The following is a 72,089-nucleotide window of genomic DNA, read 5'->3' on the forward strand; positions in this document are numbered from 1 at the left end:
CTTCAGAAGTTTGGAAATTGCTCCCAAGGATGAACCAGACTTGTGGAGGTCTACAATTGTTTACTGAGGTCTAGGCTGATTTCTTTTGATTTTCCCATGATGTCAAGCAAAGAGGCACTGAGTTTGAAGGTAGGCCTTGAAATACATCCACAGGTACACCTCCAACTGACTCAAATTATGTCAATTAGCCTAACAGAAGCTTCTAAAGCCATGACATAATTTTTGGGAATTGTCCAAGCTGTTTAAAGGCACAGTCAACTTAGTGTATGTAAACTTCTGACCCACTGGAATTGTGATACAGTGAAATAATCTGTCTGTAAACAATTGTTGGAAAAATTTGTTGTGTCATGCACAAAGTAGATGTCCTAACCGACTTGCCAAAACTATAGTTTGTTAACAAGAAATTGGTGGAGTGGTTGAAAAACGAGTTTTCATGACTCCAACCTAAGTGTATGTAAACTTCTGGCTCTGCGCAATACATTCATTTGTAAGTATTAGACATAACAATTGATAATGGTTCTTTATGTAATAAAATCCTCCCCTCATCTCTACTCTGCGATTCCTGCCATCAAACGATTATCTGACATGTTCTGCATCAAGCAACTTTACTGAAAATGTTAAAAAATATATAGATTTAGCATATGAAGCTAAGATAAGTTACTTATTCCTTTCAGTAACTTTCATTTAAATGGTCTTTCTCCAGTTCCCCTTCACGGCACATGGAATTGGTTTATAGTACACATGTTTGTGATGGTACTCAAAACAACATCCATAGTATAAATCTAGATCATTATAACTTCTGGAAAAAACAATTTCCTAATCTCTTCTCTACTGTGGTTCTGGAGGTTTCCATGAGACTGCATGTCAGTGCTCAGGGAGGGTCTGAACATCAATGTCAGATCTCAGGGAGGGCCTGATTCCAGTGAAGGAATGAGTAATAGTGGTTACACTGAAACAGTCAGGCAGTGGTTAAACTGAAAGGGCATACATACATATACATACACACACGATGCCTTCAGAAAGTATTCACACCCCTTGACTTTTTCCATATTTAGTTGTTACAGCCTGAATTGTAAATGGATTAAATTATGTTTTTTTTTGTCAAATGCCTACACACAATACCCATAACGTAAAAGTGGAATTATTAATACAATTTAAGAAAATACAAAAAATATAAAATTAATAAAAAATGAAAAGCTAAAATGTATTGAGTCAATAAGTATTCAACCCCTTTGTTATGGCAAGCCTAAATAAATTCAGGAGTAAAGATGTGCTCAACAAGTTGCATGGACTGTGTGCATAACAGTGTTTAACATGATTTTGAATGCCTACCTCATCTCTGTACCCAGTGACTAAGGTCACTCAAATTTCAAACACAGGGAGATTTTCCAATGCCTCGCAAAGGGCACCTATTGGTAGATGGGTAAAAATAAAAAAAGCAGACATTGAATATCCCTTTGAGCATGGTGAAGTTATTAATTACACATGGTGTATCAGTACACCCATTCACTACAAATGTACAGGCGTCCTTAACTGTTGCCGGAGAGGAAGGAAACCACTCTAGTATTTCACCATGAGGCCAATGGTGACTTTAATAAAACAGTTAATTTAATGGCTGTGACAGGAGAAAATTGATTATGGCCCAACAACATTGTAGTTAAATGTTGGAAGCTTGTACAGAATAAATATATTCCAAAACAAAAATTGTGGCAAAGCAAGAATACAGGACAAAAGTGTTATGTTTGGGGCAAATCCAATATAACACATTTCTGAGTACTACTCTCCATATTTTCTAGCATAGTAGTGGCTGCATCATGTTTTGGGTATGTTTGTAATCTTTAAGGACTGGGATGAAAAATAACTGGGATGGCGCTAAGCACAGGCAAATCCTAGAGGGAAACCTGGTTCAGTCTACTTTTGACCAGACACTGGGAGATGAATTCACCTTTCAGCAGGACAATAACCTAAAACACAGGGCCAAATCTACACTGGAGTTGCTAAACAGGAAGACCGTGACTATTCCCGAGTGGCCGAGTTACAGTTGACTTAAATCTACGGCAAGACCTGAAAATGGATGTTCAGCAATGATCGGCAACCAATTTGACAGAGGTTGGAGAATTTTGAAAATAATAATGTGTAGACATTTTGAATTCACGTTGTAACATAAAATGTGGAATAAGTCAGAGAGGAAAATGTTCTGATGGCACTGTAGATTAAGTAACATGGCAACATTGTAGTGACTGTGATAATGTGAATGTATACACTGTGTATTGCAATACAAAGAAAATCTCAGTATAAAACAGGCAATACAGTATGTCTCATATCTCCCAGTAACCAAACCAACTTTTTGCTCACTGACACTTACTAAACCAACAACTAGCCTGCTAATATTTTTGCAATCGCTAAGTCGAGGGGTCTTAGGTCTAGTTAACTGGTCTGTAACCTGATTTGATGTGTGAATTAATATTATAAGTAAGTGTATGTACCCAGGAGATAGCAACCGTACCTTGGTCCAGGGCCAGCTCTGGCTCTCTTGACGTCATGGTCGGCCAGCACAAATGGATTACTGTTGTTCAGTTGGTGGTGATGGAAATAAATATATTCAAAAAAGAAACCACACACAGGCACGCCCAAACATGGTCAGCAAACAAACCAACAGCCTCATGGCTCGCCATGCTGAACCGTAATTGACAGCACCTGATGTGCTTATCAAGGCTTCCTGGCAGAGCACAGCCTTTGACCCGGCTGGTGTTGCCACCTCAGGGATGGAGTGTGGAAGTGTATCCTGGTAGTGTTGCCTAACTACCTAACTAACTGACTACAGAAAACCTTAACTCTGAGATAGACATTCTAGAAAACCAGACAAACCATAAAATTCACTGCTCTACACAGGACATTTCTTCCTGCCAAATAGTCTAACTTGAACAAACAAAGGGACCAGCTGTGAACCATCTGGTTCTAAATTGAGAGACCAACTTCCTTCACTAGGCCCATGGTCACAAGCAACAAGCTCCATCTGATATGTAGCCAGCGTTAAAAGACTTGGAGCAAACACCACCAGGGAAAAGTGAACATCGACCACAACTTCAGCCAACTCACACCATCCATCTTCCCAAACAGCCCTTTTCTCCAGCCCCGAGCACTCACTGGAGGGGAACTGATTTTTTTCTCATATCCTCCTCACTCATCAGACAACCTACTGAGAGTGACAATACTGGTGGATCTGGCTTCCATCAAACTCAATTCTTCAAGCTCCTGATTCTCATCGCTAGACAGCCATGTCACCCTGCAAACCACAGACTGCGTCTTCCAGAAAATCCTCACAACATGACTGGAAAGTATCTCCTTTCCACAGCTCAGTAAGAAACGTGTCAGCTAAATCAATACCTGACACCCAAACAACCTCATGGTCAGCAATGATCAACAACCAATCTCCTCTACCATGGCAAATAACGTGTCCCCAAATTGACACCTGAATCAACCTCATCCTCAACCTGCAGAGGGCACACTACATCATAACCCTGCCCAGGTCTCAGCTAGAGACACACAATTAATCACCTTCCTCACAAGGGAGAACCATTTCCTAGGAACCACTGTCTAGTTTGGCCAAGGAATGTTTCCTCCAAGTCCCCACACAAATCCTCCTCCTTCCTCATCTGGTTTGCCATCAGCACTTTTCTGAACGTGAGTAATTTCACAAACTGGGGATACCTCACCTCAAAACTCTCCTTGAGACTCCGGGCCCCGAATACACCTGACGTTTCACAAACCAGATCATTTGAGGAAACTAGCTCATCACTGATCACTGGCGGGAAACTGGTTAAGTGACAAGACTGTCTGACCGACTGGCAACACAACACAACCTCTATGCAGTCTTGAATTATTCTGCTGTTTCAGCAGTGCCATCTCCTGTTCTAGCCACACCATTTCCAACAAGACTTCTTCCTCCTGACTGCTATACACCAGAACCGGCGGCAAGAACTCACTCCACTTCTCCCAAAACATCACTGCGACGTCTAACTTGTTAAACTCCTCTGCTATTTCAACCTCCAGCATTTCTGTCACCTGACATAACGATCCCTCATTAGCCTGAGAAAAAACCCAACTATCTCTACAAAACACACTGCTGGCTCAAATGCCCCATAGTCAAAATCAGTAGGCCAAACAGAACCAATAAATCGACTGGCAAAAGTTAGTTAGCCACAAGCTCACAGCTAACTAACCAATACCTGCACATGCTCAAAGCCCAAGAGATAACTCTAAACAGGCAAAAACCAAACCAGTACACCATGCACAAATGCTATAAACCATAGCCACAGTTAGCTACTACTAATATCATTATTTCTTCAACTTCACTAATTTCTTCCACTTTTCTCACCACCTCCGGATAGGAGACATGCTGGACATTCTTGCCACCTCCGTCTCCTTCACCCTATTAGGACCATTCAGATATTTGGGTGCATGTTCACCACCACAGTTGCAGCATTTAGACTCAGCTGGCATAAGATACCCTTTCGTCTACATACACATGACCAAATAATTGCATTTATCACACTGCATGGGTTTGGGCATGAAGGCTGTCACAGGGTATCGCATAAAACCCAAATACATGTAAGAAATGAGAGACGCTTCATCAAAAAACAATAGAACAGATGGAGTGGGCTTTGGTGTGCACCGACCACTTGATCCAATTCTTCACATACAGTACCAGTCAAAAGTGCACACTCTAGGTATTTTCTCAACCAGCTTCATGAGGAAGTCCCATGGAATACATTTAAATTAATAACAGGTGCGCCTAGTTAAAATTTAATTTGTGGAATTTCATTCCTTCTTAATGTGTTTGAGCCAATCAGTTGTGTTGTGACAAGGTAGAGGTGGTTTACAGAAGATAGCACTATTTGGTAAAATACCAAGTCCATATTATGGCAAGAACAGCTCAAATAAGCAAGGAGAAATGACAGTCCATCATTACTTGAAGGTCAGTCAATATGGAAAAAGCAAGAACTTTGAAAGTTTCTTCAAGTTCTGTCACAAAAACCATCAAGTCATTTGATGAAACTGGATCTCATGAGGACCGCCACAGGAAAGGAAGACCCAGAGTTACTTCTGCTGCAGAGGATAAATTGATTAGAGATAACTGCATCTCAGATTGCAGCCCAAATAAATGCTTCACAGAGTTCAAGTAAACAGACACATCTCAACTTCAACTGTTCAGAGGAGATTGCGTGAATCAGGCCTTCATGGTTGAATTGCTGCAAAGAAACCACTACTTAAGGACACCAATAAGAAAAAGAGACTTGCTTGGGCCAAAAAACACGAGCAATGGACATTAGACCAGTGGAAATCTGTCCAATCTGTCTGATGAGTCCAAATTTGAGATTTTTGGTTCCAAATGCTGTGTCTTTGTGAGACGCAGAGTAGGTGAATGGATGATCTCAGCATGTGTGGTTCCCACCGTGAAGCATGGAGGAGGTGTGATGGTGTGGGGATGCTTTGCTGGTGACACTTGCTGATTTATTAAGAATTCAAGGCACACTTAACCAGAATTGCTACCACAGCATTCTGCAGTGATTCGCCATCTCATCTGGTTTGCGCTTTCAACAGGACAATGACCCAACACACTTCCAGGCTGTGTAAGGGCTATTTGACCAAGAAGGAGACTGATGGAGTGCTGCATCAGATGACCTGGCCTCCACAATCACCCGACCTCAACCCAATTGAGATGGTTTGGGGTGAGTTGGACCGCAGAGTGAAGGAAAAAGCAGCCAAAAAGTGCTCAGCATATGTGTGAACACATTCATGCCTGTTTTATTTATTTTTTATTAACCCCTCCACTACCCGCCCTCTTTGGAGGACAAATATCTTAGTTTTTTTACAGCTTTTTTGCAAAATATACATACATGTTACATATACAGTGCCTTGCAAAAGTATTCATCCCCCTTGGCGTTTGTCCTATTTTGTTGCATTACAACCTGTAATTTAAATCGATTTTGTAGTTTGTGCTTATGTATTCACCACCTTTGCTATGAATCACCAAAATAAGAATTACCTTCAAAGTCACATAATTAGTTAAAGTCTGCATGTGTGCAATTTAAGTGTCACATGATCTCAGTATATATACACCTGTTCTGAAAGGCCCCAGAGTCTGCAACACCACTAAGCAAGGGGCACCACCAAGTAAGCAGCACCATGAAGATCAAGGAGCTCTCCAAAAAGGTCAAGGACGAAGTTGTGGAGAAGTACAGATCAGGGTTGGGTTATAAAAAAAATATCTGAAACTTTGAACATCCCACAGAGCACCATTAAATCCATTATGAAAAAAATTGAAAGATTATAGCACTACAACAAACCTGCCAAGAGAGGGCCCCCCATCAAAACGTACAGACCAGGCAAGGAAGGCATTAATCAGAGAGGCAACACAGAGACCAAAGATAACCCTGAAGGAGCTGCAAAGCTCCACAGCGGAGATTGGAGTATCTGTCCATAGGACCACTTTAAACCATACACTCCACAGAGTTGGGCTTTACGGAAGAGTGGCCAGAAAAAAGCAATTTCTGAAAGAAAAAAATAAGCAAACACGTTTGGTGTTCGCCAAAAGGCATTTGGGACACTCCCCAAACATATGGAAGAAGGTACTCTGGTCAGATGAGACTAAAGTTGAGCATTTTGGAAAACGCTATGTCTGGTGCAAACCCAACACCTCTCATCACCCCAAGGACACCATGCTCACAATGAACCATGGTGGTGACAGCATCATGCTGTGGGGATGTTTTTCATGGGAAACTGGTCAGAATTGAAGGAATGATGGATAGCGCTAAATACAGGGAAATTCTTGAGGGAAACCTGTTTCAGTCTTCCAGAGATTTGAGACTGGGTCAGAGGTTCACCTTCCAACAGGACAATGATGCTAAGCATACTGCTAAAGCAACACTCGAGTGGTTTAAGGGGAAATGTACCTGTCTTGGAACGGCCTAGTCAAAGCCTAGACCTCAATCCAATTGAGAATCTGTGGTATGACTTAAAGATTGTGGTACACCAGCGGAACCCATCCAACTTGAAGGAGCTGGAGCAGTTTAAAATGCAAGTGGCTAGATGTGTCAAGCTTATAGAGACATAGCCCAAGAGACTTGCAGCTGTAATTGATGCAAAAGGTGGCTCTACAAAGTATTGACTTTGGGGGAGGGATGAATAGTTATGCATGTTTGTTTCACAATAAGAAATATTTAGCATCTGGTAGACATGTCGTGTAAATCAAATGATACAAACCCCCCAAAAATCTATTTTAATTCCAGGTTGTAAGGCAACAAAATAGGAAAAATGCCAAGGGTGTTGAATACTTTCACAAGCAACTGTACATTTTATACACATTTTGCAACATGGTACTTTTATATAACATGGTACTTTTATATAACATGGTACTTTTATATAACATGGTACTTTTATATAACATGGTACTTTTATATAAAGCAATCACATAACAATAATACATTACAAAACATAAGCTATTTAATCCCAACCCTCAGCCACTCTCATCCCATACCACCTATCACATTCCAGACTGTTGGAAAAGCATTCCTCATGAAGCTGGTTGAGAGAATGCCAAGAGTGTGCAAAGCTGTCATCAAGGCAAAGGGTGGCTACTTTGAAGAATCTCAAATATAAAAACACTTTTTTGGTTACTACATGATTCCATGTGTTATTTCATAGTTTTGATATCTTCACTATTATTCTGCAATGTGTAAAATAGTAAAAATAAAACCCCTTGAATGAGTAGGTGTGTCCAAACGTTTGACTGGTACTGTATATTCTTTGCATTTCCTTCTACTGCCACTCCAGAGATAACACCTTTGATATGCACCCTGCTTCGAAGATCCACACACCACACATTCCACTCTGATATCTTCTTTAGGCGCAGAGCACGTTCCTCCTGTTCCATAGATCATTTTTACATTTTTTATAATAAGCCCACTTCTTGTTACTCTCATCAACACTACCTCATCCAGCGCATCCACAATTTGTATAGACACTTCAAACGGATCTCCCAGTTCCAAAACCCTTACTTCGACCAAAATATTGTCAAAACTAGCCTTGGATTTACGAAATTCCACTACCGCTTTACTTCTCTTATTTCCTTTTGCATTCACCACTGTAATCCAATTCTTCTCACACTCATCTCCACTCAGCACGCTTTCAGATTCCAACATAACATCCTCTTCCGCTATTTTCCTCACTGAGTTTGGCAGCACCTGATGTAGTTATCAAGGCTTCCTGGCAGGGACAGCCCTTGACCCGGTTGGTGGTGCCAGCTGCGGGATGAAGTGTGGAAGTGTATCCTGGTAGAGTATGTTGCATAACTGTGTGCTAACATTAAACTACCCCCCCCCTCCCCCATATAATAACAGCACAAATCTGCAGGTAACAGGTTCTGCAGTAACTGTGCTCTGACTAAAAGGGCACCTCACCACCACCACGTCAGCCCAACCAGAGACACTGTTCTGGTTTCCTAGTTCCTACTCTCTCTGGGTATATAACACGCCTGTTTCCCAGAAGTGCCATGCTGATAGAGGTCCCCACAGAAACGGGGGGGGTGGGGGGGGGGTCGGGTCGGCCGTGGGCTGTGCATCGTCAGGGCTGTGAGTTTTTATATGAATAAGCAGTCTGGCTAACATTGAGTCAGCATGTCATCACCACAGGGAGGTGTCTGTTGTATAAAGCTACTGGAAGTGGTGGAGCCTGATTATGCAACAACAGAGACAGAAGCTGCAACCTGAGAGTGACAGCTAATATGTCACCCTGAAATATAGACATCCTATTCTCATCATCGCCTTAGCAGGTCATCTGTTGTACTTATTGTTTCATGTTCTAATCAAACAATCAGAATGGAGTGAAAGTCTGTCCTACTAATTATTAGTGGTTCTTATATTATTTCCAAAGTAGAATTCAGCACCATAATCTCAGAAGGGTCTGTCAGGTCACATTTGTTTTCTCTAGAAAAAGAAAAGCCCTTGAAGTACATTGTATCATTGCCCTTTTTATTGTGTATTTACATAATGTACAATAAGAAAACAAAGAACCTGTGGTTCACAACAGCTGATTGGAGTTCAGGGCAAACTGGACAAGTACTGGAGCATGGGATGTCCATGAATGGCAGATTGAGTTCTGAGTAGTGATCAGGGATCCAGTGTTAATAACAGAGCCATATCATGTGTCGGCTTCTTCGTCTGATGAGGAGTAGCAGCCTAGTCCCAGTACATGCCCTGTGCTCTTTTCATCATTAACGGTACTATGGGCTCCTCCTGCCCCTGTGCTGTCTCATCTCTCTCCCCTTGTATTGTCTTGGTCCTGTGAAGGTTGGGTTGCCCAGAGAGCAGCACCCTGGCCAGGCTCTGAGCAGTGGCGTAGGCCGAAATAAGTTGATGGCAGGGCCAGCAAAAATGTAGTTGGGCCAAAATTTGGGCACTCAAATCATCATTAAATGATCATAAAACCATAGCCTACCCTATACCCTACTGTAATCGATCACACACAACAACCCATCTAACATGTGATTTCGCATTACAGACCAAATCATCTTTCAGGCCTACAGTACATAAATCCATGACTCTTGCATTTAACACAAGACTCACATAGACCCACACATAATAAACCATAGGCCATTCACTCTTACAGGCTGACTACACTGCTCGCGTCACGTGCGCGAGTGTTGCAAAATACATTTAGAAACCTATGTTATTCAATTATTGCATCTGCGTTGCCACGGGCTAAAATAGAAATCAGTTCTATTTCTGACGCAGATCGCGCTGCAAGTCCTGCCTCTCATCTCCTCATTGGTTTATAGAAGCAGGTACACACGTGCCATCTCCTCATTGGTTATACACACGTGGGTGGGAAAGACTAATGAGGGTCAGTGCGGTAATACACCTAATTTATGAAAGTTGCCTATCGCAATATAAAGTCAAGAGAAGAAAAAGCCTGGAAGGAAGAGAGATGACTAGAAACGATTTCGTTGACCATTTTATGTGTGGATTAATTGGCTGAGTAGAGGACCTTGTGCATTTCAGGTAAAATAACAACTCAATGTTTATATCCCAGGACAAATTAGCTAGCAACAGCAAGCTAGCTAAATAGGACAAATTAGCTAGCAAGTGCAAGCTAATGTACGATGACGCACGCGCACATCCGGTTTGGGTTCCGTGTTAGAAAAAAAGGTACTTTATAGAACCAAAAAGGATTCTATCACTTTCTTTATATATAGAATTGTAGGGCTCTTTGATCAGAATCCCAGAGGTTCTTCTTCACTGAACCAAAATGGTTCCATATGGAACCCTGCATGGTGCCATTCATGAATTATGGCTACCACTATTAAATAGTAATACTTTGAGGTAAGAATATAATTTTTTTAAACAATTAAATAATGGACAAAAGAATATCAGCATACTTTTTTAAATAGACCAGTTTGGGCGCATGAACTACTTGCGGGACACCTACGACAACATCCGGTGAAATTGCAGAGTGCGAAATTCAAAATACAAAAATCGTAATGTTAAACATTCATGAAAATACAAGTGTCATACATCATTTAAAAGCTTAACTTCTTGTTAATCCAACCGCGTTGTCAGATTTCAAAAATGCTTTCCGGCGAAAGCATACCATGCAATTATCTGAGGACAGCACCCCACATCAAAACACTTTTTCAACCAGCACAGGCATCATAAAATCACAAATAGCGATTAAATAAATCACTTACCTTTGAAGATCTTCCTCTGTTTGTAATCACAAGGGTCCCAGCTATACATTGAATGGTCGTTTTGTTCGATAAAGTCCTTCTTTATATCCCAAAAAGTTTGTTTAGTTGGCGCCAATGATCTCAGTAATCCACTTGTTCAACATGCATACAAACAAATGCAAAATGTTACTGGTACAGTTCGTCCAAACAAGTCAAACGATGTTTCTAATTAATCCTCAGGCTAATATCCAAATAAATGATCATTTTTAAGATGATATGTTCAATAGGGAAGATAAATAACGAAGAGCGCGCACCTCATTCACGAGCCAACAAGACTACTTTTCTAATGAAAGACACCTTGGAAAAAATACAACTACTTGCTTATTTTTCAAAAAACAAGCCTGAAAACCTTTCTAAAGACTGTTGACATCTAGTGGAAGCCATAAGAACTGCAATCTGGGTCCTATCTACAGTGGGGCAAAAAAGTATTTAGTCAGCCACCAATTGTGCAAGTTCTCCCACTTAAAAAGATGAGAGAGGCCTGTAATTTTCATCATAGGTACACTTCAACTATGACAGACAAAATTAGAAAAAAAATCCAGAAAATCACATTGTAGGATTTTTAATGAATTTATTTGCAAATTATGGTGGAAAATAAGTATTTTTTTTCTCATTTTGTCTGTCATAGCTGAAGTGTACCTATGATGAAAATTACAGGTCTCTCTCATCTTTGTAAGTGGGAGAACTTGCACAATTGGTGGCTGACTAAATACTTTTTTGCACCACTGTATTTGTATATCCCATAGGCTAGCATTGAAATGGCCTGTGACCTAAAAAAAAATATCCAGATGGATTTTCCTCTGGTTTTCGCCTGCCATATCAGTTCTGTTATACTCACAGACACTAGTTTAACAGTTTTAGAAACTTCAGAGTGTTTTCTATCCAATGCTACCAATGCATATATGCATATCCTAGCTTCTGGGCCTGAGTAACAGGCAGTTCACTTTGGGCACGTCAGTCATCCGAAATTCCGAACAATAATATGTTAAAGAAGTTAAATAGATTGTCATCATATGCAAACATAGTTTGGAAAGATGCACTGGTGGCCAGGGAGGCATCTCGTTGTTTGAATGATGGCCCACATCAACTCTGACTTCTTTACAATAAAATACAATATACTTTGTCCATTAGTTACAGTGAACAATAAAAATATGTCTTCTGCTTTGTTCTCAAACCCCCCAAAACAGCAGGCACAGGTTCAAGCTGAATGCAGTACCCCTGGATGGAGAGCATGTTGTGGGGTTAAGGGCCTTGCTTTTTATCCAGCGCCCAGCTCCAGATTCGAACCGGCCATCTTTTGGCCACCGGTCCAACTCCTTAGCCGCTGGGCTACCTGCTTGACTGGTTCCAGAGAAGAAGAAAAAAAGGAGGAAAAACACGAGTTAAACCTCAGAAAAAGCGAGAAATGAGTTAATCTGCCAAAATGAAGACATACTGTATAGCTATTATGATGTAGAAGAACAACTTACATGCAGTTGTGTTGTCAGCAGCAGCTGAAAGAGATCCTCTGCTGAGCAAAACATAATGTGTTAAAGTCATGTAATGATTAACTAGGCTTATGAATCACCAAGACTTATTATACATCATTTATTATAAATCATTTATACAGTACATGCCTCCTCTCAGTCCGCAACAGTCTTCTAATGGCTTCATGAAACACAAGCTAGTCCCCTCAATTTACTCCACACTGAAATACTGAAATAAAAGAAACAATTAGAATTGCAAATGTCAGGCTGGGTGTTTAGCTTTATTTGGCATACCCCATAATTAAAAAAAATGTTTATTTGAAAGAGTTAGCTGGCTAGCCTAGATTTTTCTGTTTAGATAGTTGAGTTAGCTAGCTAAAATTCTAATAACGTTTACATTTGATTTATCTAGCCTACAGTTTCATATGACTTTAGCTTCATATATTTGAATAAAATAATCAACATTGCTTACCTTAATACACTTAAAATAATGTACTTATTGGTAGCCTACTTGCAAGTTGGTTCAAACTAACTTAATAACCTAATTAAACTCTCGCTAAATTGTAGAAAGCAGATTATTCTGTCGAAGTTATCGGACTATGGCGACATCATCTAAACGATGCAGTTTATCATAGTACACTGCACTTTATTACGGGCTACAATTTTAGTAATTACTGTATTCTCTACCAGAAAGTTGGTTGGCCCTCTTTGATGTCACGTAGGTCGATACATTGCTATGTTTTCATTTATAAGGCCCTTTAACAAAAAGTCCCACTGAACCTAACATCATTACTAAACTTTAGACACACCAGTCTCAAGGATGGCTAACTCTGGACAATCACCAACTGACTTAGGTAAATCAGCTTTTGGTGTTCAAAATGTTAAATTTGATGTTGTGGTGCCTCTAGGGTAATTCAGAAAGCAGATTGAGGACCTTATTACTGTGTTTGCTTTTCATGGCAGTGTTTTCTTGCTGCTTATATTTTGATGTGTATTTTCTTTCATTTACAGTACCAGTCAAGTTTGGACACAGGTACTCATTGAAGGGTTTTTATTTATTTGTTTACTATTTTCTACATTGTAGAGTAATAGTGAAAACATCAAAACTATTAAATAACACATATGGAATCATATAGTAACCAAGAAAAGTGTTAAACAAATCAAAATATATTTTCTATTTTTGATTATTCAAAGTAGCCACCCTTTTTCTTGACAGCTTTAGCACACTCTTGGCATTCTCTCAACCAGCTTCACCTGGAATGCTTTTCCAACAGTTCCCACATATGCTGAACACTTGTTGGCTGCTCAGTTGTCCTGAGTCTGCACAACTCTACCAGGACCTAGGATCAAGAGAGACACTCAAGTGTTTTAGTACTATATCTCTTGACACAATGATGAAAATAATCATGGCCTCTAAACCTTCAAGCTGCATACTGGACCCGATTCCAACTAAACTACTGAAAGAGCTGCTTCCTGTGCTTGGCCCTCCTATGTTGAACATAATAAACGGCTCTCTATCCACCGGATGTGTACCAAACTCACTAAAAGTGGCAGTAATAAAGCCTCTCTTGAAAAAGTCAAACCTTGACCCAGAAAATATAAAAAACTACCGGCCTATATCGAATCTTCCATTCCTCTCAAATTTTTTAGAAAAGGCTGTTGCGCAGCAACTCACTGCCTTCCTGAAGACAAACAATGTATACGAAATGCTTCAGTCTGGTTTTAGACCCCATCATAGCACTGAGACTGCACTTGTGAAGGTGGTAAATTACCTTTTAATGGCATCAGACCGAGGCTATGCATCTGTCCTCGTGCTCCTAGACCTTAGTGCTGCACTTGATACCATCGATCACCACATTCTTTTGGAGAGATTGGCAACCCAAATTGTTCCACAAGTTCTGGCCTGGTTTAGATCTTATCTGTCAGAAAGATATCGGTTTGTCTCTGTGAATGGTTTGTCCTCTGACAAATCAACTGTAAATTTCAGTGTTCCTCAAGGTTCCGTTTTAGGACCACTATTGTTTTCACTATATATTTTAACTCTTGGGGATGTCATTCGAAAACATAATGTTAACTTTCACTGCTATGCGGATGACACACAGCTGTACATTTCAATGAAACATGGTGAAGCCCCAAAGGAAGAGGATGTCTGCAAAAGTTCTACTTTTAAACACGGACAAAACAGAGATGCTTGTTCTAGGTACCAAGAAACAAAGAGATCTTCTGTTGAATCTGACAATTAATCTTAATGGTTGTACTATCGTCTCAAATAAAACTGTGAAGGACCATGGCGTTACTCTGGACCCTGATCTCTCTTTTGACGAACATATCAAGACTGTTTCAAGGACAGCTTTTTTCCATCTACATAACGTTGCAAATATCAGAAACTTTCTGTCCAAAAATGATGCAGAAAAATTAATCCATGCTATTGTTACTTCTAGGTTAGACTACTGCAGTGCTCTACTTTCCGGCTACCCGGATAAAGCACTAAATAAACTTCAGTTAGTGCTAAATACGGCTGCTAGAATCCTGACTAGAACCAAAAAATGTGATCATATTACTCCAGTGCTAGCCTCCCTACACTGGCTTCCTGTTAAAGCAAGGGCTGATTTCAAGGTTTTACTGCTAACCTACAAAGCATTACATGGGCTTGCTCCTACCCATCTCTCTGATTTGGTCCTGCCGTACATACCTACACGTACGCTACGGTCACAAAACGCAGGCCTCCTAATTGTCCCTAGAATTTCTAAGCAAACAGCTGGAGGCAGAGTTTCCTCCTATAGAGCTCCATTTTTATGGAATGGTCTGCCTACCCATGTGAGAGACGCAGACTCGGTCTCAACCTTTAAGTCTTTACTGAAGACTCATCTCTTCAGTGGGTCATATAATTGAGTGTAGTTTGGCCCAGGAGTGTGAAGGTGAATGGAAAGGCTCTGGAGCAACGGATCGCCCTTGCTGTCTCTGCCTGGCCTTTTCCCCTCTTTCCACTGGGATTCTCTGCCTCTAACCCTATAATAGGGGCTGAGTCACTGGCTTACTGGTGCTCTTTCATAACGTTTCTAGGAGGGGTGCGTCACTTGAGTGGGTTGAGTGACTGATGTGATTTTCCTGTCTGGGTTGGCGCCCCCCCCTTGGGTTGTGCCGTGGCGGAGATCTTTGTGGGCTAAACTCGGCCTTGTCTCAGGATGGTAAGTTGGTGGTTGAAGATATCCCTCTAGTGGTGTGGGGGCTGTGCTTTGGGAAAGTGGGTGGGGTTATATCCTTCCTGTTTGGCTCTGTCTGGGGGTATCATCGGATGGGGCCAGTGTCTCCTGACCCCTCCTGTCTCAGCCTCCAGTATTTATGTTGCAGTAGTTTGTGTTGGGGGGCTAGGGTCAGTTTGTTATATCTGGAGTACTTCTCCTGTCTTATCCGGTGTCCTGTGTGAATTTAAGTATGCTCTCTCTAATTCTCTCTTTCTTTCTCTCTCTCTGAGGACATGAGCTCTAGGACCATGCCTCAGGACTACCGGGCATGAGGACTCCTTGCTGTCCCCAGTCCAACTGGCCGTGCTGCTGCTCCAGTTTCAACTGTTCTGCCTACGGCTATAGAATCCTGACGTGCTACCTGTCCCAGACATGCTGTTTTCAACTCTCTAGAGACAGCAGGAGTGGTAGAGAAACTCTTAATGATCGGCTATGAAAAGCCAACTGACATTTACTCCTGAGGTGCTGACTTGCTGCACCCTCGACAACTACTGTGATTATTATTATTTGACCATGCTGATCATTTATGAACATTTGAACATCTTGGCCATGTTCTGTTATAATCTCCACCTGGCACAGCCAGAAGAGGACTGGCCACCCCTCATAGCCTGGTTCCTCTCTAGGTTTCTTCCTAGGTTTTGGCCTTTCTAGGGAGTTTTTCCTAGCCACCGTGCTTCTACACCTGCATTGCTTGCTGTTTGGGGTTTTAGGCTGGGTTTCTGTACAGCACTTTGAGATATCAGCTGATGTACGAAGGGCTATATAAATACATTTGATTTGAACAATACCAATAATGTTATCAATTGGATTTTTGCTTTCAAAAGCAGCTCAAACAAAACATGTAAAAATGTACTATAGCCATTTAATTCTACAGTGCAAAAATACAGTGCCTTTCAAGCCAATCAGAAAGGAGTATTCAACAATGTCATGGTAAAAATATATTTATAGAAAGAGTGGGTCTAATCCAGAACGCTGACTGGTTAAAAACGCATTCCAGACGGTGTCTATTCCACAAATTACCACTGGCTAAATCTATGAAGTTAAAATGCCTATCTGACTGTGCAATCCAGTGTCTCATCAGCCCAGCCAAGCAATTTACAAACTTGATCTCCACTATAAAAACCATCTAGACATTATCTCACATTTCTTTTAGACTAACATTTAGTTTTCAACAGTGGAGATTTGTATAAACCTTGCTGTCTGTCTAGGGCATTTGCAACATTGTTTCAATATTTAAATTAGATCTCCAGCAGTTACCTTAGCTTTCTTGGGAACAGGATCAATGGTGGCCCATGTGGGAACAGCAGACTGGGATAAGGCTTGATTGAATATGTCTGTAAACACACCAGCCAGCTGGTATGCATGCTCTGAGGACGCGGCTGGGGATGCCGTCTGGGCCGGCAGCCTTGCGAGGGTTAACACATTTAAATGTTTTACTCACGTTGGCTGCGGTGAAGGAGAGCCCGCAGGTTTTGGTAGCAGGCCTTGTCAGTGGCACTGTATTGTCCTCCCCTCGACGGGGCTGGTTTTCTTTTTGTAATCCGTGAATCAAAGTGCATAAAAGCTGGGACCGAGAGACTGAAAAACAGCTTCTATCTCAAGGCCATCAGACTGTTAAACAGCCATTTTTGTATTTTTATTTCACCTTTATTTAACCAGGTGGGCTAGTTGAGAACAAGTTCTCATTTACAATTGCGAACTGGCGAAGATAAAGCATAGCAGTGTGAATAGACAACAACACAGAGTTACACATGGAGTAAACAATAAACAAGTCAATAATAGTAGAAAAAAAACCAAAAAGAGTCTATATACATTGTGTGCAAAAGGCATGAGGAGGTAGGCGAATAATGACAATAAAGGCAGATTAACACTGGAGTGATAAATGATCATATGGTCATGTGCAGGTAGAGATACTGGTGTGCAAAAGAGCAGAAAAGTAAATATATAAAAACCGTATGGGGATGAGGTAGGTAAATTGGGTGGGCTATTTACCGATGGACTATGTACAGCTGCAGCGATCGGTTAGCTGCTCAGATAGCAGATGTTTAAAGTTGGTGAGGGAGATAAGTCTCCAACTTCAACGATTTTTGCAATTCGTTCCAGTCACAGGCAGCAGAGAACTGGAAGGAAAGGCGGCCAAATGAGGTGTTGGCTTTAGGGATGATCAGTGAGATACACCTGCTGGAGCGCGTGCTACTCGTGGGTGTTGCCATCGTGACCAGTGAACTGAAATAAGGCGGAGCTTTAGCTAGCATGGACTTGTAGATGACCTGGAGCCAGTGGGTCTGGCAACGAATATGTAGCGAGGGCCAGCCGACTAGAGCATGCAGGTCACAGTGGTGGGTGGTATAGTAACAAAGTGGATGGCACTGTGTTAAACTGCATCCAGTTTGCTGAGTAGAGTATTGGAAGCTATTTCGTAGATGACCTGGAGCCAGTGGGTCTGGCGACGAATATGTAGCGAGGGCCAGCCGACTAGAGCATACAGGTCGCAGTGGTGGGTGGTATAGTAACAAAGTGGATGGCACTGTGTTAAACTGCATCCAGTTTGCTGAGTAGAGTATTGGAAGCTATTTCGTAGATTAAATCGCCGAAGTTGAGGATCTGTAGGATAGTCAGTTTTACTAGGGTAAGTTTGGCGGTTTGATTTTGGATTGGAGATGTTTGATATGAGTCTGGAAGGAGAGTTTACAGTCTAGACAGACACCTAGGTACTTATAGATGTCTACATATTCTAGGTCGGAACCATCCAGGGTGGTGATGCTAGTCGGGCATGCAGGTGCAGGCAGCGAACGGTTGAAAAGCATGCATTTGGTTTTACTAGCGTTTAAGAGCAGTTGGAGGCCACGGAAGGAGTGTTGTATGGGCTCTGGATAAGAGCGTCTGCTAAATGACTTAAATGTAAATGTAAATGTATGGCATTGAAGCTCGTTTGGAGGTTAGATAGCACATAGTCCAAGTAAGGGCCAGAAGTATACAGAATGGTGTCGTCTGCGTAGAGGTGGATTAGGGAAATCGCCCGCAGCAAGAGCAACATCATTGATATATACAGAGAAAAGAGTCAGCCCGAGAATTGAACCCTGTGGCACCCCCATAGAGACTGCCAGAGGACCGGACAACATGCCCTCCGATTTGACACACTGAACTCTGTCTGCAAAGTAGTTGGTGAACCAGGCAAGGCAATCATTAGAAAAACCGAGGCTTCTGAGTCTGCTGATAAGATTATGGTGATTGACAGAGTCGAAAGCCTTGGCCCGGTTGATGAAGACGGCTGCACAGTACTGTCTTTTATCGATGGTGGTTATGATATCGTTTAGTACCTTGAGTGTGGCTGAGGTGCACCCGTGACCGTCTCGGAAACCAGATTGCACGGCGGAGAAGGTACGGTGGGATTTGAGATGGTCAGTGATCTGTTTGTTGACTTGGCTTTCGAAGACCTTAAGATAGGCAGGGCAGGATGGATATAGGTCTGTAACAGTTTGGGTCCAGGGTGTTGAGAAATGCTTGTTGAAGTTTTCGATTGTCATGGATTTATCGGTGGTGACCGTGTTACCTAGCCTCAGTGCAGTGGGCAGCTGGGAGGAGGTGCTCTTGTTCTCCATGGACTTTACAGTGTCCCAGAACTTTTTGGAGTTAGAGCTACAGGATGCAAATTCCTGCTTGAAAAAGCTGTCCTTTGCTTTCCTGACTGACTGAGTGTATTGGTTCCTGACTTCCCTGAACAGTTGCATATCGCGGGGACTATTCGATGCTATTGCAGTCCGCCACAGAATGTTTCTGTGCTGGTCGAGGGCAGTCAGGTCTGGGGTGAACCAGGGGCTATATCTGTTCTTAGTTCTGCATTTTTTGAACGGAGCATGCTTATCTAAGATGGTGAGGAAGTTACTTTTAAAGAATGACCAGGCATCCTCAACTGAGGGGATGAGGTCAATATCCTTCCAGCCATCACGAACATTGAGTGGCTGCTGCCAACATACTGACTCAAATCTCTAGCCACTTTAATAATTAAAAATTGGATGTAATAAATGTATCACTCGTCACTTTAAACAATGCCACTTTATATCATGTTTACATACCCTACACTACTCGTCTCATATGTATACACTGTACTCTATACCATCTACTGCATCTTGCCTATGCTGCACGGCCATCGCTCATCCATATATTTATATGTATATATTCCTATTCATTCCTTTACACTTGTGTGTATACGGTAGATGTTGTGAAATTGTTAGATTACTTGTTAGATATTACTGCACGGTTGGAACTACAAGCACAGGCATTTCGCTACACTCGCATTAACATCTGCTAACCATGTGTGACCAATAACATTTGATTTGAAATATACAATAACAGTCAAAAGTTTGTTAACACCTACTCATTCAAGGGTTTTTCTTTCTTTCTTTTTTACTATTTTCTACATTGTAGAATAATAGCGAAGACATCAAAACTATGAAATAACACATATGGAATCATGTAGTAACCAAAAAAGTGTTAAACAAATCAAAATATATTTTAGATTCTTCAAAGTAGCCACTCTTTGCCTTGATGACAGCTTTGCATAAATCATGAGCTGAAATAAAAGATCCCAGAAATGTCTCTCAAATGTTGTGCACAAATTTGTTTACACCCTGTTAGAGAGCATTTCTCTTTTGCCAAGATAATCCATCCACTTGACAGGTGTGGCATATCAAGAATCTGATTAAACAGCATGATCATTACACAGGTGCATCTTGTGCTGGGGACAATAAAAGGCCACTAAATTGTGCAGTTTTGTCACACAACACAACGCCACAGATGTCTCAAGTTGAGTGAGCGTGTACTTGGCATGCTGACTGCAGGAATGTCCACCAGAGCTGCTACCAGATAATTTAATGTTCAATTCTCTACCATAAACTGCCTCCAACGTCATCGAGAATTTGGATGTATACCCAACCAGCCTCACAACCACAGACCATGTGTAACCACGCCAGCCCAGGACCTCCACATCCGGCTTCTTCACCTGCAGGATCGTCTGGGACCGGCCATCTGATGAAACTGAGGAGAAAAGCCCCTTTGTGGGGAAAAACTCATTCTGTTTGGCTGGGCCTGGCTCCTCAGTGGGTGGGCCTGGAACCCAAGTGGGTGGGCCTATGCCCTACCAGGCCTGTCCCCTTGCCCAGTCAAATGAAATCCATAGATTAGGGCCTAATTCGTTTATTTCAATTGACTGACTTCCCTATATGAACTGTAACTCAGTAAAATCATTGCATTTATATTTTTGTTCAGTATACATTTTTGCAGTGCTTGACTTGGACTGACATTGGTTCTGGTACTCATTTTGGGTGCCGGTATGTTTATATTGAAGTGCAGGAACTCCCGAGCTAATATTCTACAGGAGGTACAGGAACTAAAGCAGAAGAACATTTTAGGAGCCGGTAATCATTTCCAGTTAGCTCCTAACGAAATCAAGTACGATGCTTAGGTAAAATTACAAATGTCCTGTTTGCTCAATCTGATTGGGTGGGCCTGGCTCCCCAGTGGGTGGGACTGCATCCACCCACCCAGGCCCACATGTGCCTACGCCCCTGGCTCCTATTGTGAGATGACTCTGGTTGTACTGGACCTCTGGGTCAAGCTAGAGCCACTGCCAGACGTGTACGATTAAAGGTCAGAGGCTGGTCCTGATCCGGATTGGTGGACTGAGACTGCTAGGCTCAACTGGAAATGAGCTGAAGGTCCCTGGTTGGTGAAGGTGTCCATAGTTCTCAGAGGCTGAGGTTGCATCGCTTCCTGTTCTTTCAACAACCCAGTTACTCTCTACTCTACCCACCGGACTGCTCAGATCACATGACTGGAGACTGCGTGTTTATTTGGATACAGACGAGAGATACACGTCATAAGTGAGAAACTCCCCTGACATAAGACTGAAACCAAGAATTGTATATTTGCCCTTTCTCTAGACCTGGGTTTCACAAAATGTTAGTCATGCCTGATATTTTTGGAGTCAAGGCTAAAGACAGGAACCTGGCTATAATATTGGTTTAGTTTGGTGGGCCACAATACATTTAGGTTGGTTATGACTATGGTCATATTACAAAACGAATTGGGAACCTCTCTTCTTAATAGAAGACAACACATATAGCATATGAAAGCTGATTGTTTATGTTAGAGGTAAGACACCAAAATTGGTTGGAACTAGACAACAGAGCCAAACCCTGTTAAACTGGCTGGTATTGGAGGAGACTGATTATGCAACAGAGACAGAGCTGCAACCTGAGAGTGCCAGCTAATGTTACCCTGAAATATAGACATCCTATTCTCATCATCGCCTTGGCAGGTCATCTGTTACACTTGTTTCATGTTCATCAAACAATCAGAATGGAGTGAATGTCTGTCCCACTAATTATTATTGGTTCTTATATTACTTCTAAAGTAGAATTCAGCACCACAATTTCAGAAGGGTCTGTCTGTCGGGTCACATTTGTTTTCTCAAGAAAAAGAAAAGCCCTTGAAGTATATTGTATCATTTCCCTTTTTATTGTGTATTTACATAATGTACAATAGGAAAAGAAAGAACCTGTGGTTCACAACAGCTGATTGGAGTTCAGGGCAAACTGGACAAGTACTGGAGCATGGGATGTCCATGAATGGCAGATTGAGTTCTGAGTAGTGATCAGGGATCCAGTGTTAATAACAGAGCCATATCATGTGTCGGCTTCTTCGTCTGATGAGGAGTAGCAGCCTAGTCCCAGTACATGCCCTGTGCTCTTTTCATCATTAACGGTGCTATGGGCTCCTCCTGCCCCTGTGCTGTCTCGTCGTCTCTCTCCCCCTGTATTGTCTCTGTCCTGTGCAGCAATGGCCCTTCCCAGTGGGGAGCTGTGGAGGTTGGGTAGCCCAGAGAGCAGCACCCTGGCCAGGCTCTGAGTGTGAGACGACCCTGGTTGTAATGGGCCTCTGGACCCAGCTAGAACCACCGCCAGACGGGTGCGATCAAAGTTCAGGGGCTGGTCCTGATCTGGATTGGTGGACTCTGGGCTGGGATTAGTCAGGTCAACTGGAAATGTGCTGAGGAAAGTCCCTGATTGGTGGAAGTGTACCTTGTTCTCAGAGGCTGAGGTTGCATCACTTCCTGTTCTTTTAACGACCCAGTTACTCTGTGCTCCACCCACCGGCCTGCTCAGATCACATGACTGGAGACCGCGTGGTTTCTTGGCTACAGATGAGAGAAACCAGGAATTACCTTTAAAAAAAAAATATTTCCTAGACCAGAGTTTCTCAAAATGTTAGTCATGCCTGATATATTTGGGATCAAGGCTAAAGACAGGAACCTGACCTGTAAAATAGGTTTGGTATTTTTTATGGGCCACAATGTATTTTACGTTGGTTATGACTATGGTCATATTAAAAAACTAATTGGGAACCTCTCTTCTTAATAGAAGACAACACATATAACATATGACAGCTGATTGTTTATGTTAGAGGTAAGACACCAAAACTGGTCAGAACTAGACAACAGAGCCAAACCCTGTTAAACTGACCGGTGTTGGGGGAGATGTGTGTGTCTGCACTCCTCTTGGTGTATGCTCTAGGTGACCAGGGCTGGTGTTTACAGGTCGGGTCCAGGGCTTGCAGTTTACAGATGAAGCGTTTATACTCTTTCTCCAGCCCCTGGATGCTCAGCTGGAACTCCGCTATCTTCCTCTCAGGGTAGTGAGACAACTGGGACTGCTGAGAGAGAGGAGAAAAAAATAAAAGTGTGCCATACTCACTTCCACATGAAACTTCAGTGTGGGTATCCTTTCTTCACACCCATAAACACACACAAGTCAATAAACAACAGCATTATTACTGTCTCTCATCACTTCACAAGCCTACCTGCAGATAATACTCGATTTCATTCTTGATGCTTGGGATCCACTTTTTAATGGATGAGGCTGAATTGAGTGTTGACTGTGGAAGAAAAAAAACATATCAGATCGTAAGTGCAAGTCATATTTATCCCCAATAAAGCATGTGTGAATTACTGTCAATTAGATTAAATGTGTAGAACTCACCAGTTTGGGTCTAGGTTCATGAACATCTTTGATACGGCCCTCTGTTTCAGGGCACAGAGAAGGAATTACATTTAGCTACACATTACAGTAATGTTCAACACAGGCTTTTATTCAAGCCCTGCATAACACACTGGATTCAACTGATCACCCAGATCTGAATAAGTTGAAAGGTGTTGGGTTCTAGCTTTAAATATACTTATTCATGTTACCATACTAGAACTTATTGATTACTTCACATGTATAAGGAAGGTATAGTTTGGGGTCAATGAAGGATGTATAGGAACGTGGTGTATGGAAAGTCACATTCTGTCAAACATGTTATTGCTGAAGATCAAGGCTCCTAAAAAAGGGAGGTAAAAGAAGAACTGTCTGGTTTCCGTCACTGATAAGGTAGGACAGTGGCGGATTAGGGAGGAGAGAGGAATTCGGCCCGAGGTCAGGTCAGATGAAGTGAAGAAACAGTCCAATTTCATACGCATACACTTCCACAAAGGTTCTAGCATCAGGCAGGGCCATGACTACACCAGTGAAAATAACTAATTAAGTTCCTGCCTAACAACAGAGATGTATTGGCTGTCTAGATGTATAAGGAGTTGACCCCGAATAGTAGGAGGTAATAAATATATGTCCTTGTGTAATCATGCTTAGTCTTTTACAGCAGTATGACCCAGTGGGGTGAACAAACTTGGTTTGAGCTTTTTCTAGTTGTCCGTGAGTTTTTACTCTGTTTGTTCAGAACCTAACAGCTGTAACAAAAATCTCTCCACCCAAGATCGATCTGTAGCTAGCTCTGGTCCAAGGCGTTACTTGCAGCTTAAGCCTTCTTCAACGCCCTGCTGCATCTTCACATGTAACTCTTCATATAGCTGACTAAACTCAATGGTGAAGGAAGTGTCTGATGAACTCAACTAACGGAGTTGAGCAGGGACCAGGCTTTGTGGAATTCAGTTCCGACTACATCGATTCGCTCAAGGTCAAATATACACTGCTCAAAAAAATAAAGGGAACACTTAAACAACACAATGTAACTCCAAGTCAATCACACTTCTGTGAAATCAAACTGTCCACTTAGGAAGCAACACTGATTGACAATAAATTTCACATGCTGTTGTGCAAATGGAATAGACAACAGGTGGAAATTATAGGCAATTAGCAAGACATAAAGGAGTGGTTCTGCAGGTGGAGACCACAGACCAATTCTCAGTTCCTATGATTCCTGGCTGATGTTTTGGTCACTTTTGAATGCTGGCGGTGCTTTCACTCCAGTGGTAGCATGAGATGGAGTCTACAACCCACACAAGTGGCTCAGGTAGTGCAGCTCATCCAGGATGGAACATCAATGCGAGCTGTGGCAAGAAGGTTTGCCGTGTCTGTCAGCGTAGTGTCCAGAGCATGGAGGCCCAACAGGAGACAGGCCAGTACATCAGGAGATGTGGAGGAGGGCAACAACCCAGCAGCAGGACCGCTACCTCCGCCTTTGTGCAAGGAGGAGCACTGCCATAGCCCTGCAAAATGACCTCCAGCAGGCCACAAATGTGCATGTGTCTGCTCAAACGGTCAGAAACAGACTCCATGAGGGTGGTATGAGGGCCCGACATCCACAGGTGGGGGTTGTGCTTACAGCCCAACACCGTGCAGGACGTTTGGCATTTGCCAGAGAACACCAAGATTGGAAAATTCACCACTAGTGCCCTGTGCTCTTCACAGATAAAAGCAGGTTCACACTGAGCACATGTGACAGACGTGACAGTCTGGAGACGCTGTGGAGAACATTCTGCTGCCTGCAACATCCTCCAGCATGACCGGTTTGGCGGTGGGTGAGTCATGGTGTGGGTTGGCATTTCTTTGGGGGGCCGCACAGCCCTCCATGTGCTCGCCAGAGGTAGCCTGACTGCCATTAGGTACCGAGATGAGATCCTCAGACCCCTTGTGAGACCATATGCTGGTGCGGTTGGCCCTGGGTTCCTCCTAATGCAAGACAATGCTAGACCTCATGTGGCTGGAGTGTGTCAGTAGTTCCTGCAAGAGGAAGGCATTGATGCTATGGACTGGCCCGCCCGTTCCCCAGACCTGAATCCAATTGAGCACATCTGGGACATCATGTCTCGCTCCATCCACCAACGCCACGTTGCACCACAAACTGTCCAGGAGTTGGCGGATGCTTTAGTCCAGGTCTGGGAGGAGATCCCTCAGGAGACCATCCGCCACCTCATCAGGAGCATGCCCAGGCGTTGTAGGGAGGTCATACAGGCACGTGGAGGCCACACACACTACTGGGCCTCATTTTGACTTGTTTTAAGGACATTACATCAAAGTTGGATCAGACTGTAGTGTGGTTTTCCACTTAAATTTTGAGTGTGACTCCAAATTCAGACCTCCATGGGTTGATAAATTTGATTTCCATTGATAAATTTTGTGTGATTGTGTTGTCAGCACATTCAACTATGTAAAGAAAAAAGTATTTAATAAGAATATTTCATTCATTCAGATCTAGGATGTGTTATTTTAGTGTTCCCTTTATTTTTTTGAGCAGTGTATATTTTTAGATAGATATTTTATTATTATTATTATATAATTTTCCTTATTTCAGGTCAACATTGTGGACAGATTTTACATAGTAGCAGTCAAAAGATTGGACACCCTGTCATTCAAGAGTTTCTTTATTTTTACTATTTTCTACATTGTAGAATAATAGTGAAGACATCAAAACTATGAAACAACACAAATGGAATCATGTTGTAAGCAAAGTGTTATTATTCAAAGTAGCCTCCCTTTGCCTTGATGACAGCTTTGTATACTCTTGGCATTCTCAACAAGCTTCATGAAGAAAGCTTTTCCAACAGTTTGGAAGGAGTTCCCACATATGCTGAGCACTTGTTGGCTGCTTTTCCTTCACTCTGCGGTCCAACTCATCCCAAACTATCTCAATTGGGTTGAGGTTGGGTGATTGTGGAGGCCAAGTCATCTTTATTTTCATTTTATTTCACCTTTATTTAACCAGGTAGGCTAGTTGAGAACAAGTTCTCATTTGCAACTGCGACCTGGCCAAGATAAAGCATAGCAGTGTGAACAGACAACACAGATGCAGCACTCCACTCTCCTTGGTCAAATAGCCCTTACACAGCCTGGAAGTGTGTTTTGGGTCATTGTCCTGTTGAAAAACAAATGATAGTCCCACTAAGCGCAAACCAGATGGGATGGTGTATCGCTGCAGAATGCTGTGGTAGCCATGCTGGTTAAGTGTGCCTTGAATTCTTAATAAATCACTGACAGGGTCACCAGAAAGCACCCCCACACCATCACATCTCCTCCTCTATGAGTCATGGTGGGAACCACACATGCAGAGATCATCCATTCACCTACTCTGCATCTCAGAAAGACATGGCGGTTGGAACCAAAAATCTCTAATTTGGACTCATCAGACCAAAGGACAGATTTCCACCGGTCTAATGTCTAATGCTCGTGTTTATTGGCCCAAGCAGGTCTCTTCTTATTGGTGTCCTTTAGTAGTGGTTTCTTTGCAGCAATTTGAACATGAAGGCCTGATTCACACAGTCTCCTTTGAACAGTTGATGTTGAGATATGTCTGTTACTCTCTGAAGCATGTATTTGGGGTGAAATCTAAGGTGCAGTTAACTCCAATGACCTGAACTCTGGGTCTTCCTTTCCTGTGGAGATCCTCATGAGAACCAGCTTCATCATAGCGCTTGATGGTTGTTGCGACTGCAATTGAAACTTTCAAAGTTCTTTAAATGTTCCATATTGACTGACCTTCATGTCTTAAAGTAATGATGTACTGTTGTTTCTCTTCGGCCTATTTGAGCTGTTCTTGCCATAATATGGACTTGGTCTTTTACCAAATCGGGCTAACTTCTGTATACCACCCCTGCCTTGTCACAACACAACTGATTAGCTCAAACGCATTAAGGAAAGAAATTCCACAAATGAACTTTTAACAAGGCACACCTGTTAATTGAAATGCATTCCAGGTGACTACCTCATGGAGTTGGTTGAGAGAATGCCAAGAGTGTGCAAAGCTGTCATCAAAGGGTGGCTACTTTGAAGAATCTCACTTGGTTACTACATGATTCCATGTGTTATTTAATAGTTTTGATGTCTTCACCATTATTCTATAATGTAGAAAATAGTAAAAATAAAGAGAAACCCTGGAATGAGTAGGTGTGTCCAAACTTTTGACTGTACATATATTTGAATTCCAAAATGAAACAAGGTAACATAAAACATTGCATAACCAACATACACCAAAACAAAAGCATACAAAAACAATAGAATTATACATTCCCTTTCAGTTCCCTGCTCTTAATTTTTCATTTCTCATATTAATAATTTTCCTTACATGCCTTAATTCATTTGACTGTCGCAAAATGTGAGGCTGTAACGACAAAATAATTATTCTATACAAGAACGCGACCAGCGTCAAGTTGACACACATTCATATAATTGTTATATTGACACTTCTTAGGTTATCTGAAAGATTAGCGGGAAGTGATGGCAAAAGGGGGTCTCATATTGTATAGACATCTCATTACTTGTTCCTGAATATAGCACTCATTCTCTCCAGTGTTAACACATTAAAGATCTCACAATACCACTGGTTTATTTTTGTTGGCTGGTCTTTTACCCAGTGAAGGAGAATGCATTTGCGGGCCACAAAGTTAATTTTTCACGAAGATTGAGCTGTGCTCAATTAAAGTAAGTGAGGGCCTGTTCCCGACGACACTGAGTACAAATAACCATGGGGTCCATTCTTATAGGACATACATGGCATTTGGAAAGTAGCCAGACCCCTCGACTTTTTCCACATTTTGTTAGGTTACATACAGCCTCATTCTAAAATGGATTAAATTACAAATTTTCCTCAATCTACACACAATACCCCATAATGACAAAGAGAAAACTTTTTGACATTTGTGCAAATATATATATATAAAAATACTGAAATATTACATTTACATAAGTATTCAGACCCTTTACTCAGTACTTTGTTGAAGCACCTTCGGCAGCGATTATAGCCTCCCGTCTTCTTGGGCATGACGCTACAAGCTTGGCATACCTGTATTTGGGGAGTTTCTACCATTCTTCTCTGCAGATACTCTCAATCTCTGCCAGGTTGAATGGGTAGCGTTGCTGCACAGCTATTTCCAGGTCTCTCCAGAGATCGGGTTAAAGTCCGTGCTCTGGCTGGGCCACTCATGGACATTCAGAGACTTGTCCCAAAGCAACTCCTGCGTTGTCTTGGCTGTGTGTCATTGTGTTGGCTGTGTGTCATAATGTCATTGTCCTGTTGGAAGGTGAACCTTCGCCCCAGTCTGAGGTCCTGAGCACTATGGAGCAGGTTTTCATCAAGGATTTCTGTGTACTTTGCTCCGTTCATCTTTCCCTCGATCCTGACTAGTGTCCCAGTTCCTGCTGCTGAAAAACATCCCCACAGCATGATGCTGCCACCACCATGCTTCACCGTAGGGATTGTGCCAGCTTTCCTACAGACATTCATCAGACAAGATCATTTTGTTTCTCATGGTTTGAGAGCCCTTTAGGTGCCTTTTGGCAAACTCCAAGAGTGGCTTCCGGCTGGCCACTAAACCATAAAGGTATGATTGGTTAAGTCCTGGATGGATGTCCTTCTGGAAGGTTCTCCCATCTCCATAGAGGACCTCTGGAACTCTGTCAGAGTGCATAGTGACCACCTGGTTTTGGTCACCACCCTGACCAAGGCCCTTCTCCCTCGATTGCTCAGTTTGGCTGGGCGGTGGTTCCAAACATCTTCCATTTAAGAATGATGGAGGCCACTGTGTTCTTGGGGACCTTCAATGCTGCAGAAATGATTTGCTACCCTTCCCCAGACATGTGCCTAGACACAATCCTGTCGCGGAGCTCTACAATTCCTTCACCTCATGGCTTGCTTTTTGCTCTGACATGCACTGTCAACTGTGGGACCGTACATAGACAGTGTGCCTTTCAAAATCATGTCCAATCAATTGAATTTACCACAGGCAAACTCAGGTAAACTCCCATCAAGTTTTTTTTATTTTTTTTTACCTTTATTTAACTAGGCAAGTCAGTTAAGAACAAATTCTTATTTTCAATGACGGCCTAGGAACAGTGGGTTAACTGCCTGTTCAGGGGCAGAACGACAGATTTGTACCTTGTCAGCTCGGGGGTTTGAACTTGCAACCTTCCGGTTACTAGTCCAACGCTCTAACCACTAGGCTACCCTGCCACCCCAAGTTGTTAAAACATCAAGGATGATCAACGGAAACAGGATGCACCTGAGCTCAATTTCATGTCTCAAAGCAAAGCGCCTGGATACTTCTGTAAATAAGGTACGTAAAAAAAAAAAAATACTTAACACATTTGCAAGAAGAAGAAAAAAAGGAAAAAAACTGTTTTCGCTCCGTCATTATGGTGTATTGTCTGTAGATTGGTGAGTATTTTTTAAAAACATTTAATATTTGTTTAAATAAGTCTGTAAAGTCACAAAATGTGGAAAATGGAAGGGGGTCTGAATACTTTCCGAATGCAAAGGGGCCACCTGGAGAGGATAGAAAAGTCTGGTGAAAAATATTCCTTTTAAATCAGATTCATTCTAATGGCAGGTACATCTATCTAGGTCTTCCTACCCCACCCCCCATTTTTATGCTGCTGCTACTTTCTATTTTCCATGTATAGTCACTTTACCTCTACCTACATGTACATATTACCTCAATTACCTCGACTAACCGGTGACCCCACACAATGACTCTGTACTGGTACCCCCTGTATATAGCCTCTCTACTGTCATTTTATGGTTTGCTCCTTAATCATTTGCTATTTTAAAAAATATATTTTTTACTTCAGTTTATTTTAGTAAATACTTTAACACTTTTTTCTTAAAACTGCATTGTTGGTTAAGGGCTTGTAAGTAAGCATTTCACTGTAAGGTGAACCTGTTGTAGTCAGCACAGATTTTTTTTTACTGTGTAGGACGAGTAAGTGCATGCCTCCATTAGCCTAGCTAGCTTCTCCCGGTTTGATGTAGTCAAGACCGGTACTAGGTAATCTTATTGGATGATACATAAGCAAGCTTTGGCAGCTATTAGTCTACTATAACGGGAGTCAGCTTGGTTGGTTTCTGTCTCTCCCTCCCTCCTCCCTGTTGCCAGTGTCACTCGCTCAAACTCACAGTAGCCTACAGACACAACCCGAAAGCTGCTAGAGCACCACTTCTGTCTACCTCACTCCTGAAAGTAGCTACAAATTAGATTTTTCTGCTGCTTCTCTCACTCTGCGCCGACCAGGTCTATATGGAATGGGTCTGTCTAGTTGTCCTGGGGTCCGTTCGGAACAGGTCTCTATATTATTATTCATGCATATCAGGTACGGATGGGAAAGCGAACAGGTCCAACGTTTTGGACCTGTGAAGGCCTTTAACCTGTACTACGAACTGACAACACATATGCATGGACCAGAGCTAGTTTGGTGGTAAAAATGTGTGTCATGGTGCTTTTAAAACAACTGCAAACTCTGGAAATAATGAGGTCAAATCATAACGTCTGTGATCTTCAGGTCGCAAAGTCAGAGTTCTAGAAAGATGCCTGAGTTTCTGACTTGGAATTCTAATTTGGATGACCATTTAAAATGGTGACAGACCGCCTTGATTCGGTCTTATGTATCAAATTTTGAAATTGTGTGTTTTACATTGGATAAAAGCAGAGACACAGATCTACAAAATGGTATATCGTATACTGCATTTGAGGAACAATGGAAAAGCAATTCTGCTAACCTCACTTTTCAGAAAATGCCCTTTGAATGGTTTGGTACCTACTGGAGAGCTCCTCTTTGTCTACACCCATTCAGCATTGTTCACACCCTCTTAAGCTTTAGCCCCACCCATCTCTTTAAGGGTTGATCTGAGGGTTATGTTCTAACAACGGCATTCAAGTACCCAAGCTAACTGGCTAGCTACTTCCAAGACACATATGAGAGAACAGCTCACTGACCATTTTACTCATCCAAGCAGAGCTGGTTAGGCTGTTTTTATGTTATCCGGAGTGTTGGTGTCTGCAACTCCAGAGCGTTGGAAACAATTTACTATTTTCTGACAACATTTACTGACACCGGCCATATTCAACGGGTGTTGAGTGTTCGTAAATTCCTCATTTGTTCTGCGCTCTGGCACAGACGAGAGTGCTCTGAAATCAGGGTAGATAGCCAGACAGAATTTACCAGCTACGTCTGGCAACAGTTGTCGCAGTGACATTCTTGAAATGGATACTTACATAGTGGAGTCTTTTGTTAAGACACGTAGGTAGTTAGCTAGCTAGACAATGAACCATAATCCCAACTCATGACTTTACTACCATGCATGAATCTGGTAGCTAACCAATCAGGTTCAATGTTAGCTAGCTAACATTAGGCTATAACTAGCAAAGCAAATGGCTCTGAGATACAAATAATAAGATCATACACGTAACATTAGCTAGCTAGCTAACAGTACACTTCAATTTGAAATTAAAACGACTTCAAAATTAGAAAAGTGTCATATCTGAAAATGTTGCTAGCTAGACTACTTTACCTGTATAAATCATGGATGGACCCTTCTCCCTGTCACGGATGCCCATACTCTAATTCCACTTATTTCCCTACATACATGTTAGAATTTTTTCACTAGATAAAACGTTGTTATCAAAAGCAATCACTTTTGCATGGGAAAACACAGAATCCTACTAAAATTACAGCTCATGCTTAATTACGTCACATGGCTCATGCCCGGGAGTCAGTCTGGTTCTAAATCGAATGTAATAAACTTTCAAACACTAACAAGGCCAGGCAAGATAATGCCACGTTCTTGTGCTAGAACTAGGAAACTCATACATTTCCAATTTGCTAATTGTTGAACGCAGCACGTGATTACCTACAACCAATTAGCAAGTTGTAAATGTCCGAGTTTCCTAGTTCCTACTAGCAAACTCCCTCATTCTGTCCATTTATGACGTGAGGGGCATTCCTGCAGATGCTCTAAGGCAGGAATGCTCGAATTGCGGGCTGCAGTGGCACACTATTGATCAAATCGGTGGGAATATAATTTTTGGAGCGATTAATGGAAAGCTGCATGGCGTTGAAAAAGACTCAAATCGAACATATCATCGTGGACCAGATATATAATGTAACTAGCTAGCTCGCTGATAGCTAAGGCAGTGGGTGTTTCTAGCTATAGGCTAGTAGCAAGCTTGCCAGAGCGAAACTAGCTAGCTAGATAATACTAACAATGTTTGCTAGCACTGCAAAGAGCCATACTTAACGTGTAGCTAAAAATACAAACGGAATACTTAATCTACTGAAAGACGATTGATTGCCACTTGCCATCTCTTTCTTTTTGAAGCCATAATCTGTTCAATTTCCCCAGTTGTTTCTCCTCGTTTCTAGCCATTTGGGAGGGACACGCTAATTTACCAGCGACATTCTTCTTCTTTGGGTATATTGGCGAACTAACGTTACACACAAAAAAATGTATTGTCGTCACCAATTGGGTGGGGGTTAAACAATGAACTAAAGGAAAGTAAATTACACTACAGGGAACATAAACTACTAAATATCTAAGTATATATTCCCACTCCTCTGTCATTCGAAACCTTACCAGGAACACATCAACAAAATGTCACATAATTGTCTAGCCAAGTCATGTGACACGATGGACGGGCTCGTTCCAGGTTGTCTTGTGTTCTAGCCGCACTGTGCATCTCAGATGTTAAAAATGAACAACCACGAACCAGAGTACTCCCTGGTGGGAGCGGCCATTCTTATTGACTTTGTATTTTATTGTATTGTTGTTTAAATAAAACAAATGTAACTATATATATATATATATATGTATATATTAGTTAAAAAATCGGGGAGGCAGCAGTAATAGTAAACTTCATATTCATATTCAACGTCTTTGCACGCTAAGGAATACAGTACTGAAAACGTTAGATGAATTTAAGGTTAACATAGGCTATGAAACCCACCTTATTGGACAATCCACATTTGTCTCTCATAGTGTCTGTGAAATTGAAAAACAAAATAGATGGCTGCTATGCATACTTATAGACGACACTAATGCTACAGTTTGTGACCATCCTGATAACTGTTATAAGCTTCATGAGCATCAGAAATGTCATCCTTTTTAAACAACCTTTTGTGGCCAATTAATAAACATCTTTGGTTAATTTAGAAATTGAATAAATGATTGGCCTATTCTTAAATTACTAACTTTTATATATTTAATTCTGCTTAACATTGGATTATATAATTTCACCATGTATTTGGCTCCCGAGTGGCACAGCGGTCTAAGGCACTGCATCTCAGTGCTAGAGGCGTCCAGGCTGTATCACAACCGGCCGTGATTGGGAGTCGCACAATTGGCCTAGCATCGTCTGGGTTAGGGTTTGGCCGGTGTAGGCCGTCATTGTTAATTAGAATTTGTTCTTAACTGACTTGCTTAGTTAAATAAAGGTTATGTTTTTAGTTATTTGCCTTTGAACAAACAAACAACCTGCTTGGAGGACAACGTGCAGTGAACGCTCATTCAAGTGCAACGCAGGATGCTTTGGTCTGTCCCGCGCCAAGATTAGAGAGTGATCTCCACTTCCAGTGAAACACACATACTTCCTATGAAGATGGGATGAAACTGGTTCTCCAATAGAAATACCCGATGTCATGGCGACTTGACATGGCTATCTAAACTCATGCTCAGAAACACGTCATCGGGTCTAACGTTCGTCTTGCGCCAAACTGCGCATGTGCATGTCGTTAAAATCAAAGCCACTCCATCAATAAAACTTTTTTTTACAAGAATGAAAACGTGTCAGTTTGTCACTTTCACGAGGTTGGAGTAATAACATGTTCAACTACTTAAGACATTGGCTCGGATATCGGTTGTGTCTTTCGATTTCGAGAAAATTAACAACTAAGGAAGAATTGTTCAATTCTCTCACTGACATCTCAAACCCGGCCTGGTCTGCTTCGTCTGTTTCGCAAGCTTTCCCAGAACTGTCACGATGTTGCGCATCTGGGTTTAGAAACTCTTGGGTTTAAAAATGTTTCGACTTGCTAACTAGATGAACGCAGCACGTGTATATCTACAACAATTTAGCAAATCTGAAATTTACGAGTTTCCTAGTTCTGACTAGGACATGAACGCGGCATGTGTGCTTATCTGGCGGGGTGACGTGGGTCTTCCGAACGTACTCTGTCATATCATACGGGGTGCGTTCGTAAATTCCCTCTGGCTATCTAATCCGATTTAAGAGCACTCGTCTGAGTTTGCCAGAGCATAGAATAACTGATTAATTTATGAACAGGCAACACCCGTTGAATGTGAGCACATCGGCAAAAAAACGTAATTCAGTTGTTGCCAACAGCACAGTGACAAGCACCAACGCGCTATATAACATTAAAAGAGCCAAACCAACTCTGCTATGGGAGTAAAATGGTCCGAATGAGATGTAAAACTAAAGCTAGCCAACTTTAGCCAGTTAGCTAGGGTGCTTGACTGCTGTTGTGAGGTCAGAACGCTCAGATCAACCCTACTCCCATGTCAGAGCGTCCAGTGGGCTCTGAGAGCTACAATTTGAAAATGCTCTGAAATTACGAAAGCCCATAGTGCAGTCTGGCACTCCAGGGTGAATTTACAAACACACCCATGGTCAGGTAAGTTCCCCATGTGTTCCAATATGACGTCATATTTTGCCAAGTTAGGGTAATCAAATTAGAGCAGACTGATAAAAATCAGTTTGAGTCTCTGACCCACTCGAATATTGTGTCAATTATTATGTCTGTTTATCTGATTTAAAATACAGGCTCAATGTTCTTCCATAAGACTGTTATTAGTTGTACTTTCTCAATTTGGTCTTATAAGTAGCCTACAGAATAAAACCTGAACAGTAATAATAATTTCTATATCGCTTTTCATAACAATCTCAAAGCGCTTCAAAAGCAAATAATAAACAAGCAATACTCATCATCATGAGTAGCCTAGCTATAGTTAGATCAACCAATAGAGGCCAAGTCTTTGAGTGCATGCATTTTCCTAAGATGGAGAGGTACAGTTCATGGCTTTATCATAGGAAGGTGGTCAGGGAGATGGTTGATGAAGAGTCTGGTGACGATCATGTAGAGGCCTGAGTCGTGCATCTACTGGACCTCCTTAACAATATGACACCCACTTGAGTGATGCCTCAGCAGCTTTGGGCGCCATAAAGGACACCACACACAGTTCAGACTAGTAGTCAGTCATCCTCTCTATGAGCCCTCTCTCTTAGTACTGCATCTCCCATAGAGCCCCACAGTGGAGGTGTCATAATACCCATAAACCTAGCGGTCAAACAGGGAAATGGTTCCAATTGTTTTTCCACCATTTATTTTTCCCATAGGGAATTTTAGAAACACTTCAAATAAGAGCTGTGTTTCTTGTGTGTTTATCCTGGCGTGATGTTTTGATAACAATGTAAATCTCTCTTGGACAAAGTTACTTTTATCAATATATTTGGCTCTACTTTCTCTCTGATTCGAAAATGCTAATTTCCATCAAACTAGACATCATGCAAAACTACAAATCCTTGCAAGCTCCTGCACGTCATCTCTAGCTGACACCTTTGCTAACAGATATTGTGTCAATATGATATGATTTCAAAAGATCAGGAGCTAGCAGCCAGGTGAAACAAAAAAGCTGGTATAGTATCCAGATCCATAATTGGAACAAAAACAATTAGCCAGATAAATAGACAAAAGAGTTGATCTGCCAGTCCATCTGCAAATCTGTGGGTCAAAACCACCAGAAATATGCAATAAACTCAACGTCATCAAAAACAAAACAGCTGATAAAAAAAACTCAATTACAAACACTTACACATTTTTGTACATTTACATGTTACATATTTAAAGGAGCTCTCTGGTTAGGCTGCTTCTAGGCTGACTATGTATTTTTTTCATGGGATTTTAAATCTTAGTTTGACCTACTTTGTAGTTTGTATATTTGTAGTACATTGTGTAGATATTACATCTTCTAGATACTTCTAGATATTCCTGTTTTTAATTATAGGGAACATTTATTTGTGTAGTGAACAACTACTTGTTTATTGAACATCAGAATATTTTCCTCTATGAGTACTGTTGTAATATAAACATGATTTTATTTGTTCTGTATTGTCCTAAACATGGTCTTCATCAGTAATAAACTACAGCCTTGGCCCTGGAGAAAATACCTAGATTTTTTAAACTGTGCTCATCTCATCGGCAATGTCGCCCTCTTGTGAATATTTCAGAGTCCTACAGGAAATCACAGACTTTCTGCTCATACAGTATATATATGTATGTTTTCTTTACTGTTTCTGTATTAGCAGGTGCTCATCTGCCATCTAGCTGGATAGTTATTATTAAAACGTTATGATTATGCTCTTATTTATTACAATTGTATGACTTTGCCCAGTGCCCACCCCTCAATATAACATGTCTAGATACAATGTAACCATAGGCCTATACTCAAATGTTTTGTTTGTAAATATGTTTGTTTACATTAGTTACCACCATGTTTCTTCCTGTCGCTTATCCCTCTGGTGTTATTGTTGTTTACAGTGATCCTGCTTGTGATGCTGCGTGAGCAACCCTATAGTCATGTTGACCAGGGCAACAGGAAGTTAAGTTTAGGATACAATATAGGGACAGAACATGTCACCACTACACACAATTCAGCTGTGCTATGAATTTACTAAACACTTTGGCTGCAATGCATTAAAAATAACTTTAGAAATGATTGAAAACGTATTATGATTGAGTAATTGAAGTTATAATCATGATTTATTTTATAGGTCCCTCAACCATAGTAGTGTGTCAGAAGCATTTGCCCTGGAGGCCTGTGAATGTAGACCACTTCACAACATACAGAGTATCTGTGTTCCTTAAACCTTGTTAGATGGTGAGACTCAAGTGGAGCTGAGGTGTTAGGTGGTCCACTCTTGTTGCACTCGAATCTACACTAGAGAGATAGAAGGGTCATTGACTGAAACTCAATCACTAACCTCAGGATCAATAAGGCATTCCTGGCCTACATCCCTGCTGTAGAGGTTGAACCTATAACCACAGGTCTAGGACCAGATTACTCAGTCCCACAGCAATGTCTAACTAGTGTGCTGTAGAGAGATAAAAGGGTCATTGACTGTGAAACATCACTAACCTCAGGATCAATAAGGCATTCATGGTACAGATAACTTGCTGCTCTCATAACATGTTGCAGCATGTTTCAGTGTACACACACAATACACACCCTTTCACAACACACACAGAGGCATTGTATTCAGTTCACATGTTTTATTACATTTCTTAAATATTGATTTGTTTCTGAAGTGCTCAGAAAATGAACATACAAAATTATATTGTTTCTTATTACAAATTGTAAATGTAAGTACTCCAAGTCGATCTTATATACAACTAATAACAATGAGTGGAACCCCATTAAACAACTTCAGAAAAAAACAAGTAACTAAGCTTTTTTCTAACTTAATTCAATACAATTAAGAATAAACAATACATTGTAACTCAAAAGTTAGGCAGCTTTTGTTAAACGGTTTAATCTGTTTAGACTAGGCTACAAGCCTTCTCCTTAAACGCAGGAAGTTTTCAAATCTACTGTCTTTGTTTTTTATAATACTGAATAGGTCCATTCATAAAAGCACAGCTTGGTCAACGCCAACAAATGGCCAGTCAATAAAAACAACACGAAACAAAACATCCGTTTGTCCTGTTTGTTGCTGTTTCTTTTCCTTCACACGCTCTGCTCTGTCCGGAGCCCCAACTCCTGTGCGCAACCGTGGCGCGCGAAGCACCCGGTTAGAGGCAGCCAGCCAGTCACGGTTCCCTCCCACCATTCTCGTGCTGTTACTGTCCCATTCTACCTGTCACAATGCCACGGAGCCACGGAACAGCCATCCAGTCACTTATAAACGATCTGTCCTTTTCGTTCAAACTCTTTCTCTATTCTTCCCCAAGTGTCCTGTCCTCTTCAGAAGGTCTGGAGCTGCTGCGTCAGCATGAGTTGACAGCCGCTGTTAACATGGTTCATCACCTTCTGTTTGAGCTGGGCTACCTGTTCCCTCAGCATGTTGGCTGTGGAAGCCAGGTCGGTGTTCTGAGTCTTCAGGTTCTTCACCTTGTCCTCCAACCGGGAGATGCGCTCTAGCTTCCGCTTCCTGCACTTGGAAGCGGCGACGCGGTTCCTCATGCGCTTCCTCTCGGCTTTGATTCTCTCCTGATTCTCCATGTCAATGGGAGAGAGTGGAGGGGTCTCCCCGAGCATCTCAGGTACCGTCTGGGGCTCCTCTTTCAGGGCTGTGAGCCTGGGGTGGGGGTGAGACTGCTGCCCATAGATGGGGAGCTGAGGCGGGGCAGAGGGGAAGCTCATAGCCGGCACTGAGGTGGTGTAACCGGGGGCTGAGTTGGTGGTGACAGCCGGGGTAAAAGTGTTCAAGTTTTCGTAGACAGGTGACTCAGAGCGCATGGCTACGTTGTTATAAACAGTGCTCGCAGCCACGGAGCAAACAGGTGGGAGTGTGGTCGAGTTGTTGATTCTTGTCTGCCCGGTGGAGGTGACTGGGACCCCAGGTGCGTTGGGTAAGACGTGTTGATGATGGAGCTCCGCCAGAGCTCTAACGAACCCCTCGGCAAAGCCCTCCTGCTCATCAGTCACGTTCCTCGGACAGAGGAACTGCGTCGGGGTAGGTGTGGTGGTGATCAGGCCGTTGCTGGACTGAATGATGAGTCGCTCCAACTCTGGGGAGGCAAGTTTGAGGAGCTGCACATCCGGAGAGGTGAGGATATCGCTGGCTTTAGCCTGTAGGTGAGGTTTGAGTGTGATGGTTGGGTCAGCCAGGTTCAGTGTCATGCTGTGTTTCAGAGCTTTGGGGTTGTATCCGTAGCCCGCGTTCTGATGCTGGGAGAAAGCGTTATGCGAGTCGTCGTAGAAAGTAGTTTCCATCTTGGTAGACATAGAATATAAACCAAACACTCAGTTTGAAATGTCTCTAGTAGGCTACTCAAACAGAAGATATGTGTGTTTCGTTTACCTCTCTCTCGTTCTTTCCGTTGTAAAACTCGGAGAAAAGTGTCATACTGTGTCAGACAATGCTTTCAACCTCCGAAGCCGAGCCAAGAGTCTGGAATAAAATTGTGTCCCGTACACACACTTCTAACTTGTAAGCGCACTCCTTATCCCGAGAAAAAGTATTCTGTTCAGCTTCACTGATAATCTGACTCAGAACGCTGTATAAATTCTTCAAACTCGTTCTTTCGCGTCTGTCCACAGTTTTTTGACAGTCTTCGAATGAGACGCGGTAAGTGCTATAAGTCCTTATAGTTCAACAGCATTTCTGCTCAAAGCGCGCCTTTCTAGCTCTCTGTGTGTATACTGACTCTTCCAGCGTGGAGGCAAAGCTTATCTGCAGCCACTGCCTCTCTAAAAATACGCATGATGTCACCTCTGGATTCTTCCATTGGCTGCAGGCGTTTGCGGGGCGTTCCCTGTTGCCAGATAAGGCGCGTTGCCTAGACGACCACCCAGAAGATTCTCGGTCTCGCGTTGGCTGATGGGATGAGGTAATGCAAGTGAAGGGGCGCGGTGCATTGTGGAATGACGTGTGGTTTTTGAATATCTGGTTACCCGCGGCTTAGCGCTCACAGAGAGTAGTAGCGGGATAGACAGTGTGTATTTGGAAAATTCCCTTGATATGTACAGTTCATAGATGTATGTTATCCAATATATAGGTCTATGCTGCATTATGTATTATTCCACAGAAAATATACTCCCCATACGTTTTTATAGAGATTCAAATGATTTTCTGCCAGACAGACTTCCTCTGCCTCCAGAAACTTTGCATGATCAGCCCTGAGGTAATGTGTTACTGTTTTATTATCCATGATGCAAATAATGATGTGTTTGAATAATTGTCTTGATGAATGTCGTTGTTTGATTGAATGAATAATAGACTAATATTTGCTTATGAAGTTATACAGGACATCAGTTATTAGACGTTTTATCTGTATCTGTGTGTCTGAGGACATTGAGAGAAATTATATCCATTCACTACTGTGTTTATGTATTGGCCCAGGGCAGGCCTTTATTTAACCAGGATAGTCCATTCAGCAATAAGCACCACTGTTTTTTAGGAGTCCTGGGATCCATGAAAACATTAACCTGCAGATGACATGATACGGTTGAAGTTGGAAGTTTACATACACTTAGGTTGGAGTCATTAAAACTTGTTTTTCAACCACTCCACAAATGTAATGTTAACAAGCTATAGTTTTGGCAAGTCGGTTAGGACATCTACTTTGTGCATGACACAAGTCATTTTTCCAACAGTTGTTTACAGACAGAGTATTTCACTTATAATTCACTGTATCACAATTCCAGTGGGTCAGAAGTTTACATACACTAAGTTGACTGTGTCTTTAAACAGCTTGAAAATTATGTCATGGCTTTAGAAGCTTCTGGTAGGCTAATTGGAGGTGTACCTGTGGATGTATTTCAAGGCCTACCTTCAAACTCAGGGCCTCTTTGCTTGATATCACGGGAAAAAAAAAATTGTAGACCTCCACAAGTCTGGTTCATCCTTGGGAGCAATTTACAAATGCCTGAAGGTACCATGTTCATTTGTAAAAACAATAGTATGCAGGTATAAACACCATGGGACCATGCAGCCGTCATACCGCTCAGGAGAGATTAACTTAATTTGGTGCGAAAATTGCAAATCAATCCCAGAACAACAGCGAAGGACCTTGTGAAGATACTGGAGGAAACAGGTACAAAAATATTTTGGGAAAAAGTATTTGATTCCCTGCTGATTTTGTATGTTTGCCCACTGACAAAGAAATGATCAGTCTATAATTTTAATGGTAGGTTTATTTGAACAGTGAGAGACAGAATAACAACAACAAAAAAATCCAGAAAAACACGTTAAAAAAGTTATAAAACGATTTGCATTTTAATGAGCGAAATATGTATTTGACCCCTCTGCAAAACATGACTTAGTACTTGGTGGCAAAACCCTTGTTGGCAATCACAGAGGTCAGACGTTTCTTGTAGTTGGACACAAACACAGACTTTTATTTACCTGGACACCCAGTAAAACACTGATTATATTAGCCTGTGGTTCCCAAACAATTTAACTATACCGTATGGCCCACCTAAAGATTTAGGAGTTTTCTCAGGACCCACCAAGTGGCGACGACCAGGGTCTTTAGCCTGACTAAAGTAGGCAGCCCAAAATAATTAGTCACGACCCACCTGCCATAGATGCCCATGGTAGAAGAGCTCAAACACTACATCTGGGTGGTCTTCTCTTCAATGGTGCCGCACACAGAGGACAGTGTTGTGGTCTTACTGTGTATCTGGGGCACTGGGACACTTGGCTATGTCTATATTTTGATTAAACTGATGAATGAGGAACAGCTTTGATTTCGTATTCCTGATTTGGGTTAAAATGTTTACATATTCACAATAAACAGCACCACCCTTTCAGACCAAATAGTTAGTGTATTTTAAAATAACTGTCTGTAACCCATCCCACTCAACTATACTGCAACAATAAAACTAGAGTCTATCTATTCTCATAAAATCCTTTTGTATGCCCAGTGTCATTGCATTAAACATGACATAGAATGTATTTTATCCTTATAACTATACCATCTTGTACTGCTATCTCTCATAAAGTCCCAATGTACCTCTAGCTCTGTGTGTCAGTGTGTGTGTGTGTGTCAGTGTGTGTGTGTGTGTGTGTGTGTTTGTGTGCGTGTAAGTAATTAGTGGAGTTTAGACCAGATCTTCCCCTAACCTCTGGACAGAAATCACTGCTGCTTTAATGACGTAGCTCCTTGATGACCAATTACACACACACACACACACACACACACACACACACACACACACACACACACACACACACACACACACACACACACACACACACACACACACACACACACACACACACACACACGCACACACTTCTCTCACTGCCTGGGTCACTATCTACCCCACCATCTTTACTACCTACTGTCTCCAGCGTGCCAAGCCTAAATCAGTCCCTGGCGCCAAAAGTAAATCAGTCCCCCGGTGCAACATTTAAATCAGTCCCCCAGCATTAGACCTGAGAAGGATGACCTGGGACATAAAAAAGAAAGACTGACTCTTTACAACTCCTGATGTTGTCTTTATGTACTGAGTGTGTCTGATATACTGTCTGCTGAAATAACATCACCCTGCAGGGATCAATAAAGTGTCATCTTATACTATCTTTGTCTTCCTTTATGGAGAGAAAGAGGAAGAGAGGAACTATTGTTGATGGAGTTTGTTTGATTCATGTCCCAACACCTTCCTTCCAAGGCATGTGGTCCTCCTGGCAAGGGTTTAGGTTAGTGAGGTCTCAACTAGTTTAATGCTCCATAAAAGCTCTGTTTCAGTGATTTGTGTTGTCATTTTATTTCTCTGTGGCGTCTGTTGGGGATGGTAATGATAATGGTCTGTCTGATCAGTGTGATTAAACTGTTTGATGTCATCAGTAGTTGACTGGAGGTCAGTGCAATGCTTTCACCTGGTCTCAGTGTTTTTTTGACCACGATGATGATGTTGAACCATGGACAAAGTCTTTGAGATGCATGAGAAGGGGGGCTCGGCTGGTCTCTCTTTCTTTCTCTCTCTGTCTTTCTCCCATTCATTTTCTGATCGGTCATACTGTAACTCTTGCTCCAGGAAAAGACCAGAGACAAACCCAATGTTGTTTAGAGGCTTGTGTTTGAAATACTTAAATACTTCACTGAAGTTCTCTGAAAAATGTATCTTGTTTCCTTCATTCATCTGTTCATGGCTTCTTTTCTTCTGATTTAAAACACATTAATTAATGATAAGGTGGTTCTTAAGGAGGTCCAATTGCCAAACAATTGCCTACCTTCCCATTAATTTAATATGTAACAAGGCATCCTCAATAATCCATGTGTACTGTGTCCTTAACACACATCCATTCCATTCATAATTGTGCTGTTTTTGAATTAAATCACATTAAATAATCATAACGTTGTCCAAATGGGCACACTACAGTACACATCCTCATTCATAAACAACAAGGCATTCTCAGTCACTCCCTTGTCCTCGTAACAGAGACTGGGGACAACTTTACGCAATAAAGTATGGCTTGAGAGAGAGAGCAGTGGCTATGTGTGAAAAACTGTGATGTTGGGTTCTGTCCCCAATCCACCATTCTCCTGTAGGGTTCCAGTCCCCACTCTCAGACTGTGACGTTATAGAGTCTAGTCCCCGTTCTCCCTATACAGCCTGTCTTGGACCTCATACTGTAGCAGTAACTGATGATGTTTAGAAAAGGGGAGTCTGTTTAGAAAATACACAAATTTACAACCTCATGGTCAGACATGTGGTAGCCAGCGGGTGAAAAGTATGTGTGTGTGTAAAGAGGATACCTAGTCAGTAGCACAACTGAATGCATTCAACTGGAATGTGTCTTCCGGACCTCATTTAACCAGACCCCTCTGAATCAGAGAGGTGCAGGGGGTTGCCTTGACATCATCAGCGCCCAGGAAACAGTTGTTGTGCCTTGCTCAATGGCAGAATGGCAGATTTTTCCACTTTGCTGGCTTGGGGATTCGAATACTGGCTCTTTCGTTTACTGGCCCAACGCTCTTAACCGCTAGGCTAACTGCCACCCCGTGTGTGTGTGTGTGTGTGTGTGTGTGTGTGTGTGCGTTGGGTGTATTTATTAACCTTCTTCATCAGAGACTAAGTCAACACCACAGTACCACGATTCACGGACACCCACAGCTGAGCTGGCATCAGCCAAATCAGCAGCCAAACCTAGCACCACCTCTGGCCCAATAAACTCCCTGGCCACAGACAGACAGTCACAGGGCATTCAGTTTATGATTCAGCATTCTGAAGTATTGTATTTAGCCATGCTATCTTTGTAGAGGAGCTAGTGTGTGTGTCTGTCTGCACGTTAATCTGTCTGGTTTTATTATACAGTTGTCTTTGATCCCATGAAAGTAGTTTTGCTTTGAGTGAAAATATCATCTTCAAGTAATGTTTGGTGTTTCAGAATGCTCAGGGCTCGTGGTTGTCCCACATCTATAGACTGGGGGCACTGGGTTATAAGCTTCATACGTCTTTCTTTATTTCTAGACTCATGTTTGAACAAAACCCCTCTTTCTAAGGACTATTTCCCCAATGAAGTGCATTTTAGATGTTTGTATTCAGTGTTGCTCAATGTCAGCTTTTTCCTGACTGAAGGTATTGGAAATTCTGCTCCTTCTCTCTTCACTTACCCTTCCTCTATCCTCCACTCAAAAATAAGTTCCAAGCTGTAACCAGTGCCTGCAATCGGGTTCAGGTCATCAGTCAACATACCAGGGTATTTACAAACAGAACAGGAACTAACTCATCCATGTGTATTCATCACAGCTTTACTAATGTTGCAGAAATCTGCTCTAAAGCAGTATCCACACCCATCGGATGCAGTGATCCTAATATAATAGCCATATCTCGAAAAAACTATGTTTCAAAGACTGGACCCATACAAGATGTTTTGCAATGATTCCTACAGTACAGTTGAAGTCGGACGTTTACATAAACTAGTTTTAATGACTTAAGTGTATTAACCTAAGTGTATCAACCACTCCACAAATTTCTTGTTATCAAACTATAGTTTTGGCAAGTCAGTTAGGACATATACTTTGTGCATGACACAAGTCATTTTTCCAACAATTGTTTACAGACAGATTATTTAACTTATAATTCACTGTATCACAATTCCAGTGGGTCAGAAGTGTACATACACTAAGTTGACTGTGCCTTTAAACAGTGTGGAAAATTTCCTAAATGTATGTCATGGCTTTAGAAGCTTCTGGTAGGCTAATTGGAGGTGTACCTGTGGATGTATTTCAAGGCCTACCTTCAAACTCTGTGCCTCTTTGCTTGACATCATGGGAAAATCTAAAGAAATCCTGACTTCAACCCTATAGAACATTTGTAGGCAGAACTGTAAAATCGTGTGCGAGCAAGGAGGCCTAAAACTCAGTTACACCAGCTCTGTCAGGAGGAATGGGCCAAAATTCATCCAACTTATTGTGGGTAGCTTGTGGAAGGCTATTTGACCCAAGTTAAACCATTTAAAGGCAATGCTACCAAATACTAATTGAGTGTATGTAAACTTCTGACCCACAGGGAATGTGATGAAAGAAATAAAAGCTGAAATAAATAATTCTCTCTACTATTATTCTGACATTTCACATTCTTAAAATAAAGTGGTGATCCTAACTGACCTAAAACAGGGAATTTTGATTAGGATTAAATGTCAGGAATTGTGAAAAACCGAGTTTAAATGTATTTGGCTAAGGTGTATGTAAACATCCGACTTCAACTGTATTGTAACGGTCTGAGTGTAGTGGGTGAGAAGAGTCAGGCGCAGGAAGCAGAGAGTTCAGGGGAGTGCTATTTTAATGCACAGAGAAACCGCGAACATAAGCCAACCCTCATGAAAACACAAGGCGTAATGAACAAACAAATGCCCCAAACAGGGGGACTTAAACTGTCCAGAAAAAACCCACAAAATGGGAAAACACAAAACCCATAGACGTGCACACAAGTACACCAAACAGACGGTCACAATAATTAATCCCGCACAAGGAACCAGGCGGGCCGGCTGACTAATAAAGCCTTACTACTAACTACCTAATTCAAAACAGGTGCACTCAATAAACACATAAGGAGGGGGAGGAAATAATCAGTGGCAGCTAGTAGGCCGGCGACGACGACCGCCGAGCGCCACCCGAACGGGAAGGGGAGTGTCCTTCGGTCGGAGTAGTGACATGTATGTCCGCAAAGCACATTTGTGTGTCTGATGCGTGTAATGAGAAACATCCAGATGCTGCATTAATGAAACTGCTTCTTCCAGTTACTGATAGGCATGCCCCAATCAAGAAACTGACTGTTAAAACTGCCAAATCCCCATGGATAGATGATGAATTGAAAAACTGTATGGCTGAGAGGGATGAGGCAAAGGGAAATGCAAATAGGTCTGACAACACAGCGGACAAGCAAACATACAGTAAATTGGGAAATAACGTAACTAAACTAAACAAAAAGAAGAAGAAAGAAGAACAATTGTAAAAATCTCTGGGATACTTTAAATGAAATTCTAGGCAAAAAGTGAACTCAACTCCATCCTTCATTGAGGCAGGTGTCTTGTTAATAACAAAACCCTTTGATATTACCAACAATTTTAATACTTTTTTGTTGACAAGATTAGCTAATTTAGGTATGACATGCAAACAACAAATGATGTCTTCCTATTCATGCATAATGGACCAAATAATGAAAGAAAATCACTGTAGTTTGAGTTCCACACCTACTTTGTGGAAGAGGTCATTATTTTTTGCTATCAATAAATAACGACATACCACCTGGTACCGACAACCTGGATTGTAAAATGCTGAGGTTGGTTGAGGAATACTTTGACACCTGTTTGCCACATCTTCAATTTAAGCCTAGAAGACAGGTGTGACCTCAAACATGGGGGGAGGCAAAGGTCATTCCACTACCCAAGAAAAGCAGAGCACCCTTTAATGGTTCAGCCGACCAATTATCCTGTTACAAGTGCTTAGCAAACTTTTGGAAAAAGTGGTGTTTGATCAAATACAAAGTTATTGTACGGAAAACAAATTAACAACAGACGTTCAACATGCTCAGCACTGATACAAATGACAGATGATTGACTGAAATAAATTGATAGTAAGAAGATTGTGAAAGCTGTTTTGTTAGACTTCAGTGCAGCTTTTGATGTCATTGATCAAAATTGCTGAAAAAATGTAGGTGTTATGGATTTGCATCCTTTGCCTTATTATGGATTCAGAGTTACCTATCTAATAGAACACAGAGGGTTTTCGTTAATGGAAGCCCCTCTCATGCAAATTCAGTTGGGTGGTGAACCGCAGGGCAGTCAACTAGGGCCATTATTGTTTTCTGTTTTTACAAATGACCCTTCACTGACCTTGAATAAAGTCTGTGTGTCTATGTACGAGGACAACTGAACAGTATACATGTCGGCTGCAACAGTAAAATCGATAACTTAACATAGAGCTCCAGTCAGTTTTAGAATGGGTAACTAGCGATAGGCTGGTGCTAAATATAAAAAAATTAATACAAGTATAATTTTTGAGGCAAATCACTTGCTCAGCGCTAAACTTCACTTAGCTCTATTTTTTAATAATGTGGCTATTGAGCAAGTTGATGAGACTAAACTTATGGGTGTAACCCTAGATAGCAAGCTGTCATGGTCAAACATATAGACTCAATGGTTGCTAAAATGGGAAGAGGTCTGTCCATGATAGGGCTTTGCTTAGCCTTCTTGACATCACAGTTGACCAGATAGGTCCTACAGACCCCTAGTTTTGTCTCACCTGGACTACTGCACAGCTGTGTGAGGCAAAGAAGGACATAGGTAAATTGCAGTTGGTCCAGAACAAAGAAGCGCGTATCGCACTTAGATGTACACGGAGGGAAATTACCCGTAACATGCATGTCAGTCTCTCCTGGCTCAAAGTGAGGATAAATTGACTGCATCATTAATGGTCTTTGTGCGACGTATTGATGTGTTGAAGATACCGAACTGTCTGTTCAAACAGTTGTCACACTGTTCGGACACTCATTGGTACAACACAAAACATGCTATTGTGTGTATGTACTAATATGTAGGCTGTGTGTGACATTTGACATTTATCTATTTAAGTCCTTGACTAATAATGTTCTGTACTATGTATTATGTCATGTTTCATGCGGTCCCCAGGAGGAGTAGCTTTTTCAGCAGCTAATGAGGATCATAATAAATACCAAATAAGTACAAAACAACAAATCTCTCTTACCCCTAGCATTTCTCCCTCCCTCCAGCTCTTCCTCCACCTCTTCCTTCATCTGTCTCTCATTGCATCCACCTTTCCATCTCCCATTCCACCTCTTTGTTCCCCCACACCAAACACGATCACGACACGCAGGTTGAAATACAGTGGGCTCCAAAATTACTGGCATCCCTGACTGGCAATGCACAAAAAATACTTTAAAAAATATAAACAATATAATTATGGAGATAAACTCAAAATACCAACATGTGAGAAATACTGTACTTTATTAATGTTTCAATGGAACCCACCAAAATAATACAATTATTTAATACAAAATACATTTCACCAAAATCAAGGTTTCATAATTATTGGTACTCCTCATTTAGTAGTTTGTGCCACCACCTCTGGCAAGTATAACAGCATGGAGTCTTTTCCTGTAATGTTTGACAAGGTAAAGGAACATATTTGGAGGGATTTTGGACCATTCCTCTATGCAGATCCTTTCAAGATCCTTCACATTCTTGGGTTTGCGCTTATCAACTGCCCTCTTCCACTCAGCCCACAGGTTTTCGATTGGATTGAGGTCCGGCGACTGATATGGCCATGGCAGAACATTGATTTTGTTGTCTCAGAACCATTTCTGTGTGGATCTTGAGGTATGTTTTGGGTCATTGTCTTGTTGGAAAGTCCACATACGGCCAAGTCCCAGCCTTCTGGCAGAGGCAACCAGATTGTCAGCCATAATTGCCTGATACTTGGTGGAATTCATTATGCCATCAATCTTAACCAGTGCCCCTGGACCTCTGGAATTAAAACAGCCCCAAAACATTACTGACCCACCACCATATTTCACCGTGGGCATGAGGTGCCTCTCCTTGTATGCATCTCTGTTTCGACGCAAACATGCCGATGCTGTATCTGACCAAAACTTTCAATTCTGGTCTCATCTGAACAGAGCACCTTCTTCCAGTCATAATTTAAATGACGTTTTGAAAACTCGATGTGCTTGTCTTAGGGTCAGAAAGGGCTTTCTTCTGGAAATCCTTCCAAAGAGCCTGTGGTTGTGGAGGTGGCGTCTGATGGTGCTTTTTTAAACCTGGTGACCCCAAGACACCACTAAGGCCTGCAATTATTTCACAGTGATTCTTGGGGATTTTGTTGCTTCTCTCACGATCCTCCTCTGTATCTTGGGGGGCAAAATGCATTTGCGTCCTCTACCTGTAAGGTTCTCGACTGTTCCGTATTTTTTGATTTTTTAAATAATTGCCCTGACAGTGCTCAGTGGCATATTCAATCGTTTATGGATCTTCTTGTAGCCATTACCAGATTTATGAAGGTCTACAACCATCTGTCCCTTTTGAACTGCCAGTTCTTTTCTTTTCTTCATGGTGTTAGATGACAAAGGGATATTGCATGCGTGTTACCTCATTTTTATATTCTAGTGAAAAAGGAAGTGATGTAATGGCTCAATATAGTTCTTTAACACTTAGATAAACTTAAATAAGTGGAATTTAATTCATTGTTTAATTTTGGTAGATGTTATTTACAATAACATTTAAGGATGCCAATAATTGTGAAACCTTGATTTGGAGGACATTGAATTATTTTGGTGGGTTCCATTGAAACATTAATAAAGAACAGTATTTTTCACATGTTGGTATTTTGAGTTTGTCTCTCTAATTATATTGTTTATATTTTGTAAGTATTGTTTGTGCATTGCCAGTCAGGGGTGCCAGTAATTTTGGATTCCACTGTATAAAAACAAACTCTGAACCAATAATATTAGGACGGGGACAGGTTGAAAAGAATTACATTTATGTCAATTTAGCTAGCTAGCTTGCAGTTGCTAGCTAATATGTCCTATTTAGCTAGCTTGCTGTTGCTAGTTAATTTGTCCTGGGATATAAACGTTGAGGTCCTCTTCTCCGACAATTAATCCACACAAATGTTCAACCGAATCGTTTCTAGTCATCTCTCCTCCTTCCAGACTTTTTCTTCTTTGGACTTTATATGGCGATTGGCATCTAACTTTCATAATGAGGTGTATTACCCCAACTGACCGACTGACCTCAGTTCATCTTTCAATCACCCACGTGGGTATAACCAATGAGGAGATGGCACGTAGGTATATGCTTCTATAAACCAATGAGAAGATGGGAGAGGCAGGACTTGCAGCACATTGAGCGTCACAAAAATAACTGACTTATATTTTAGTACTTGGCAATCCAGATGCTAGTTGGTGCGCGAGCAGTGTGGGTGCAATGATTGAATAACATATATGTGTACATTTATTTTGCAACGCTCGCGCATGTGACGCAAGCGGTGTGGTCAAGCATGTCACGCTCCTTCCCTTTCTCTGTTTCTTTGTCTCTCTATCTTCTCTTTGTCTCTCTTTCTTCCTATCAGTGCCGCTGCAGGCAGGATTTCCTCTGCAACGGAAACTCTATTGTGTTGGTAATTCTGTTCCACACACTCACACGTGAGCTAAGTAGTTCTCTTCCTGTGCTCAAAGGCTGCATGGGGCAGAGAGCACACACACAATGAGGAACAGAAATAAATATACATAAACCTGTGAACGCTCATACTGTACATTCACACACTTTCTCACTTGCACATTATACATACTATAACATATGAAGTATGATGTGATTAAGAGGTAACTATCCTACAGAATATGAGAACGGCCCTGCTCACATGTGATGTGTGTGAACGTATTCAAGGGAAAACCTGTGTTGAAAGGCTGGTCATGGCCCATATCGACACAATTATCCCAGAAACCCTAGACCCACCTAATTTGCATACAGCCCCAACAGATCCACAGATGATGCAATCTCTATTGCACACTGCCCTTTCCCACCTGGACATAAGGAACACCTATGTGAGAACGCTATCCATTGACTACAGCTCATCGTTCAACACCATAGTGCCCTCAAAGCTCATCACTAAGCTAAGGATCCTGGGACTTAACACTTCCCTCTGCTACTGGATCCTGGACTTCCTGACTGGCCGCCCCCAGGTGGTAAGGGTAGGTAACAACACATCTGCCACGCTGATCCTGAACACGGGGGCCCTTCAGGGGTGTGTGCTCAGTACCCTCCTCTACTCCCTGTTCACCCATGACTGCATTGCCAGGCACGACCCCAACACCATTATTACGACACAACAGTGGTAGGCCTGATCACCGACAACGATGAGACAGTATATAGGGAGGAGGTCAGAGACCTGGCCATGTGGTGCCAGGATAACAACCTCTCCCTCAACGTGACCAAGACAAAGGAGATGATTGTGGACTACAGGAAAAGGAGGACCGAGCACACCCCCATTCTCAACAACAGGGCTATAGTGGAGCAGGTTGAGAGCTTCAAGTTCCGTAGTGTTCACATCACCAACAAACTATCATGGTCCAAACACACCAAGGCAGTCGTGATGAAGGCACAACAAAGCTTATTCTCCCTCAGGCAACTGAAAAGATTTGGCATGGGTCTTCAGATCCTCAAAAAGGTCTACAGCTGCACCATCGAGAGCATCCTGACTGGTTGCATCACTGCCTGGTATGGCAACTGCTCGGCCTCCGACCGCAAGACACTACAGAGGGTAATGCGTACAGCCCAGTACATTACTGGGGCCTAGCTTCCTGCCATTGGAGACCTCTATACCGGGCAGTGTCAGAGAAAGGCCCTATAAATTGTCAAAGACTCCAGCCACCCCAGTCATAGACTGTTTTCTCTGCTCCTCGCACGGCAAGCAGAACTTGAGCGTCAAGTCTAGGTCCAAAAGGCTTCTTAACAGCTTCTACCCCCAAGCCATAAGACTCCTGAACAGCTAATCAAATGGTTACCGAGACTATTTGTATTGTACCCCCCCCCCTCTTTTACTCTACTGCTACTCTCTGGTTATTACCTATGCATAGTCACTTTAACCTTACCTACATGTACATATTACCTCAATTACTTCGACTAACCTGTGCCCCCACACATTGACTCTGTACCGGTACTCCCTGTATATAGCCTCGCTACTGTTATTTCTACTTAAAACTGCATTGTTGGTTAAGGGCTTGTAAGTAAGCATTTCACTGTAAGGTCTACCTACACCTGTTGCATTCAACGCATGTGACATAACATTTGATTTATTCTCTCTTTGTTAGGGAAGTTGCAAACCCTTTATATTGGGTATGCTTAAGAATCACTGAGTTTGTTGAGCTGAAAGCAGAACTACTACTTTACCCTCACTTTTATCTTAAGTATGAGAGAGCGAGAGAGAGAGAGAGAGAGGGCGCTTACTCTGTGTTTTGAGATCGTCTTTCTGACATACTGAACAAAGCATCTATTTGCTTTGGCTGAGAGTCAAAATGATGACCAATTACACACACACACACACACACACACACACACACACACACACACACACACTGTGACAGCAGTTGTTGTTTCAGCTGTTAGAGAGAAAAAACTCCACTGTAGATTGAGTCGCACATTCAAAAAACACATTTATCTATTTTTTTATTTGTATTATTTTTAATTTTAATTTGATTTATTACAAAAAACACAAGGAAGGGGTGACATTAAAGTATTAGAACATGAAGGACGAACAATACAGCTTCAAGACACTATCAAACATGTATCAGTCTTTCCGCAACAGAGCCATCCTTAAAAATATGTCATAGTTTCCTTTTTCATGATCACAATCTTGTGAAATCCGAACCCTCAAAGATTCCCCCACAGTTCCCCAATAGCTGTCTCTCAACAATTCGAGACCCCTTCCAAAGTCCCTCCCACCACGGAAGAAAAAAAATAAAAAAATAAAATGAATTTCATTCCCCACCCCCAAGAACCCCCCCAATGCACCAACAACCAAGAGAATGAACTAAAGAGAAAAAAAAGAAAAAGACAGCAAACACCAATGCAATTTAATAATAATAATAATAATACATTTAAAACAAAGGACATCAAGTACATTCAAATGTACTTTTATGATGTTTTATTTAGACTTTTTTTCCCTTTCTCTTTTGACCATCATTCTCTCACACACAGCAACTCCACTCCCACTTGTCTCCAATTCCACAGACCAACCCTCAGCTTCCCTCAGTCCATCCCATCTATCTCTGCTGGCCACCCACTTCGTGTTTCTATGCAACACATCTCTTCAACTATGCTATGATGTTTAACGAACAATTTCAATCTATCTAATCGAATAGAATCTACAGATTGCGTCTTGAAGATACTTTTACTAAGAGTATTAGTATATTAGTAATTGACTGACCCGGTCTCTCCAGATCTCCTAACGGTACTATTTCTAGGGTCAATTTTAGATCAATGCCATGCATTTTCAGCCATTCCTGAACCTGAGACCAGAAACAGGCTACCTGAAGGCAATACCAAAATAAATTATCTATTGATTCTGTATCCTCACAACAAAATCTGCAGAGCTTCGATGGTTCTATGCCACAAATATTCAACATTTTGTTGGTGGCAAGAATTCTATATAATAATTTTAACTGAAAAGCACGAAGTCTTGAATCTTGCGTTGTTTTATATATCAACTCATGCACCCTGTACCATGGAATTGGTACATCAAAAATCTCTTCCCAACTATTTTGCAATCTGTATGGCACAGTTGTCAACATCCTGGTCCTCAAATGAAGCTGGTATACTTTCCTATTTATGCTAATTTTATTCCTCCACCAGTTTTGATCCTTTATATTGGGCAGACAGACCAGTTCCCTACCTCCTCCCGCTGCCACCCGCCTCCTCCATTTTTGGGGCAATGCTGTAATCAATTGGTTGTACTCTTGGATTGAGCTGACCTTCCCGTACAATTCTGATAACTCCATGAAGGACATAACTCTACAATTACAATTTGCAATATAATTTAAGAACAAAATACCATTTTCAAACATCTTTCCCACAAATACAGGTATTTTATCAACCAGCACATTTGAGTTCAACCATAATATTTGTTGTAATATTTTGTTCTATCTTTTCAGGGGGATGAAATTGAAATGGTAGCCAGCTCTGCAATGCTTGTTTGAAAAAGACAGATACTCAGAAAAAAGTATAATTTTCAATTAATCGAAAATGAGACATGGCAATCTGCACAAAGGCAAAAAGGCCATTTTTAAACAATGGATGAGCTTTTCTTATTATGTAGACCCTGTTATGTGGCAGGGTCAACAGTCAATCACGGATTACAAAAAGAAAACCAGCCCCGTCACAGACCAGGATGTCTTGCTCCCAGGCAGACTAAATAACTTTTTTGCCCGCTTTGAGGACAATACAGTGCCACAACAAAAACATGCGGACTCTCCTTCACTGCAGCCAACGTGAGTAAACATTTAAACGTGTTAACCCTCGCAAGGCTGCAGGCCCAGACGGCATCCCCAGCCGCGCCCTCAGAGCATGCGCAGACCAGCTGGCTGGTGTGTTTACAGACACATGCAATCAATCCTTATCCAGTCTGCTGTTCCCACATGCTTCAAGAGGGCCACCATTGTTCCTGTTCCCAAGAAAGCTAAGGTAACTAAGCTAAACGACTACCGCCCCGTAGCACTCACTTCCGTCATCATGAAGTGCTTTGAGAGACTAGTCAAGGACCATATCACCTCCACCCTTCCTGACACCCTAGGCCCACTTCAATTTGCTTACCTCCCAAATAGGTCCACAGACGCAATCTCAACCACACTGCACACTGCCCTAACCCATCTGGACAAGAGGAATACCTATGTGAGAATGCTGTTCATCGACTACAGCTCAGCATTTAACACCATAGTACCCTCCAAACTCGTCATTAAGCTCGAGACCCTGGTTCTCGACCCCGCCCTGTGCAACTGGGTACTGGACTTCCTGACGGGCCGCCCCCAGGTGGTGAGGGTAAGTAACAACATCTCCACCCCGCTGATCCTCAACACTGGGCCCCCACAAGGGTGCGTTCTGAGCCCTCTCCTGTACTCCCTGTTCACCCACGACTGCGTGGCCATGCACGCCTCCAACTCAATCATCAAGTTTGCGGACGACACTACAGTGGTAGGCTTGATTACCAACAACGATGAGACGGCCTACAGGGAGGAGGTGAGGGCCCTTGGAGTGTGGTGTCAGGAAAATAACCTCACACTCAACGTCAACAAAACTAAGGAGATGATTGTGGACTTCAGGAAACAGCAGAAGGAGCACCCCCCTATCCACATCGATGGGACAGTAGTGGAGAGGGTAGTAAGTTTTAAGTTCCTCGGCGTACACATCACAGACAAACTGAATTGGTCCACCCATGCAGCGCCTCTCCAACCTCAGGAGGCTAAAGAAATTCGGCTTGTCACCAAGAGCACTCACAAACTTCTACAGATACACAATCGAGAGCATCCTGTCGGGCTGTATCACCGCCTGGTACGTTAACTGCTCCGCCCACAACCGCAAGGCTCTCCAGAGGGTAGTGAGGTCTGCACAACGCATCACCGGGTGCAAACTACCTGCCCTCCAGGACACCTACACCACCCGATGTCACAGGAAGGCCATAAAGATCATCAAGGACAACAACCACCCGAGCCACTGCCTGTTCACCCAGCTATCATCCAGAAGGCGAGGTCAGTACAGGTGCATCAAAGCAGGGATCGAGAGACTGAAAAACAGCTTCTATCTCAAAGCCATCCGACTGTTAAACAGCCACCACTAACATTGAGTGGCTGCTGCCAACACACTGACTTAACTCCAGCCACTTTAATAATGGGAATTGATGGAAATTGATGTAAAATATATCACTAGCCACTTTAAACAATGCTACTTAATATAATGTTTATATACCCTACATTATTCATCTCATATGTATATTTATATACTGTACTCTATATCATCTACTGCATCGTTATGCAATACATGTATCACTAGCCACTTTAAAATATGCCACTTTGTTTACATACCCTACATTACTCATCTTATATGAATATACTGTACTCGATACTATCTACTGCATCTTGCCTATGCCGTTCTGTACCATCACTGATTCATATATCTTTATGTACATATTCTTTATCCCTTTACACTTGTGTGTATAAGGTAGTAGTTTTGGAATTGTTAGGTTAGATTACTTGTTGGTTATTACTGCATTGTCGGAACTAGAAGCACAAGCATTTCGCTACACTCGCATTAACATCTGCTAACCATGTGTATGTGACAAATACATTTGATTTGATTACTTGAGAACCATTTAGGGTTCAAATAAAACTTTTGAATGAGTGAAGCGTTTAGGTTTAGGTTTAGTGCTTGTATATTTAATAATCTCAACCCACCCAATTCATATTCATTATATGGATAGGCTCGTTTTATTTTGTCTGGTTTAGCTTCCCAGATAAAGGAAAATATGTTTTGCTCATATTATTTGAAAAACGAATCATCAGGAGTAGGCAGCGCCATAAGTAAGTGAGTAAACTGAGATATGACTAAGGAGTTAATCAGGGCAATTTTTCCATAAATAGACAAGGTATTTACCTCTCCATGGTTGCAGGGTCTTGTCTATTTTTACAAATTTTCTATTGAAATTCATTGTGGAGAGCTTATTTATATATTTTGTGATATGAATACCGAGTATGTCTACTTCACCATCAGCCCATTTCATAGGTAAGCTGAAAGCTAATGTAAAAGTTGTATTTTTTAAGGATCCAATACGTAATATTGTACACTTATCATAATTAGGTTTTAGTCCAGAGAGTACAGTATATAGATCTTTAATGAGACATTGCAGTGATCTAGCTTGCGGACTTAACATAAAACTTGAGTCCTCGGCATACATGGACACCTTTGTTTTTAAGCCTTGGATTTCTAATCCTCTAATGTTGTCATTGGATCTGATTTTAATAGCTAGCATTTCGATGGCCATAACGAATAGATATGGTGACAGCGGACACCCTTGTTTAACTCCTCTTGACAATTCCAAACTCTCTCAGAAGTAGCCGTTATTTACTATTTTACACCTGGGGTTGCTATACATAATTTTTTACCCATTTTATAAGAGAATTACCGAAATAAATAACAATCCAGGCATTTATAAGTAAAATCCAGTCTTACTTTATCAAATGCCTTTTCAAAATTCGCTATAAATACCATTCCTGGCTTCTTATATGTTTCATGATGTTCTATTATTTCTAGTAGTTGTCGTATATTATCTCCAATGTATCGTCCAAAAAAACCTGTATGATCAGGATGAACAATACCTGGTAAAACCCTTTTAATTCTGAGTGCTATGCATTTTGCTAGTATTTTTGCATCACAACATTGAAGTGTAAGCGGCCTCCAGTTTTTTTTTAGATAGACCGGGTCTTTATATTTGCCATCTGGGTCTTGTTTTAATAATAGAGAAATCAGACCTTCCTGCTGAGTTCCTGACAGACTACCATTTCTATAGGAGTAGTTAAAACAATCTAACAATGGAGCTTTTAGTATAAAAAATACTTGATATACCTCTACCGGTATGCCATCAAGCCCTGGGGTTTTTCCAGAATGAAAGGATTTAACAGCCTCAAAAAGTTCCTCTGTAATTTGGCCTTTACACCGATCTTTCTGTACATTTGTTCATTTTCCATTTTTTATATTATTTATTATAAAGAATTCATTTCCGTAATCTTCATTCAGTGGGAGAGGATGAGATGGAAAAGAGAACATCTGCCTAAAATAATTAGCTTCCTCTTTTAAAATATCATTCGGAGAATCATAGATGCCTCCGTCTTCAGTAACAAGTTTCTGCAAATTATTTTTGTTAGTGTTCCTGTATCGGAGATTCAGGAAGGATTTTGTGCATTTTTCTCCATCCAGTTTGCTTTATTTTCTTAATAGATTACATTAGATCGTTCTTGAATAAGTTCCTCAAGTTCTTTTTGTTTTTCCTCTAACTTATTTTGTATCTCTGTAGTATCGTTTTTATTGCTATCTACCTGTATGATTAGTTCATGGATTTCCCTTGTTAGTCTTGTCTCTTTAGCCAGAAACTGCTTTTTTATTATTGATGAATATTGAATTGAATGACCTCTGAAGGTACATTTAAAGGTATCCCAAACAATAATGGGATTTGCTGAACCTATATTATACTGGAAAAATTCAGTTATAAATGATTTTGTCTTAGTTAAAAATAAGTTGCCCTCCAGTAAACTTTGATTAAATTTCCAATATCCCCGTCCACGTGGAAAATCTATAAGAGTTATATGAATGCCAATTAGATGATGATCCGATCGCATTCTGTCTCCTATTAAAACTTGTTTAACCTTTGATGCAAGAGAGAAAAAGACAAGAACGTAGTCAAGATGACTAGCTTGATTAAGTCTCCTCCATGTATATCTCACTAGGTCAGGGTTTTTTAGTTTCCAAATATCCACTATTTCTAATGTGTCCATAATATATGATGATAGTTGGTAGAGTGATTACCTTTACGGTCCATTGAGGTACTTAATACTCTGTTATAGTCTCCTACCATAATGATTAGATCATTTGTTGCCTGTAAGTTCAATAAATTGGTATAAATGTTTTCGAAGAAGTGTGGATCATCCTGATTTGGAGTTGGTCCCCCCTTTGCTGCTTTAACAGCCACCTCTCTCCTGGGAAGGCTTCCTCTAGATGTTGAGACATTGTTGCGGGGACTTGTTTCCATTCAGCCACAAGAGCATTAGTGAGGTTGGGCACTGATGTTGGGCGATTAGGCCTGGCTTGCAGTCGGCGTTCCAATTAATCTCAAAGGTGTTAAGTGGGGTTGAGGTCAAGGCTCTGTGCAGTCCAGTCAAGTTCTTCCACACCGATCTTGACAAACCATTTCTGTATGGAACTTGCTTTGTGCACGGGAGAATTGTCATGCTGAAACAATCGTCTAGAATGTCATTGTATGCTGTAATGTTAAGATTTCCTTTCACTGGAACTAAGGGGCCTAGCCTGAACTATGAAAAACAGCCCCAGACCATTATACCTCCTCCACCAAACTTTACAGTTGGCACTATGCCTGGTCATTCTTTAAAAGTAACTTCCTCACCATTTTAGATAAGCATGCTCCATTCAAAAAATGCAGAACTAAGAACAGATATAGCCCTTGGTTCACTCCAGACCTGACTGCCCTCGACCAGCACAAAAACATCCTGTGGCGGACTGCAATAGCATCGAATAGTCCCCGCGATATGCAACTGTTCAGGGAAGTCAGGAACCAATACACACAGTCAGTCAGGAAAGCTAAGGCCAGCTTCTTCAGGCAGAAGTTTGCATCCTGTAGCTCCAACTCCAAAAAGTTCTGGGACACTGTGAAGTCCATGGAGAACAAGAGCACCTCCTCCCAGCTGCCCACTGCACTGAGGCTAGGTAACACGGTCACCACCGATAAATCCATGATTATCGAAAACTTCAACAAGCATTTCTCAACGGCTGGCCATGCCTTCCGCCTGGCTACTCCAACCTCGGCCAACAGCTCCGCCCCCTCCCCGCAGCTACTCGCCCAAACCTCTCCAGGTTCTCCTTTACCCAAATCCAGATAGCAGATGTTCTGAAAGAGCTGCAAAACCTGGACCCGTACAAATCAGCTGGGCTTGACAATCTAGACCCTCTATTTCTGAAACTATCCGCCGCCATTGTCGCAACCCCTATTACCAGCCTGTTCAACCTCTCTTTCATATCGTCTGAGATCCCCAAGGATTGGAAAGCTGCCGCAGTCATCCCCCTCTTCAAAGGGGGAGACACCCTGGACCCAAACTGTTACAGACCTATATCCATCCTGCCCTGCCTATCTAAGGTCTTCGAAAGCCAAGTCAACAAACAGGTCACTGACCATCTCGAATCCCACCGTACCTTCTCCGCTGTGCAATCTGGTTTCCGAGCCGGTCACGGGTGCACCTCAGTCACGCTCAAGGTACTAAACGATATCATAACCGCCATCGATAAAAGACAGTACTGTGCAGCCATCTTCATCGACCTTGCCAAGGCTTTCGACTCGGTCAATCACCATATTCTTATCGGCAGACTCAGTAGCCTCGGTTTTTCGGATGACTGCCTTGCCTGGTTCACCAATTACTTTGCAGACAGAGTTCAGTGTGTCAAATCGGAGGGCATGCTGTCCGGTCCTCTGGAAGTCTCTATGGGGGTGCCACAGGGTTCAATCCTCGGGCCGACTCTTTTTCTGTATATATCAATGATGTTGCTCTTGCTGCGGGCGATTCCTGATCCACCTCTACGCAGACGACACCATTCTATATACTTCCGGCCCGTCCTTGGACACTGTGCTATCTAACCTCCAAACGAGCTTCAATGCCATACAACACTCCTTCCGTGGCCTCCAACTGCTCTTAAACGCTAGTAAAACCAAATGCATGCTTTTCAACCGTTCGCTGCCTGCACCCGCACGCCTGACCAGCATCACCACCCTGGATGGTTCCAACCTTGAATATGTGGACATCTAGAATTACCTAGGTGTCTGGCCAGACTGTAAACTCTCCTTCCAGACTCATATCAAACATCTCCAATCAAAAATCAAATCAAGAGTCGGCTTTCTATTCCGCAACAAAGCCTCCTTCACTCACGCCGCCAAACTTACCCTAGTAAAACTGACTATCCTACCGATCCTCGACTTCGGCGATGTCATCTACAAAATTGCTTCCAACACTCTACTCAGCAAACTGGATGCAGTTTATCACAGTGTCATCCGTTTTGTCACTAAAGCACCTTATACCACCCACCACTGCGACTTGTATGCTCTAGTCGGCTGGCCCTCGCTACATATTCGTCGACAGACCCACTGGCTCCAGGTCATCTACAAGTCCATGCTAGGTAAAGCTCCGCCTTATCTCAGTTCACTGGTCACGATGGCAACACCCATCCGTAGCACGCGCTCCAGCAGGTGTTCTCACTGATCATCCCTAAAGCCAACACCTCATTTGGCCGCCTTTTGTTCCAGTTCTCTGCTGCCTGTGACTGGAATGAATTGCAAAAATCGCTGAAGTTGGAGACTTTTATCTCCCTCACCAACTTCAAACATCTGCTATCTGAGCAGCTAACCGGTGGCTGCAGCTGTACATAGTCTATCGGCAAATAGCCCACCCGTTTTTACCTACCTCATCCCCATACTGTTTTTATTTATTTACTTTTCTGCTCTTTTGCACACCAATATCTCTACCTGTACATGACCATCTGATCATTTATCACTCCAGTGTTAATCTGCAAAATTGTAATTATTCGCCTACCTCCTCATGCCTTTTGCACACAATGTATATAGACTCCCTTTTTTTTCTACTGTGTTATTGACTTGTTAATTGTTTACTCCATGTGTAACTCTGTGTTGTCTGTTCACACTGCTATGCTTTATCTTGGCCAGGTCGCAGTTGCAAATGAGAACTTGTTCTCAACTAGCCTACCTGGTTAAATAAAGGTGAACATTTTTTTTATAAAAATAAAAATGCATTTGGGAAGGTAGTGTTCTCCTGGCATCCGCCAAACCCAGATTTGTCTGTTGGACTGCCAGATGGTGAAGCGTGATTCATCACTTCATCACTTTGTTTCCACTGCTCCAATGGTGGCAAGCTTTACACAACTCCAGCTGACAGCTCTAGCAGGGCAGATATTTGACGAACTGATTTGTTGGAAAGGTGGCATCCTATGACGGTGTCACGCTGAAAGTCACTATGCTCTTCAGTAAGACCATTTTACAGACAATATTTGTCTTGGAGATTGCATGGCTGTGTGCTCGATTTTATACACCTGTCAGCAATGGGTGTGGCTGAAATAGCAGAATCCACTCATTTGAAGGGGTGTCCACACACTTTTGTATATATAGTGTACACTACTACTACAACACCAACCCATTTATTTTACTACATTGTAGAATAATAGTGAAGACATCAAAACTATGAAATAACATATGGGATCATGTAGTAATCAAAAAAGTGTTAAAATCATAATATATTTGAGATTCTTCAAATAGCCACCCTTTTCCTTGATGACACCTTTGCACACTCTTGGCATTCTCTCAACCAGCTTCATGAGGTAGTCACCTGGAATGCATTTCAGTTAACAGGTGTGACTTCTTAAAAGTTAATTTGTGGAATTTCTTTCCTTCTTAATGCATTTGAGCCAATCAGTTGTGTTGTGAGAAGGTAGAGGGGTATACAGGAGATAGCCCATATTATGGCAAGAACAGCTCAAATAAGCAAAGAGAAACAACAGTCCATCATTACTTAAAGACATGAAGGTCAGTCAATACAGAACATTTCAAGAACTTTTGTAGTCGCAAACCCATCAAGCTCTAAGATGAAACTGAATCTAATGATGTCCAACACACAGGAATAGAAGACCCAGAGTTACCTCTGCTGCTGAGGATAAGTTCATTAGAGTTATCAGCCTCAGAAATTGCAGCCCAAATAAATGCTTCACAGAGTTCAAGTAACAGACCCATCCCAACATCAATTGTTCAGAGGAGACTGTGAATCAGGCCTTCATGGTCAAATTGCTGCAAAGAAACCACTAGTAAGGGACACCAATTGTCAGAAGGTGAGTGTAGGAGAGCAAAATGAGCGCAGTCAAGTGAAGCGCAGGAGAGCAAAACGTACTTTACTCAAAAAATAAAGGCACAAGGTAAACAAATACACTTGACCAAAATCCCAACTGTAAATATAACGCACGGGTGAACACAGCACCCATGAATAAAGAGGGTTAAATACATGAACATGTAATTGGATAATGAAAACCAGGTGTGTAGAAAATAAAGACAAAACCAATGGAAAATCAAAGATGGATCAGCGATGGCTAGAAGACCGGTGACGTTGACCGCCGAACGCCACCCGTACAAGGAGAGGGACTTCCTCAGCGGAAGTCGTGACACCAATAATAAGAAGAGACTTTCTTGGGCCAAGAAACACGAGCAATGGACATTAGACCAGTGGAAATTTGTCCTTTGGTCTGGAGTCCAAATTTGAAATGTTTTGTTTCAACCGCCATGTCTTTGTGAGACGCTAACGGAGGATGGGTTAATTGTAATGGAATGGAATAAATGGAACGGAGTCAAACGTGGTTTCCATATGTTTGATGTGTTTAATACTGTTCCATTTATTCCATTCCAGCCATTACAATGAGCCTGTCCTCCTATAACCTCCTATGTCCTCCTATGTCCTCCCACCAGCTTCCTCTGACACACTCACGGTCATACAGCAGGTGAACAGGCGGCCTGCCTGAGGTGTGAAAGGCCTCCTTGATGCTCTGTAGTAGGTATGGAAAGCCTCAGCACACTGCCTGACATGTAACAAGTAACAAGCCGGCGTGTGTATGTTTGTGTGTGTGTGTGTTGCTGGGCATAATGATCTATAGCTATTAAACCGCTGGTTCCTGAACCCAGATGGAGCTCTGTGTTTATACAGGTGGGAAACAAGATGGCCGACGCTCTAACCTGATCCACCCCATTTACCTTTGGTGTCGGATAGGGGGAGAGGGAGTTGTCAAGGGTTGTCAAGGGTTGGGGTTGTCTGCTAGTGTTTATATTCTGTGGTTATGCTAGACTGACTTTTCAGAGGCAATAAAACACGAGGGAAGAGGAGGCCGAGGGAAGAAGAGGAGGGGTGGTGGAGGGAGGGAAATAGAGTGTGACAGCAGGACTTGGCTCTTGTTTTAAGCTGACCAGTTGTTTTCTGTCATCTGTGAGGAGAGAGGGAGTGTGTATAGAGAGATGGGGGGAGGGAGAAAAGAGGGGAGAGAAGGAGAGCTGAGGCTGTTTTATCTGGATTAGAGGTAGAGGGTGTGTGTGGAGCATCACAGGGATTCTATATGACATCCTACCACAGCCGTAATGGACTACAAAGGCTCTGTGATTTGAGAGAGAGTAAAACAGTACAATACAATCTTAGAGGAATCATACTTTGTGATCAGACCTCTCTTTGAGCACTCAGATGTGCCTCCCTGCATTAGTTATTGAGTGATCAGAACTAGTCTAAGTCGTTAGCCCTCAGCAGAGAGAAAGGGGCTTCTATTGATTTTGTCAATTATTCATGAAGCTATTTGCGTGAGCTAGCATTGGTTTGGCTGGTACCTAGAGCCTTGTGTTGGTGTGTGCAATAAAGACTGTGTAGCTCCGTCTGTGTAGCTAGATCAAGATTTAACACTCCTCCCCTCCATCCCCCCTCAGCATGGCAGCAATGAAACCCGACCACAGATCAATGCTTAGAGGTCTTAGGGGGGAGTAGGGTTGGTTAGGGGGTTTAATACTTGGCCTGTGTGTGTGTGTGTGTGTGGACCCAGAGAGATCAGCCAAAGCAGCCTGATCACTCCACTCACACACAGCATGCCAGTACTAAACCAGATATTACAGCCTGTTATTTGTGCACATGCTGTGCTTATGTGTGTGTGTGTGCATGTGCTGGTGTGTGTGTGTGTGTGGAGAGGCGAGGCAGAGGAAGAGGAATCAGCATAGTTGAGTGACAGTAGTTTGATCTCTAAGCTGTGTCTGCCTGAGAAGAGCTGTCGCTGTGTATGGAAGACTGTGATTCACAATGCAACGAAACTCCACATCAAATCAAATCAAATTTTGGTGGTCTCATACACATGTTTAGCAGATGTTATTGTGGGTGTAATGAAATACTTGTGTTCCTTGCTCCAACAGTGCAGTAATATCTAACAATACTCAAAAATACACATAAATCTAAAAGTAAAATAACATATACAGTATATACAGTGCCTTCGGTAAGTATTCAGACCCCTTGACTCAGAAATCTACACACAATACCCCAAATGACATTGTGAAAACAGGTTTTTGTAAATGTTTGCAAATTCATTAAGAACAAAATATAAGAAATGCCTTATTTACACAAGTATTCAGAACTTTGCTATGAGACTCGAAATGGAGCTCAGGTGCATCCTGTTTCCATTGATCATCCTTGAGATGCTTGTACAACTTGATTGGAGTCCACCTGTGGTAAATTCAATTGATTGGACATGATTTGCACCTGACTATATAAGGTCCCACAGTTGACAGTGGATGTCAGAGCAAAAACCAAGCAATGAGGTCAAAATAATTGTCCGTAGAGCTCTGAGACAGGATGGTGTCGAGGAACAGATCTGGGGAAGGATGCCAAAACATGTCCACAGTATTGAAGGTCCCCAAGAATACAGTGGCCTCCATCATACTTCATTTTTTACCCCCTTTTTCTCCCTAATTTAGATATTTTCTCATCGCTGCAACTCTCAAATGTGTCGAGGGAACACAGTTCATCAGACGACCGAGGTCAGCCTGCAGGCGCCTGGCCCACCACAAGGAGACACTAAAGCGTGATGAGCCAAGTAAAGCCCCCTAACCCAGTTGATGCTGGGCCAATTGTGTGCCGCCTTATGAGACTCCCGATCACGGCCGGTTGAGATCCAGCCCAGGATCGAACCCGGGTCTGTAGTGGCGCCTCTAGCATTGTGATGCAGTGCCTTAGACCACTGCACCACTCAGGAAGCCATGGCCTCCATCATTCTTAAATGAAAAAAATTTGGAACCACCAAGACTTCCTAAAGCTGGCCGCCCTGTCAAACTGAGCAATCGGGGGAGAAGGGTCTTGGTCAGGGAGGTGACCAAGAACCCAATGGTCATTCTGACAGAGCTCTAGAGTTCCTCTGTGGAGATAGGATAATCTCCCAGAAGGTCAACCATCTCTGCAGCACTCCACCAATTATTCCTTTATGGTAGAGTGGCCAGATGGGAGCCACTCCTCAGTAAAAAGCACATGACAGCCTGCTATGAGGCAGCTAAAGACTCTCAGACCATGAAAAACAAGATTCTCTGTTCGGATTAAACCAAGATTGAACCTTTTGGCCTGAATGCCAAGCGTCACGTCTGGAGGAAACCTGGCACCATCCCTAAGGTGAAGCATGGGGGTGGCAGCATCATGCTGTGGGGAGGTTTTTTCAGCGACAGATACTGGGAGACTAGTCAGGATCGAGGCAAAGATGAACAGAATAAAGTACAAAGAGATCCTTGAGGAAATCCTGCTCCAGAGCACTCAGGACCTCAGACTGGGGTGAAGGTTCACCTCACAACAGGACAACGACCCTAAGCACACGTCCAAGACGACGCAGGAGAGGCTTCAGGTCAAGTCTCTGAATGTCCTTGAGTGGCCCCGCCAGGGCACGGACTTGAACCTGATCGAACATCTCTGGAAAGACCTGAAAATAGCTGTGCTAGTGACAGTGACAAAGTTCAGGACAGGGTACTGGGTGGAGGCCGGCTAGCGATGGCTATTTATAGTCTGATGGCTGTGAGATAGCATCTGTTTTTCAGGCTTTGATGCACCTGTACAGACCTCGCCTTCTGGATGATAGTGGGGTGAACAGGCTCCCGGTGATGCGTTAGGCTGACCGCAACACCCGGTTGGCCTGCAGTTGCGGATGGTGCAGTTGCCGCAAACGTTTCCCTCTCTCAAAACTGAGCTTGGAACCGCGTTAAGTAGCAATAATATCCTTCGCCACGGTCGTTTTACGACAGATGTCTCGAACCAGTCATGACTTTTCAACAAAACAATAAAACAATACATAATTTTCAAGTTTCTTTCCAGAGAATTTCTTAGTTACATAATTGTATAACTAGAAAAGGAGTTTGGAAGTTGAGGGTGCAGCATTTATGAAGTTTGGCAATGAGAACGAAAACTAGTTTAGGTCAGCTACCCAGCTAGTTTAGCCAGGGAAAACTGTGGAAAACGAGGTCAGGCATGGTGCGCCAGCGGCGAAAAGCTTGATTTAACAATCCAGAGACTGAAATGAATGAATCAGATTACTTATATTTAAGGAGAGCAAATCGATGCACAATCCCGAAATCAACTGTAACTGTCAATAGTAAAACAAACCTTAAAACAATGTTTGAGTGAACCCTGTATACAGAAAATGAATGGTGAATTTGCTTCCGGACACGGTAGAATCCTCCTCAGCACTCTATTAAACCCCTTGGCTGCTCCATTGCCTTGACGATGGAAACAACAAATATTTGAAGCTATGTGGCACCTTCCACCAACATTCCAGAACAAAATGTTTTGGAAAGTTATTCTGTCACTCCTCTCCCTCTCTCTATCATTTTCTATCTCCTCATCCCTCTCTCTCTCCCTTTCACTCTTCTCTCTCCCTTTCTCTAAATCAATGGTCTCTTTGTATTCCGGTGAAATGAATTTGAAAACCATGTTGAGGGCAGTAATGCGGTCTTAAAACACACACACACACACACACACACACACACACACACACACACACACACACACACACACACACACACACACACACACACACACACACACACACACACACATATGGCTGTTAGAACAAGGCTGGAGCAAAAGCCTGCACCCAGTAGTTCTCAATGGGGAGCATTGTCTACTCCTACCCTACTGCATTATGTATAATTATAATTATACAGATATGGTATCTTAATTGGATCAGGAAACATGTAGTGTATTCAAGGCTTAAATAGGCTTTTAAAGTTAGTAATTTCAATTTAAAAATGTCAGACTTGACATGCATCAACCCCTAGGAAAATGTCCATGAATTATAATCCACACAATAATTCACATTTCCTTTTGCTGGAGGATTATTTTCCTGCTGTGAGAAACTGGCCAAATTAAGATACTACACCTGTAGGTACTGGATATACAGATACTGCTCGTGAGAATATAGTTGGACATCAGTCACCGGCTTCATTAATGTGCATCGATGATGTCATCCCCACAGTGACCGTACAACTTGCAAACTATCATGGATTACAAAGTGGAAACCCAGCTGAAAGCTGCCCAGTGATGAGAGACTAACAGATGAGCTAAATGCCTTCTATGGTAACTTCGAGGCAATCAACACTAAACCATGCATGAGAGCATCAACAGTTTTAGACGACTGTGTGATCACGCTCTCTGTAGCCGATGTGAATAGCCTTTCTTATGTCATCCTCGCTGGCACCAAAAAAAAAAAAGTGTTGATAAGGGATAGAATGTGGTCGGACCATCAACTAATTGGCATATACATTACTCTTACAGAATTTCCATGTGGGCGAGGATATTGGAAATCTAATCCAAGCCAACTTGTTTTTAGCTAGGACAGAAGAATTTAAACCTACTTTTTCTGACATAACATACAGTTGAAGTCAGAAGTTTACATACACCTTAGCGAAATACATTTAAACTCAGTTTTTCACAATTCTTGACAATTAATCCTAGTAAAATTTCTTAGGTCAGTTAGGATCACCAACTTTATTTTAAGAATGTGAAATAGTAGTAGTAGAGAGAATTAGTAGAGAGAATTATTTCTTTCATCACATTCCCAGTAGGTCAGAAGTTTACATATACTCAATTAGTATTTGGTAGCATTGCCTTTAAATTGTTTAACTTGGGTCAAATGTTTCGGGTAGGCTTCCACAAGCTTCCCACAATAAGTTGGGTGAATTTTGGCCCATTCCTCCTGACAGAGCTGGTGTAACTGAGTCAGGCTTTCTGATGGCCACTCCAATACCTTGGGTGTGTGTGTGTGTGTGTGTTAACAAGAAATTTGTGGAGTGGTGGATAAACAAGTTTTAATGACTCCAACCTAAGTGTATGTAAACCCGACGAGCCGGCTGAGGCTTGGGAGCCCGATGTGCCGGCTGAGGCTTGGGAGTCCGTCGAGCCGGCTGAGGCGTGGGAGCCAGACGAGCCGGCTGAGGGGTGGGAGCCCGACGAGCCGGCTGAGGCGTGGGAGCCCGATGCGCCGGCTGAGGCATGACGTGGGGTGGGAGCCTGCCGAGCCAACCGAAGCAAGGAAACCTCTCGAGCCAGCTAAGGCGTGGAAGCCTTACGAGCCAGCTGAGGCTCCCCGGTTCCTTCGGCAGTGGCACCCAGGCACGATGTCACCAACTAAAACTATTTGTTTATGGCCTTGCCTACACCTCGCGACTTGTTTTTTAAATTATATAAGCAAAAACGATTCCATTTCATTTGGAACAGCAAGCCAGACAAAATTAAATGGGCCTATTTATAGGGCACACCTCCCATTCTTCTCTGCAGATTCTCTCCAGCTCTGTCAGGTTGGATGGGGATGGATCGTTGCTGCAAAATTATTTTCAGGTCTCTCCAAAGATGTTCGATCAGGTTCAAGTCCGGGCTCTGAGTGGGCCACTCAAGGACATTCAGAGACTAGTCCCGAAGCCATTCCGGCGTTGTCTTGGTTGTGTGCTTAGTGTCGTTTTCCTATAGGAAGTTGAACCTTCACCCCAGTTGGAGGTCCTGAGTGCTCTGGAGCAGGTTTTCATCAAGGATTTCTCTGTACTTTCTTCCATTCATATTTTCCTCGTTCCCGACTAGTACCCCAGTCCCTGCCAATGAAAAATATCCCCAGAGCATGATGCTAACGCCACACTGCTTCACCGTAGGAATGGTGCCAGGTTTCCTCCAGATGTGACACTTGGCATTCAGGCCAAAGAGTTCAATCTTGGTTTCATCAGACCAGAGAATCTTGTTTCTCATGGTCTGAGTTTCTTTAGGTGCCTTTTGTAAAACTCCAAGAGGCCTGTCATGTGCCTTTTACTGAGGAGTGGCTGTTGTCTGGTCATTCTACCATAAATGTCTGATTGGTGGAGTGCTGCAGAGATGGTTGTCCTTCTGGAAGGTTCTCCCATCTCCACAGAGGAACTCTAGAGCGAGGCCCTTTTCCCCCGATTGCTCAGTTTGGTCGGGCAGCCAGCTCTAGGAAGAGTCTTGGTGGTTACTAACTTCTTCCATTTAAGAATGATGGAGGCCATTGTCTTCTTGGGGACCTTCAATGCATGTACCAATGCATTTTTTGGTACCCTTCCCCAGATCTGTTCCTCGGCACGATCCTGTCTAGGAGCTCTACGAACAATTCCTTCGACCTCATGCCTTGGTTTTTGCTCAACTGTGGGACCTTATATAGACAGGCGTGTGCCTTTCCAAATCATGTCCAATCAATTGAATATACCACAGGTCGACTCTACAATCAAATTGTAGAAACATCTCAAGGATGATCAATTGAAACAGGATGCACCTGAGCTCAATTTCGAGTCTCATAGCAAGGGTCTGAATACTTACGTAAATAAGGTATTTATGTTATTTATTTTGAATACATTTGCAAACATTTCTAAAAATCTGTTTCCGCTTTGTTATTATGGGGTATTGTGTGTAAATTGCTAAGGATTTTTATTTATTTAATCAATTTTAAATAAGGCTGTAACATAAATAATTGTGGAAAAAGTCAAGGGGTCTTACTTTCAGAAGGCACTGTGTGTATACAGTACTAGTCAAAAGTTTGGACACACTTACTTATTCAAAGGTTTTTCTTTATTTAAAAAAAACTATTTTCTACATTGTAGAATAATAGTGAAGACATCAAAACTATGAAATAACACATATGGAATCATGTAGTCACCAAAAAAGTGTTAAACAAATAAAAATATATTTCATATTTTAGACTCCTCAAAGTAGCCACCCTTTTCCTTGATGCCAGCTTTGCACACCCTTGGCATTCTCTCAACCAGCTTCATGAGGAATGCTTTTCCAACATTCTTGAAGGAGTTCCCACATATGCTACGCACTTGTTTTCTGCTTTTCCTTCACTCTGCGGTCCAACTCATCCCAAACCATCTCAATTGGATTGAGGTCAGGTGATTGTGGAGGCCAGGTCATCTGATGCAGCAATCCATCAATCTCCTGCTTGGTCAAATAGCTCTTACACAGCCTGAAGGTGTGTTTTTCATCAATGTCCTTGTCAAAAACAAATGATAGTCCCACTACGTGCAAACCTGATGGGGTGGCGTATCGCTGCAGAATGCTGTGGTAGCGATGCTGGTTAAGTGTGCCTTGAATTATAAATCACCCCCACACCATCACACCTCCTCCTCCATGCTTCACGGTGGGAACCACACATGCGGAGATCATCTGTTCACCTACTCTGCGTCTCACAAAGACATGCTGGTTGGAACCAATAATCGCACATCTGTACTCCAGACCAAAGGACAGGTTTCCACTGGTCTAATGCCAATTGCTTGTGTTTCTTGGCCCAAGCAAGTCTCTTATTATTATTTGTGTCCTTAAGTAGTGGTTTCTTTGCAGCAATTCGACAATGAAGGCCTGATTCACGCAGTCTCTGAACAATTGATGTTGAGTTACTTGAACTCTGTGGAGCATTTATTTGGGATGCAATCTGAAGTGCAGTTAACTCTAATGAACCTATCCTCTGCAGCAGAGGAAGCTCTGGATCTTCCTTTCCTGTGGCGGTCCTCATGAGAGCCAGTTTCATCATTTTGCTTGATGGTTTTTGCGACTGCACTCAAAGAAACGTTTAAAGTTCTTGAAATTTTCCGGATTGACCGAGTTTCATTTCTTAAAGTAATGATGGACTGACGCTTCTATTTGCTTATTTGAGATGTTATTGCTATAATATGGACTTGGTATTTTAACAAATATTCTGTAAACCACTCCTACCTTGTCACAACACAACTGATTGGCTCAAATGCACTAAGAAATAAAGAAATTCCACAAAGGCACACCTATTATTTGAAATGCATTCCAGGTGAATACCAGCTATAAATACTAGGCCTGGTTTCCCATGTTTTTCATAGTGTTCTAATGTTACCAATTTTGTTTTTTAATCAATTAGTACATTTGAGTTCAGCCATAATATTTGTGGTATTA

At 42.1% G+C, this 72,089-nt stretch overlaps 2 protein-coding genes across 4 annotated transcripts; both read right to left on the reverse strand.

Annotated features, from left to right (window-relative positions):
• Positions 1 to 21,993: 21,993 nt before the first annotated feature.
• Positions 21,994 to 33,198, reverse strand: si:dkey-86e18.1 (uncharacterized protein LOC557342 homolog). 3 transcript variants are annotated; one of them, XM_029632867.2, is made up of 5 exons: positions 32,900 to 33,198; positions 23,537 to 23,577; positions 23,358 to 23,432; positions 23,021 to 23,207; positions 21,994 to 22,722 (listed from the first exon to the last, which is right to left on the reverse strand). In XM_029632867.2, exons 1-5 carry the CDS (start codon positions 33,159 to 33,161, stop codon positions 22,184 to 22,186), a joined length of 1,104 nt encoding a protein of 367 aa, XP_029488727.1. In that variant the 5' UTR covers positions 33,162 to 33,198; the 3' UTR covers positions 21,994 to 22,183. The 3 variants fall into 3 exon arrangements, with proteins under 3 accessions (XP_029488727.1, XP_029488725.1, XP_029488728.1); XM_029632865.2 differs by having other exon boundaries at positions 23,021 to 23,210; XM_029632868.2 differs by having other exon boundaries at positions 21,994 to 22,695; positions 23,021 to 23,210; positions 32,900 to 33,197.
• Positions 33,199 to 37,862: 4,664 nt separating this feature from the next.
• On the reverse strand, positions 37,863 to 39,992 carry LOC115108486 (transcription factor Jun-like). Its single transcript, XM_029632869.2, has one exon. It carries the CDS (start codon positions 39,555 to 39,557, stop codon positions 38,574 to 38,576), a length of 984 nt encoding a protein of 327 aa, XP_029488729.1. The 5' UTR covers positions 39,558 to 39,992; the 3' UTR covers positions 37,863 to 38,573.
• Positions 39,993 to 72,089: the final 32,097 nt, after the last annotated feature.

Source organism: Oncorhynchus nerka, linkage group LG24 (genome assembly GCF_034236695.1).
Source record: "Oncorhynchus nerka isolate Pitt River linkage group LG24, Oner_Uvic_2.0, whole genome shotgun sequence".
Classification (NCBI taxonomy): domain Eukaryota; kingdom Metazoa; phylum Chordata; class Actinopteri; order Salmoniformes; family Salmonidae; genus Oncorhynchus; species Oncorhynchus nerka.

Bases quoted from the DNA above. Each gene is read 5' to 3' on its own strand.
- si:dkey-86e18.1 (XM_029632865.2), bottom strand. From the start codon at position 33,161: ATGACAGAGGAGTGGGAATATATACTTAGATATTTAGTAGTTTATGTT. The intron at 23,211-23,357 runs GTAGGCTTGTGA...CCTCTCTCTCAG, and splicing joins AAATCGAGTATTATCTGCAG to CAGTCCCAGTTGTCTCACTA. The intron at 22,723-23,020 runs GTCAGTTTAACA...TTTTTTTTAAAG, and splicing joins ACACATCTCCCCCAACACCG to GTAATTCCTGGTTTCTCTCA.
- LOC115108486 (XM_029632869.2), bottom strand. From the start codon at position 39,557: ATGTCTACCAAGATGGAAACTACTTTCTACGACGACTCGCATAACGCT.